Source organism: Manacus vitellinus, unplaced genomic scaffold, assembly GCF_001715985.3.
Source record: "Manacus vitellinus isolate BGI_N305 unplaced genomic scaffold, ASM171598v3 scaffold_1_pilon, whole genome shotgun sequence".
NCBI classification, from domain to species: Eukaryota; Metazoa; Chordata; class Aves; order Passeriformes; family Pipridae; genus Manacus; species Manacus vitellinus.
In genome coordinates this window covers 13,423,123-13,495,211 of record NW_021939396.1, presented here as the reverse complement: position 1 = coordinate 13,495,211, position 72,089 = coordinate 13,423,123, and the positions used below count along the sequence as shown (strand labels likewise).

The window sequence follows — 72,089 nt, the reverse complement described above, 5'->3', positions numbered from 1 at the left end:
CTTGCTATTTCAAATCAGGAGACTAAATTAAAGGTAAGTACAAAACATCTTCAAGTAATGATCAAAGAGAATACTTTGTGATTTTCTCCTGGTGTTAATTAATACTGCTTAGTTGGTCTGGTTTGCACTGACAATTTCATTTTGGGGAGCATCGGGGATTGCATAAGACTAAAGGCTAATTTTAAATATACTTGGATTAAGCCAGGCATATACAGCTACTGCATAATTCAGAAGGCTACTTTTAAGTCACTGGGAACATCCACCTTGAAAACGTCCACACGAAAAACTATGCTGGCCATCTTGCAATGGGAGCTTCTGTCCCCATGGGTACCTTGTATGGATGACACTCTCACACTGAAAGCATGAGACAGGTCTGGAAAGGTTTGCTCAGGCAAGGAGGAACACATAGCTTTAGTGGAGCCTGTAAAGTCCTGAGTAAGAACCTTCAGCCTTTTTTTCCCCTGTCCTCATTCTTTTTGCATCCCATTTCTTAGGCAGCATCAGACTGGAAGAGGACCTCATCCAGACTCACAGGATGAGATTTACTTGATGCAGGCAAGAGTGGCAGAGTTGATCTTCAAAGGAATAGCACAGAGGTCTTCAGAGTCTCTTTGTAGATAAGAAATTACCCAGGGAGATAAAAGCAAAATCTAAGCAAAGTTAAAATCCCATGAGAGAGACACTTTGTCAGGGTGTCAAAGCCTGTTCCTAAAGGCAAACTTGCATATGAAAAAGGGGAGTAAGGGATCAGAGTAGTTCTGAGTGTGGGGAGCAAAGACTAGGTAGAAGATGCTGCTCCATCTACTTTGCTTTGCTGAGAAATAATTCTGCCAGAACAAATAACATATATTTCATTTGGTGTCTTCACTCCTTTACTGTTTTCAGTGAGTAGACAGCTGAAATACTGCCAATGAAGGAAAACAGATTTTATGATGAATAGTCCTACACCATGAAAAATGAGATTAGAGGAACGCCTAAACTAATTTCAGGTTATTGCATTACAATCTTCATCTCAGACTAATTCTCAGTAGCTTTATTCCAGGTTTATGGACAGAAATTTAAAGCCAGTACATTTTATCATCTGTATCATTCAGTCCCTTTTTTTTTTTTTTTTTTACTGAAGCTTTGCAATGTTCTCTTTAATTTCCAGGAGAATGAATTTCACCTTTTATAACATTCAGAGACAATTATGCTGTCTTTATGATGAATGATGTCACCCTGATCCCAGCAATAAAAGAGAATGTACTAATGCCAATAAATATATTAACTGTATCAATCATTCTCCTGATTTTTTTTTACTTTGTTGTTCAGAAGAAATAGCATGCAACCTTGAGCTTTTAATTGGTTAACACTTCCATAAACACCATAATGGCTCTTTAAATCTTTCTTTTGTCATGAGAATGGGGAAAACATCATGAATAAATAATTGACTACCACAGCAGAGCTCAGCACTGATCTATGGGTCATTCAGGAGGTGAACTTGATCTAAAGATTTATTCAAACTCTGCAAGACGGGTTGAGCTGTTTGTGCTGGAAGTAGCTGTATAATACAATATATTTTCACATGCCCTTCCAATTACAAAAGAGTTCCTCAATGAAATGTGATATTGCAATTGGACAGTGGTTTAAAAACACGGGCTGAATTCCACTGAAGTCAGTGGATGTGGGTGTTCTCGGACACGGCAATTCAATTAGAAGTATTAGAAAAGTAGAATTGAAATAAAAAGATTAAACCAGCCGTACCTCCCCAGCTGGCACAAGGAAGGAGATGGGGGTAGGATCAGCTCCTGCAGCTCCTCGCTGCCTCCCCTGGGAGTGCGGGCGCTCTCTGCGCACTCACAGCAGGAACACGTCCCTGAGTTTCAGTCACATTTACCTTGCACATGGCATTTGACAAGCAGCAAGCCCCCGAGAACTGCAGGTTGAAGCTGAGCAGTTTTCCAGAGTGGGATTTTAATTTGCTCTCTACGTCACATTCAAGTGACATGACTGGCTTGAGTAGAGCTCTAACCGAGCTTGGAATATGACCCAGTTCTGTTCCCAATGTACAAAACGGTCCAACGCAGACCGAGTGAAAAAGGCCTGTTTCTCCCCTCTTTATCGGAACATTGATTTTCACAAAATGGCTGGAAAATGAGGCGGAGAACACCTTTACAAAACAAATGACAGCGGCACGGCCGGCCCCGCAGGAGCGCCCGGCGCTGCCCAAACGCGAGCGGCTGCTGCCACCTCGTGTCGCCGAGCGGAACCGGGACGGGCTCCCGGCACGGCACAGCCCGGACATCGGGGGGAAATAGTGGGACATCTTTCGTGGCAACTCTCGCAGCTAATTCCTCTTTCACTCGCTTCCCACTCCTGACCTGGCTGTTTGTCGAACGGGCCCCATTTCCCAAGCACGGGGCAGCTGCCGAGAGAGCGAGGAGACGGCGGAGTGTGGGCTGATGCTAAACGGTGATGGAAAGAAAACGGGTCTTCTTCAGCCGAACGTGAGCCGAGCAGGGCCGTGGCAGTCTTGGGTTTTGAGCGTTTTTAGTAACCTGAGCAGTGGCTCGAGTGCCAAATCTCCCCGACTTCATGGAGTCACAGAGCGGTTTAGTAGGAAGGGACCTTAAAGCTCGTCTTGTTCCACTCTGCTGCCATGAGCAGGAACACCTTCCACTAGACCAGTTTGCTCAAAGCCCCGTCCAATATGGCCTTGAACATTTCCAGGGATGTGACAACAACTCCTGCGGACAACCTGTTCAACTGCCTTACCATTCCCTTAGTAAAGAATTTCTTCCTTATATCTAACCTAAACCTTCCTTCTGTCAGTTTGAAACTGTCACCCTTTGTCCTATTGCTACATACCCTTGTCAAAAGTCACTCTCCAGCTTTTCTGTAGTCCCCTTTAGGCACTAGAACGATGCTATAAGCTCATCCTGGAGCCTTCTCTTCTCCAGGCTGAACAGTTCCAACTCTCTCAGCCTGTCTTCAGAGAAGACATGTTCTATCCCTCTGATCATCTTCATGGTCCTCATCTGTACTCACTCCAACGGGTTCATGTCCTTCTTATTTGGAGTCCTCAGAGCTGGACACAGTACTCTATGTGGGGTCTCATTAGAGTGGAGCAGAGGGGAGAATCCCCTCCCTTGACCTGCTGGCCACTCTGCTTTTGATGCAGCCCAGGACACACTTGACTTTCTGGGCTGCAAGTGCACATTGCTGGGTCGTGTTGAGCTTCTCATCAACCAAAACCCCAAGTTCTTCTTCTCAGGGCTGCTCTCAATCCATTCTCTGCCCAGCCTGTATTAGTGTTCGGGATTGACCGAAAAGCCTTCACCCAATGGTTTATGGCATTAAGCTTCTTTTGGTTTAAGGGAGGCTGTGCATTTCATACAGGCACTGGGCACACCAGCTGGTCCATGTTTTCATGACATGTGTGCTACTCCAGCAGCAGCTGGCTCAGTCTCACTCCCCGTTTCCACCTTACCCACTGCACTTGCTTCAACCAGGAAGGACATCCCATCAGACAACCCAGTCAGACGGGCAAACTGGTGCTGACATTGGAAACACTCACACTGCTCCCTCTCCATTCAGAACATCATAGAATCACAGAATCAACCAGATTGGAAAAGATCTTCGAGAACATCAAGTCCAACCCTTGATCCAACACCACCATGGTTACTAGACAATGGCACTAAGTGCCACATCCAGTCTCATCTTTCTATACATCTCTCTGCCCTGCTTACCAGTGTCACACTGTTTGGTTCCTCCCACTGTAGCCCTTGGATTGGAACCTTCTTTTGAGCAGGGATCCAGATCCAGTTCCCCCTGCAGTTCTGCGAAGTGCCAGGCAAAATGCTAATTGTGATGGCGAAGTCTAAAATTTGAGAGCATAATTGACATGTGCAATAGGACTAACTAAATTAAATACAGCTGGAGAAATACTGAACTATCCTTTAGCCATAGGAGAGCCCTCATTTGTCAAAAGCTATTTCATCTCCTCTAAACATGGGGAAACAGTGATAAATAACTGAAACCCATGCTGAGTTTTTTATGGCAATCAATGTATCTGTGGCGAGTGGCCCACACCTGATCTTTCTTTAGACAACATAAGAGAGTATTAATCAGCAGCAATTATCTACTGGCAAAACCTAACAAAATTCTGCAAATATGCACAAAATAAACAGTCTGCTGGCCTAATAATTGGGCTCTAAAACAAGCTGAAAATTGCTATGGATAATCACCTTATAACTAACCATTGCAAGTTCTTACTGCACATCTACAAGCTGTTGATTTTAGAGTCCACAAAGGAGTGCCTGGCAGTTTTTACAATAATGGTGATAAGGTAAGAAAAACTTTTTTTCCTTAGGAAAGAAAACAACACCCACAATATTGGAAAACAGCAGAAGATCAGTGAGAGCTACAAACAGGGTACAGAATGTTTTGTGTTTCTTGGTGCAGGGGAATAAGTTGTAAAGAGACAAGAACAAGGATAGAAAGTCTTGCATAGCACAGAAGAAGGGTTATGGGTACAGTTAACTATCCTTGTATTTCCTAACAGAAAACTGCTTCTGCAAATAAAGAAAGGAATTGGATAGGAAAGCACAAAGAATAATTGTTCACTGAATCCACATACCTGTATGTTATTTAGGAGTGTGCGGAAAGCTTTGGGCAGAATGCAGTACTCTGAGATAAAGCTTGAATTATAGAAAAAGAAAAAAGGAAGGATGCACGGCTTAACATTTTTTTCCCTGAAGACAAATAAGACCCTGGATAGATTTTTATGAAATATTGCTTGGTTTCTTATAGGAGCAGCTAAAGAGTGGGTCACATATATTGATATCACAAGATATGTGCGTGGGAGGTAAGTCTGGCTCTCGCCTCACATTCTGCTTTAATATAAAGCATTATTCACCTGCAGCATATATAGTTTTTGCAGTCAGCATATACAGGTGAATTAACTGCGGGTGGGCATCCTCTCTGCACACTGCTAACACAAGTAAACATGAGAAAGCAGAGCTGACCACTAATACCCTTCCACCTGTTGGTGGGGCTTGCCTTGGCCATCAGACATGACCTTTGTGGTATTATGCGTTGCTGCTCTCCATCCCCAGGTTACTGTCAGTGTTGGTACAAGCCTTTGTTCTGGGGCCAACAGCCATGGTAGCTGTGAGTTTATGTCAGTTATGAGCAATTAGCCAAATGGGTTATGGATTTAGGTACATATATTAGGCAGATTGGCTCTCCCTTTGGAAACTCCTTCCTCCCATGTGTGATGAGGAATTTGTGTGCTTGCTTCAAAGGACTAGTCCATAAAGTCCACTAAAAAAGACTAGTCTGTCAAAGTACTGGCTGGGGCCCATTAAGATTGACTCAATACTGTTTGTACCCATTACCCCAATCTGCTATTGTAACTGTGTGACTTCTCCAGACCTGAGTTTCCTCAGTGTCCTCAGTTTTCTTTCTGCACTGAGACTGAACTGACTGTGCCTATCTTATCAGATATACCATCCCCAATGGTATCCTGATCCTCCTTCTTCCTGTGGTATTCTCCAGTTGCTTCATTTTGCAGACACTGCAGAGCCCTTGACCGGAAAAGTGAGTGGACACTTGTCAGAAGTGGTATTTTCTCCTGTGTCAAGCTGAGATTTCACAAAGTTGCAAAGAACCCTACAGTAGTTTTCTGTTGCTGATTACATGGCTCCATGCACACCTGACACTGGTCTGTGCACACTCCTGGGCCATTCATTCCTGAACAGCAATCAATCTCTGGTGTATCTCTGTGTGTTAAAATTAGGCTAAAGTTCAACAAGCACTTAAAGCCAGCAGAGCAGCTAAAAGAGATTGTATTGTCCCTTCTCATCCATACTCAGCTGTTTCTGCCTCCACATTATCTCCTTATGTTGAATTCTAGCCCCAAGCTGCATTCAGCTCTGCCTTTTGTTGGCTGTGATCAAAAGAGTGACACAAGTAACCACAGGTTACTCCATGGCATCCTGAAGTAACTAGCTAGTGACAGCTTTTGTGCCCTTTCTTCCAGCTGCCAGGTCTTTCTTCCCAGGTGCTCCAAGCTGTCTGTGTCTTCCTGTGGCATCTGGTGTCACTTCTTGTGCTGCAGGGACTTAGAGTATCCAGAGAGGGGCCTTATTTCTTTTCTTAAGAAGCTTTGAAAAAGACTTGATCTGAAAAATAAGAAAAGAAAATGGGTTTTATTACCTTTACACCCAAATAAGTCCTAGGGTTCACTAATGCAGAGATACTTAAAAAAAACTGTGCTCTTTCTCTTTTCTGGAGAGAGATGATGCAGTTCTCCAAGAAGAGAGAAATAAAATCACCAGCATCAGCTACACAGAGACTGGGCAAGCACCTTGAAACTCCCTTCCAGTTCTGGCAGTGCATCCTTCTGACCAGGGGCTGGGTGCAGCTGAGAGTGGGGGGATGGGTGGACCATTATCCCCATAAAATCATTTCAATCCACCTGTAAGTACCAGACCCTAGACAGTGAGGAAAACCTAGGGTTTCAAGAGTTCACCCAACTCAGAGCACATTTATTCTGAAAGTTCTCCTCTAGAAATATAACCTGAGTTTTCTACCAAGGTCACGTTGACTCTGGAGACATGAGACCTGTGCATCATGTTTTCAGGTGGCTGCTGCCCATCACTGGTTTTTAATTCAGTAGACAGTGGAAATGCCAAGGCTTCTCATCAGCCATATGTACATGACCCTTGGAAAGCAGCAGCATGATCTCTTCCACACCATTACTTTTTATTGCATTCACTGTTATATCTCTGTAAAACAGGGAGACAAAATACCCACAGAGCTATTTTCGTTCTTTGACAGAACAAGTCTGTTGAGCTTCGTATGTGTAATGTGAAGAACATCAGTCATTTAGAGCTAAACTGCAGTTGAAAAGGTCACAGTCACTGTGACAGAGTAAATGAAATGTTTAATTCAAATAGAATATCAGTTACAGTTGCAGTAGCACTCAGAGTCACTTGTGTTTTCTTTTCTTTTCCCTAAAGCTCAGCAGAGTGTGATTCAGCATTAGCTGTTGGCACCCTTGTGTTACAGAGCCCTTCCAGAAGGTACTTAGTTTTCATTTTAGATGTTCTATAAACTGAATAGCGGGTTGTGTCTGCAGAACAGGAAGAGAACTGGGAGAAAGGGGGATGTATTTGCATTTTTTGTATATGTAGTAGCATGAGTCACAGAGCCAGTTTTGGATTTATTTTTTTTTTAGTCAAGACTAGGTTCTTTGGAAAATGTGAGTTTTTTAAAAAATATTTTTTTGGTACATTTTGCTTATGGAGAATGAAACAGTTTGGGCTGGAGACTTCGTCCCTGTCCTTTATCAGCTAGGCTCTGCCCAAGGCTCTGGCCTGCACACTGGAGACTAGTCTAGCCCAGCTCCTGCCACCCCAGCAGGTACACTGGGGTGGACTTCAGGCTTATATGGACATGGGCACTTAAGCCTCTATCTTTATTGTAAAGATTTCACTCTATCACAGCAAAATTCAGCAGCAGCCACTCTCTTTATGTATTCATGTGGTTGCCCATGACATATCTCAGCTATGGCCACATCTTGCATTCAAGTAAGTGCTTAAAAATGCCATGGGCATTAGACCTAACTGTTAAGGCTTCATCTCAATTCTCATCCTAGCAAAACTCATCATCCTAATATGTTAAACACTAGCTAACACCAATAGCTAACTAACTAACTAGCTAACACTGTCTTCTTGAAAATGTATCAATTGTATCATGACCATCAGCCTGACAGAGGAGACCTGGGAAGGCTCAGCAGCATTAGTGCTTCCTTGGCTTGCCAGAGCTTTTATTTAAATGGGAACTGGAAGAGCATGAGTGTAAGAGGGAGGTGTTCCCTGGGACCAGGTAAAGTTCACTGCCCTGGCCTTAGCTGTGGGATTAGTGACCAGCCAAGCTGCCTCATGTCTGTGACTGATGCAGAGTCAACAGGCAGATGCTGGGTTACCAAGGAAAAATGCCTAATATGCCAATTTCATATATGAATCAGGGGATGGTGAAAAAGAGATTGATGCTGTTGTCCATGTGACATTTAGTAGTGACTTATAAAGCATCCAGAGCAGTGCTGGCTCATTTGGAGCTCGCGTGGCTCTCTTGGCTCTCGTTGGTGTGGGTAGTGCCCACTCTGGTTAAGTCACTTGCAGATGCTACAGCCTTTGCTCTATCTCTGCACAGCCCAATGCCTTGCTGGTGGAGCTGACCTGTGCTGGCTTGTGCTCACCGAGGGTTCAGGGAATGCAAACATATCGGGACTCATCTGAGCCACAGCATCTCCGTGAGCCCTGGATATGAGGCCATGAGTTTCATCAAACTGCCCAAGCCTGAAGTTTGCTGCCTAAACCCATAAACAAGCATGTGAGTGCACAGCCTGCAGCCCAGAGCCCAGTTCAAGAGGAGTATCCATGAATAGGGCAGAAAGAAGAGCTCTGCTTCCTTGGGCTCCCTAATTTTTCTCAAATTGACTCTGCAGCTCAATATAAACCTCTGTGATTTTAACACTGGCTGTTTACCCATGCTTCTCATTTTTGACATGCTGGGGCTGTACATTTCCTGGAAATAAAATGACTGAGGGAAGCAGAGCTGCAGAAGGAATTTGAAGGTTTAGTGATTCGTGCACAAAAAGCCCTCTTCTCCCAGACATGCCTGCCAAGTTCCCATTTTCAACCTCAGATGCCTTTACTATTAAATTACAGCCACTGAAGCAGATCCTGAATTGGTGCTCCCAAGGACAACAGCAGTTGCTTTGCTGAATGGCAGGAGTCGTAATAGCAGCCTCAGCAATCACAGGAACAGCAAGATTTCTCTGTTGTCTCTTTGTGGATATCATCTTGATTTAGACTCCAAATGTCACTACCTTGGAGGGTTCTATGTTTGGTGTTTCACCCTGCTAATGTACTCATGAAATCAGTCCCTTTCCTTTCTCTTCATGTTACACCTATTTCACAGCTTCCCAGTTATAACTAGATTTTGTGGGACTTCTTTACAGGGTGCTTGTTGGCTCAAGTATAAAAAGAGTTCTGGTGCAATTGTGAATGTTTCCTGTGTGTTTGTGTGGGACCCCTCAGAGCAGAGAATTTGGGTAAAGAGAGGGCTCAGATAATGAACCTGCAGTTTGGGAGTGTGTAAGGAGTCAGAAAGATCTTGTAATTAGACAGCACAGGGAAATGATCTGAACAGAACTGGAGAGCCCTTGGAGCAGGACAGGCTGGTGGGAGCTGCCTGGAGCCTCTGCAATGCAGTGAGCTGCAGCTCTGCCCCTGAAAATCCCATCCCTGTAGCTCACAGGTAGCCTTCTGACATCAGCCCTTATTACTGCTCACCATGGTTTTCCCAGCCAAGATCAAACTTTATTGGGGTCACTTGTAATTCTATCCCCTCTATTCCTTCTTGCTTTGACAGGGCTGGAGGAAGGCTGAAATAATTTCTTATGTGAAATATGACCTGTTGTCTATGGAATCCTGTATTCCTGTGGGGTATCTCCTGAGCAGTAGCATCTGATCAATGCAAACACTTCTGAAAGTCCCTAAATGTTCCTAATGAAATGGAGGTCAGTGGTGAATGCCTGTCTTTGATAGATCGTTTGAGCCCATTTATCTCCACTGACAATGTCACTTCATCTGATGAGGGTAGACTCGACCATGTAACTTTTGGATGCCAAAAAAAGGGCAGGATACCATCACGTTCTACACCAGGGACACTGATGGGCAAAGTACCATTTCCAAAATGGGAAATTGAGTCCCAGTAAGGAATTCACTTTGAGGCTTGATTTGTGTGGGTATTGCTCAGATATGAGAGTAGGACAAGGTATAAACCCTGAAATAGGCACTAGGGATGAAAACATCTGTATATACTAGATAAGAAAATTTATTCATTACTAGGCAGCAACTTTCCAGTAAATTATCAACCTAGCATCTGACAGAGCAGAATGAGCTATCATACTAATAGGAACATGTCATAAATATTATTGCTTTGAGAATGTTGCCTACTTTTTCCAAATCCTTTCAACTTTCTCTCCAGTTTTTCTCCGATCATTGTCAGTGGTAGACCTGGATGAAAAACAGTGCTTTTTGTTGTTGTTTTTTGGGAAATAATGACTTCTATGTCATTATTTTCAATTCTAAACAAAAAAACTTGGAGCCACCATGGTGAAATTTCCCATCGAGTAAAAGTTTAGATAGTTTCAGTCAAAAACAACAAAAACATTTCATTGTGATAATGCCATGTATTATAAAAAAGTTTTCTACAATCCACAGTATCTAATTTATTAAATAAAATTGAGACATAAATATAAAAAGCATTTTGACACTGTCAAAACAAACCAGCTGGACTTTTTCCTCTGAAAAATGCAATCAAATTGTACTCTCAAAATTTAATACAACTGCATTTTCCAATTGAAAAACAGATCCATCAGATGGATTTAACTTAAGGAGTCTGATCCTGCCAATGGGTATACTAAAAAATTGACAGCAATCTAATTGGGTTAGAGTTGCAGAGCTTTGGTCAAATTCCTTCTCTATCTTAAATTTTTGTAACTAATGTCTGGGACAGGGCCCTGGCTGATGGAAGACAGCAAACAGCCTGAATTCTTTGAGCCCTTCAGGGGTAAAGCCAGATTAGAGCCACCTATTTCCTCAGCTTTAGCTCATGGTCCAGAGAACAGGAGTGTGCTGATCCACAAGAGCTGTGTTGGTGTCCCACAGCAAACACCTTGCCATAATTTCTCACTTATCTAAACTGCAGCAAGAGGATGGTGGAAATCAGATTTCTTCTATTACTTGTGGAAACCAGGAATGGAAATAAATAATTTACTCAGCAAAGCATCTCCCTTCTTGGAGAACTCTCACAGCGATCTTTTTGTTCCTCAAATCCGATATGGTTTAAATCCATTGCTTGCTTGGTTGTATCCTCTTTTCTGCCTGACATTTTTGACAAGCCAAAGTAATTCTTAGAGTGATGTTTTTTCCTTTAAATGGTACAATCTGGTTTTACACCTAGTCATACTTTCAGACCTAACACAGCTTCCTCTTTTTGTCACATTTTAGAGAAAGCATAGCAGAAAAAAAAATTTATATATATATATATATATAAAAGCCTTTCCATTAATTCTACCACATTTTCTGCTCTCCACCTTCCCTCTCTGAAGTAGGATTGATCCTCCCTTGCCCAGTATGCATAATGAGCTCAATGCTCCTGCATCTCCACTTAGCAAGTTCCTACTGCAAAGAGACGGCAGGTCAGTGTCCTTGTGTTGTTAATCCATTGAACTAACAACTGAAACCTGGGAGGATTTTTAACCAATTATAAATGAGCAAGTTATTAATGATTAAAGTTACCCAAGCATGACTTTGTACTCCTCACTTCAACCCCACTCCCTTTTGAACAGTGTCATCATCAGATAAAGAAAAACCTCAATATTGAAACGTTCTTGTACTCACAGACTTGGGAAGAAAGTTATCGAAAAAAATCTAATGCTTACTGACTCTCTGTTATGTAGAAGTTGAATTGTTTTTAGAGAAACTTGGTACCTGATAAATGAACCTCATCTGAGATGAATCCAGAGCCTTGACTTGTTATTTTCCAGCATGCTGTTACAAACAAGGAGAAAATGAAACTCATATCCTCAGAGGTGGATAAGCACATCAAGGTCAAGGGGTTTATACTGCATTTCTCACCTTAAAAAATATTATTGCTGTTCACTGAACTGCTCTAGACATCTTCTTACAGCAACCAAACCAACCCTGTCTAAGTGGGGGGCTGTTCCCAGCGTGATATGCTCTCCCAGCCCCTGAGCATGGTACACTGACCAGGAGGACACGCCATCAGAGGCCTGCTGTTTTGTTAATCTCCTCAGGCATTTCATGAGTTTTTCTGCTCTCACAAAGCTCAAGCAGCTTCACAGCCATTTTAGCTATCATTTAAGCATATAGTCTTATTTCATGGTGAATTAAATTTTAGGTTTTTCCAGCAGAAGGAAAGCAGCAATCATATATGATTTCCCCACAGCTATTCCAGGCATGTAATAGCTGAAATGCACTTGAAAGAAGAGGTCTTGGTCAATGCAAGAAGTTTTAAGACACTCTATCTAAGTTAGAAAGTTATTCTGTGGATTCCCCAGGTAATCAACAGAAAGAGCATCCTGAGAGCAATTCAGAGCAGGAACCTAAATTGGACTAAATTTCAGAGGTCCATCCTTCTTTTTCTTCCCTCCTACTGGCAGCCCAGTTTCCCAGCCTAACTGACTTGAGATTCTTCCTGTCAACATTTACTTCTTGAGCGTAACTCGCTGCAGCTTTTTCTCACTCCTGTCCGTAACTCTGGGCAGATGACAGGGCTTATGATGCAAATTTTTATTTTTTTTTTTTTTAAGGATCTGTGCTATTGTGAGTAAAAATATTACGTAAAGCAACCTAAAGACAGATAAATCACTACCAACCAGCACCCCAACTAAACATACCTTCCTGGTTTTGCTCAAGTGAGAGTATGGGCATAAGTAGCACAGAGTTTCTTATTGCTTGTTTGTAGTTGTAGGGTCTGCAAGGATTTTCATGAAATCTTCCCACATCCTGAAGGGAGTCCTGGTGTTTCATTTGTGTTGCAGAAATAAAAATCAACACCAAGCGTAAATATTTTATGGATTTTACCTGTGTCACATCAAAGCCTGACCAAGTCAAGCAAAACAAAGCAGAACTGCAGGGAAGCATCTGCCATTTCCTCCTTACTCTGATGTGTCCCATAAGCAAATCTGATAAGTAACTTCTGCAAAATGTTACTTGAAATACAACATTTTAATGAAATGACATAGAAAGTGGTAGAAGTGATACTTAATGCACAGATCTCTTTTGTTCTATTATGCATTGATGAGGGAATTTGCATGATCATTAGGGGATGACTGAAGTTTGGAATCTTTTTAATGAATATTACATTCTCGTCTATTAAAGGGAGGAATGACAGTAAATTCTTCTTGTAGCAAGTTTCTGCCATCTGTGTAACTTTTCCCTAGAGCATCACTAGGAACCAAGTCAAAGGAGGCACCTAAACAGTGCAAAGGAAAGAATTTCAGCAAAGTAAGACCTAACCAGGTTTCCATGTAGCTGGTACCTTCTCTCTGTGGAAGTTGGACTTTTCTTTATTCTTTTTCTTTCTCTTTTTTTTTTCTTTTTCATTTTACAAATTGACCTATGGTCCATGAAGTTCAAGTGACCTGTCTTCACATTCTTTTTGTATGAAGTTTATGAAATATTATCAGACATACAAACTTCTTTTATTGTATTTACTGAAGCGTATTTGACAGAAAATTTGGCATGCATAAGTGGGTCAAAAGATACAGTCAGTTTTGCAATAATTTTCTATTTCTTTGACTCTAAAATTTTCAGGTATTTTCATAGTTTAATTAAAGGAAAGTCAGATGTACTACTTGCCTAGTTTTCAAGAGCATAGGTATATATTCAACCACAATTTCATGTTTATGAAAGAAACACAACTTTCTTTTTTCTTAACTGAATATACATTTTAAAAAGATAACAAGTCTTGATTAAGAGGGGTCTGAGCAACAAGTACTTATTCATATACTTAATCAGCTAGCATGTACTAACTAGAACTGCTTAGAAAACCTTTCCCTCCCATTAATTATGTTGAATCCTGAAATCAGTGCAATTTATTCTCAGAATGCTTCTGAAAACAATTCAAAACACAGGTGTGATTTGCTCAAACTCACCATAATCAAATCTCATTAATTTATATATTTCGTTATACTTGTCTCTCCCTTTTTATTGAGAAACTATATACATCATAAGACCTTTCTGAAACAAAGTATAATGAGAACTGTAATCTTTGTATCAACATGGCAACATTCTAGTAAAAGTTGAACCACAAAGGTATCAAACAGCATATTTGTACTGAAAATAGAGAGAAAACATCCACATTTCCACAGAGAAAACTTTTTGTTTGCAAAGTAATTTATCTGCAAAACAAATGGATTTGCTCTGTTTTCAATTATTGTAGCTGGCAGTTTAATTAATTCTTCAATTTATTTTCAAACTTCAGCCTCCAGCCATTCGATATTGCTGTTAGGGAATGACCTACTATTTCTTTTGAAATGATGCTATTATCTGATATCTTTCTCTTATAGACACTTCTAACCACTCTGCAATATTCTTTGGATTTCAAAACTTAAGTTCACTTCCTTTGATTTTCTCTCTTCAGGTCACAAATCCTTCCTACAGTTTTCCTCTGAATTCTTTTTAACTTTCAGAATTCCTTATGGGCTATTTTCTTTGAAAGTTTTTAGAAACTTGTCTTTCCCTTGTAAGCACACTCATAACACTCTTTCTGCTAATGTCATTGTGCAGGTTCAAGAAGACAGGAATACATCTGACTACTTACTTAAAATGTCTCACCACCCCCTCATGCACCAGAAGTAACTCTGCTCCTAAGGTCTGATGTCAAAACTGCACCAAACCTGTCTGATCCTTGGGCCTCTGAAAATGTCTGAAGTTTCAAATCCTTGCTATTGAAAGGATCAGAGCTAAGCAGGACCATGAAGCAGGTTCACCAAGACCCCATCAATAGGTAGGATGTAAGATGGGCAGCGTTCCTCAGACAACAAAATTGCTCCACAGTGTGGGTGCATGAAGCTCACGTCAGTCATGCCACGGGCAAGAGACCTGTGAAGATCGCCTGAAAATGTGCTGCACGCTCCCACACAACATATTTCTCATCTCTTTGGCTACTTTCCATCTTGTAGAGATGGAAGAGAAGGCAGTGAGCTTTGTGTGACCTTGCTTTTCTTGTTTCATGGAGCAGTTATGACTCCTACTGGAGATTTGTTACTTACCAAACCCGGAGTGCTTTTAGCACTCATTGCATAAATGCGCATATTGGGTCACCACTACATTAAGGAGAAACATGCTTCATGGGAGGCTCCAAGAAAAGAGGCCACTTCTTCTGGACATTCATTCATACACTGAAACAGATGACTGTTGAGATACTGGTTTCAATGCTCCTACCACAAAACTCCCTGCGAAGAAAGAGTGGGAAGACCTCTCCTTGAGCTGTTCTTCCTGCACTAGGTGTAGGAGAATTGGTCACCGTGATCTCTTCGTTCAGCCTGTGGCAACTCTTGAGAAAGAAATGAAGCATCGAGTTAAGTGAAGGAAGCAGGTTTTGTCTCCTTTCTTTCACTGATAGAGAAAGCTGAAGCCATCAGTATGGTTTCTGACCTGGGAGAAGACAACCTTAACAACCCATGCCAGTGGAGAGCTGGTGGACTGCAATTTCTCAGCTCTGGTGGAGAAAAGATCCTGGGTGAAGTCTGTAACCACGACCAGGCTGAAACTTGGGTTCCACTGTCTTTGGGGACTTACTAAGATTTAGAACAGAGGTCAGGAGAAGAAATCAATGTAAAGACGAGAAGATACTGTTAAAGCAGTAAAAATGGTTTGACAATTCAACAAATTCAGTGCATTTCCTAGTCTATCTGAGCTAAGACCCAGTAGAGGTTAAGTACTGAACTGTACTGCCAAAATGTTTATTGATCAGAGTAATTGTCTATCTTGCCACTTCCAGGAATCCAAGATATGTCTTTCTTCTATTTCCATGGTAGTATTTTATGGAAACCACTAGAAATAGAATATTCAATTTAGGCTGAAGTGAAGTACCTGAATCATATGTAGCCATCAAAATCAATAAACTAATTTTCAGAGATGATAATTATTTCTCAGTTCCTATGGGAAAAAGGAGTCCATGGTTGTTTGGAATTTAAATAGACATTTTCTATTTTTATTTGTCTTGCTCCAGTAAACCTTTACTCACTAAGAATATGTGGGTTGTTAGCTGTTAATTATTATTCTAACAGTATTCTACTAAAGGTGGTCTGGAAACCTGTTTTCCCACTTATTGACTTATCTAATTTGAAAAAAATGTATTAAGGCTGTTTAAAATTACTGTGACATTGATATTTTATCTAATCCCTGTTTTAACAGAAGCAGTCAATATCTTCTCTTTGTATGAGCAGATGAAACTGCATATTGCCACTCTAATTCTCCAGTTCTGTGACTGGATTTCTTTAGCCTCTTAGGCTTAACAGCAGTGCTTTCCACATATGGAAAGATTTAGTATCCATAAAGATCCTCCCCATAATCTGTGCTACAGGAGTCCCTACCTCCCTCTGAGGAACATGTGATTCTTGCAGACTTCTTCAGTGATTAAAGGTAACTCAGATTCAAAAATCCTTTGTATGCAGTACATTCAGCTCAAGACTGAGACATCTAAATTAAGATGCCTAAATGTAAGGTCTTGATTCAGGTGCCTAAACATAGATGCCTAAAGCTTTTCAAGATGCCCTTGTAAATTTGTTGAGATGCTCATTTGGCCTTCAGCTGCAAGTCTAGAGGAGCACAGGTTTCCTGCAGGTCATGGCTATATCTGCCAGATGTGGAGATTTCCTAGGTCGTCTGAAATGACACTAGACACCTATGTTTACTAATTGAATAGAACCCTAATTACTGTTAGATTGAGGGACACAGAGAGAGTCAGTAAAGGGATTCAGCTCTCGCCAGGTTGACAGCTGGATCCCCCTAACTTCCACTGAGGGTACTGACTATAGCAGTTGTTCAGGCACCAAGATCACCTATAGACACTTACTTGCAAACACCTAATTTTAGGTGTCTTTATCCCAAACTGAGACCAACCCATGAGAAGTGCTCATTGTAACAAAGAATGAATTCAGAAATGGAAGGCAGAACACATGAAAAGGAGCAAACTGTCTTTGTCAGTGACTCAACAACAGATACAAATACTGGCTGGTAGAAGTCCCCCTCTGAATGTTTCAGTGAATGCCATGTCTAGAACAAAGGTGACTATGAAAGGGTTATCTTCTCCTTTTACCTTCCACTCTCTGAGGTTAAACAGTGCTTCTTCTATGGAAGACTCATATTAGAGAGCAGCTGTAATCCAGATACGATGACAGTTTTTGTCATAATTATCCTGTTCTTTTATTAACACAATTGGCTTAAGCACCAATCACTGCATTAAAAGTAACCTGAACTTTATTGTGCCCTTCTGTTTCAATCAGGAGCATCTACCATATGCTTGACAGAAAGGGACAATATTGGATGGTAGAACATTTGAAATGCCTCCAAAATTAACCTTTTGGTTTCTTACACTTGTAAAACCAATTCTCTCCTGCTGCTCAGTGCAATTTGCAGGAGGTGTTGGGAAGGAAACAACCTTGAATTTTCTTATGACACTAACTTCCATTACAATAAATCTCAAGGTGAGAGCAAACAGGAAGATATGAGCCTCTCTTACAACCATGTTTCTGGATGACATTATAGTCAGAGATGTTCTTTATAGTCTCTGCTGGAAAAAATACACCAAATTTTATTGGCAGTGTCTCTCTGACAGATGCCACAACTGTCCTTGTTTAAACCAGCATCAAATCACTAAACAGAACTTGAAAAAAATAAAAACCAAAATGCTGTTATGAGAATTTACATTACAAAAGTAAAAAAAAAAAAAAAAAACAAAACCAAAACAAACCAACAAAAACCCCCAGAAATTAAAAATGAAATTAGAATTTGCTAAAATAAAAGTACTGCATTAAAGGTGTGTTTGGAGAATGCTGAATTCCAGAAACTAATCCAAATAGGTGTAAAATGGAATACTTTGAAAAACTGACAAAAGAAGTGCTAACTCTGCATGTTAAAACCCCACTTTTTCTTAACCATTCACTGATTTTTAAGTTGTTTAATGTCTACGTTTAGCAGATATTTAGCAGACATTTAGTCTACATTCTAGATGCAGAGCTAACTATTTAGAAAGAGTTTTACAAGACAGTGCTGTACCAATAACATGAAATATCACTTTATAGTTTCTTCCGGAAGGATTACAGTCCCAGAAACAGAAAATACATTCTTCCTTTTAAGAGCAGAAAACTGCATCCTATCTGACTTGTCATCTTTGCATTTATCAAGATTATTATCTCAGGTTATTCTGCAGTTCAGAAAAAAACCCCAGAAAGTTCCCTGGTACACATGGCCAACCAAGCATTAGTCTGAGTGCCTCAGATTCTTGCTTCACTTTCTGTATTCACTGTCCCTGCGATAGCCTAAGTGAGATTTTCTGTGGTAATGTACTGAGTCTTCCAGAAGGCTAATTATAGTTTTCCAATACATAATCCTGCAATCAGGACCTCTTGCACAGTTAGCTGCACCAGCAGTAAGACTATGGGCATGTAGTGAGAAGCTCTGGAAACTGATGTAGAGCTGCTACTGAGAAACTCACTTCTGTGAAAGATAATAGCCTTCCAGAAGTCCCAAGTCAGTGACCTGAATAGGAATGAATTTAGATATTCCAGACCCAGTTTCTTGCCTTATCTGGTCTGATGGAGATCTGTGATGTCAATGGAGCTGTGCAGTACAACAGGAGCCATGCGTGGTCATGAAATTGCTTGTCTCATTTGTAATGCTGTTATTAATATTGAATTCCAACATCATAAGCATGGAGTAGCATATATTACTTGTGTACCATTACTTGTGTTAGTGTGTTTGTAGCACATTCAGCTGTTTCCTCCTCGATTACAGGAGGGCTATTTGGCTTCCTGTCTCTGTCTACCAGCTCCGGAGGCCAGCTATCCCAAGGACAACCTGATTTGCTGTTGAAAACTGAGGCAAAGAAGGTGTTAAGTACCTCAGCCTTTTCCTCATCCTTGATGACTATGTCCCCCCCATGGCCAACAAAGAATGGAGGTTTTCCTCGCCTCTCCTTTTGCTATTGATGTATTTGTAAAAGCACTTCTTGTTATCCCTAACGAAGTGGCTAGATTGATTTCAAATTGTGCCTTTGTCTCTCTAATTTTCTTTCTACATGACCTAACTATATTGTTAAACTCTTCATGAGTAGGCAGCCCTCTTTTCCATAGTCAGTAAGCTCTCTTTTTCCCCCTAATTTCCTTCAAAATCTCCCTGTTGAGCCAAGCTGGCCATCTTCCCTACCAGCTCTCCTTTTGGTAGACTGGGACAGCCTGCTCCTGTGCGTTCAAGACTTTCGTCTTGAAGCATGTCAATCCCTCCTGGACCCCTTTGTTTTCAAGGGTTGTTTCCCAGGGTACACTCTGAACTAGTCTTCTGAGTAGGCTGAAATCTGCCCTCCAGAAGTCCAGGGTAGAAGTTTTATTGATGGCCCTCCTTGCATCCCTGAATATTGAAAATTCTATTATTTCATGGTCACTGTGCCCCAGACGGCCTCCAACCACCACATCTCCCACCAGCCCCTCTCTGTTTGTGAACAGAAGGTCTAGTGGGGTCCCACCCCTGGTAGGCTCATTTACCAGCTGGAGCAGGAAGTTATCCTCTATACATTCTAGGAATCTCCTAGACTGCCTCTTCTCTGCTGTGTTAAGCTTCCAACAGACATCTGGCAGGTATAAGTTGCCCACAAGAACAAGGGCTGGCGACGTTGAGACATCTGCCAGCTGCTTGTAGAATAATTCATCACCCTCATCATCCTGATTGGGTGGTCTATAACAGACTCCCACCAGGATATCAGCCTTGTTGGCCTTTCCCCTATTCTGGTCCACAGGCACTCAACCTTATCGTTACTGACTTCAAGTTCTACAGAGTCAAGAGAGTCAGTAACATATAGAGCCATCCCTCCAGCTCTCCTACCTTGCCTGTCCCTTCTGAAGAGCTTGTAGCCACTCATGGCAGCACTCCAGTCATGCAAGTCATCCCACCACGTTTCCGTGATGGTGACTACATCACAGCTTTCCTGCTGCACGATGGCTTCCAGCTCCTCTTGCTTCTTACTCATACTGCATTGATTGGTGTACATGCACTTCAGCTGGCCTGCTGATTTCACTTCTAACTCCGGCTTTCCACCCTCAGGCTCATCTCTGGAGAGCCTGGTTTCAACCCCTTTAAACCTAGTTTAAAGCCCTCCTGATCAGCCCTGACAACTTATGGGCTAGAGTCCTTTTGCCCTTGCTAGATAAATGAAGCCCATCTGACTCTAGCAGGCTAGGTACCATAAAATTTGTCCCATGGTCAAAAAAACCAAAATTCTGCCGGTGGCACCAATCCCTTAGCCACCTATTGATAAGATGGGTTTTCCTAGTTCTCTCCTCATTCATCCCTGCTACTGCAGGAACTGAGGCAAACACCACCTGTGCTCCTGTCCCATTACTAATCGACCCAGCACCTTGAAGTCCTTTTTAATTAGCCTGGTACCTCTTTCATTAGTGTCATCACTGCCAGCCTGGACCACTAGCAGTGGATAATAAGCTGAGGGTCAGATTAGCTCAGGGAGCCTCCTACTAATATCCCTCACCCAAGCCCCGGGAAGGCAGCAGACTTCCCTGGGGGATAGGTCCAATCAGAATACAGGGCCTTCAGTTCCCCTCAGAAGGGAGTCACCAACTACAACTACTCTTCTTTTTTTCTTTATAGCTGTGGTTGTTATCTGCCTGGTAGATGGGGTGCAACCAGGAGACCCTCCAGACAGATCCTCTTCTTGCCTGCCCTCTGCCTGACTCTCTGGGTTCAGGGCCTCATACCTCTTCTTTAAGGGCACCCGGGGAGGTGATGGGGGTCAGGAGGGGATTCCTTTACCTCTTCAATCAGGGACCTGTTTCCATTTGCCCCCATTACTTGGTTTGCTCCATCTGCCTGATGGCAGGAGGGGCAGGGCTTCATTGTCTCCCGCTGGACTTCCTTTGGGGTCAAAGGGTATGACTCCACCAGTCTGTTTCCCTTTCACTCTTCCTAATACTTCTGAGCCTCTCCACTTCTTGAGCTCTGCCACTAAGCACAGCAAATCATTCACCTGCTCACATCGTATGCAGGTGTCTCTCGCACAGTCCTCTGGTACTATATCCAGGCTCAGACACTCTCTGCAGCCAGAGACCTGAAAGGCTGTGTCCTTCCTGGGGGGTTCTGCTTAGGTCAGCACACACACCCTGAGAGCAGCAGCAACAGCTTTCACTCCTTTGGAAACCATTGCTGGGTCCAGCTGAGTTGCGGGGGGAAAAAAAAATAGAAAAAAAATACCCACACCCACCTCACAAGCCACCAGAGAGAGTTGGAGTGTGGCTGTGCCCTGCCTGAGCGAACTGCTGTGCCACAGCCCTGTTTGCTTGCTCGGGGTCTCTCGTGCTCCCTGGAGCAGTTTAACTCTCCCGGCAACGAGCTCGGCTCCACCCCCTGCTCAGCTGATTAGGCCTCGCAGGGCAGCTGGGCTGAAACACTTGGGGAATGGACCTGTCTGGCCATTCTGGAAAAAGTGCTTGAGAGTCTTTCTATTATTACTTTACAGTATAGAAGAGTGTCTGAAATATCAGTTTTTGCTGTACAGGAAAAGTGTTGCCTGCACAAATACAATTACTATGATTCTGAAAGCTCCTGTTTTAAAAATTTTCCTTATTTTGCTGTCTCTTGTGACAGCAATTCTCGTTTTTATGATTCAGACATGTGAGAGAATGAAAAGCCTACAATGAACATGTATCTTGTTTGTGCTCTGACACTTTCTATTTTCATTTGCTATATATTTTACAGATCATTCTCACTGATTTCAGTTTAGCTTAGATGCCTGGGCATTTTTTACTGCCAGTACTGTTCAGTATTCTTTATTAGTCAGCTACATACATTTTCAGATACTTCCATACCTTTACATTCTTGTCCTTAGTAATTCTAAGTATTCTGACCTCCACCATCTCAGTCAGTATTCAGTAAACCTATACTGAAGTAGAATCAACAAAACTATACCAGACCCTAGCTCTTACCAAGAAATATTTCTCCTGATACTGCTTTAAAGAGCCATATATGAACACCTCTAAGGCAATATGAGATGGAAAGCAAATGCTTGCATCAATAAGTCATTAGCAGCAATTAGGACAGAACAGAATTGTCATCTGGCTATTTCAGATGATGATAGAAGTCTAATTGTAAAAACTATGAGAATGTAAAAGAGGTATTGGAAATCCATATTCAGTGAACTAATGCAGGCAGCGTGAGCACAAGCTGCAAAAATCACTAAAATTTGACAAGCATTTTTGAGCAGTTCTGAAAGCAGAGAAAAGGCATATGAAGTGTGAAATAGTCTGTAAGTTAATAGCTGATAGAACTGCCTAGTCTTTTCCCAAGTTCCCTTACTAGTTCTAAATAGTCAGCAGCAGAGTGAGTATAAACACAGCCAGTCTTCTCTTGCACAGGTGTTACTGCATTGATGTCAAGTGAGTAGCATTTTGTTAGTAAGAATAAAATTTGGTCTATGATGAGAAAGCAAAGCACAGATGAAATGTCATTTGATAAAATATGGCAAAGCAAGTGACAGAGTGGTGTGTATACAGCTCACAAGTGCAAGCAGGTGGGAACTGCAGGAGATGGGACAGGTACCCCGCATATTCCAGCATAAGGCAATTGAAATAAACTCTACACTGCATTTGGATACCTTCCTACTAGGATCCGTTTGCAATAATTCAGACTGATTTAGACACCCAGCTATAAGCGTATGGATCTCCTGCATGTATCAGTCATGCATGAAATGGCCCAAATTCTCCTTAAATCTGGAAATTTGTTCGCTATTCATGGGGTATTTATTTCCCCTTTGCTAGCTGTGGAAAACAACATGGCTTTTCCCTGCTATGTAAATATCAACACTGGTATTTTTGCACTTAAAAATCTAGTAGTTTTTGCATGTGCAAAAAATATGTGGTATTTTTATACCTGTTGTCCAAAATACTCTGAAATTCCACAGAAATGACTGCTAATGAATATAGCTTAAGTCTAACATTTCAGTCTCTGTGTCTATTTAGTACTCAGCACTTCTGCTGTGATTACTTCTAATGGGCTGAAAGGCAGATGCCTGTGTGGCTGGAGGCATATTGTTACTTCAGGTGCTTTCATGAAGGTCATTTACCCTTTCTCTGCCCATCCTTATTGGAACTATCCGCATCTACCCGCCACTTATTGTGATAATGACACTACACAAGACTTACATACAGACTTTTTTATTTGTAGCATTGTGTAAGGCCTGAAGCACTGCCAATTCAATGTGAGGATCAAACAATGGTGTAGCAAAAGAAGGATCTACGTGGGCTCAAGCAGCCTGTGCTTGAGGCACAGGTCTGATTTGGAGACCACTGAAATAGCTGGAATGAGTATAGTCATTTCCAGCGAGCTTTGGAACTCTCTTCTGGTTGCATCTGTGAAGCCCTGACTGTGAAGCAGAGTGGCAGTTGTGGAGCTCTTTGTGTTTATGACTGTAAACATAATCCTTCATTCAGATGCTGTGATGCTGAAAGCTGTAGAAATCCCCTAGGCTCATATAAAGAGTAAAGCTCTTTAATAAAAAGGAGGGGTTTTTTTTCCTCCTTAAACTACTACAAAACCATGTTATTTCCATTGATTTTAAAACAGCTTCGAAGCAGCCAATAGATATTTATATTGATGGAGTATCCATTTGAGTATGGAGACTTCCTGATTCCAATTTGTTTTTTCTCCTACCATGCTATTAGGTTGCTTTTGTCTCAAAATGGTTTCCAGAGAATACCAGTGATATTATTTGGCTTTTACAGCTAGAGAGACTGAAATCCTCAGAACTTCATCCCCAAGAGCTCTTCCTGGCCCTACTATAATTCAGTTCAAAAATTCTTAGCCATACACACTTGTCTCACCACATTTCCTAGTGGATGCATATGAAATGAAATTCTGAAGGAATTAACTCTTCAGAAGAGCTATCACTGATGTTTCAGGTGATGTGATATGACCAGCAGGTTGAGGGAGGTGATTTTCCTCTCTACTCCCCTTTCTCAAGACCCCACCTGGAGTACTGTGTTCAGCTCTGTGATTCCCACCATAAGAAGGGCATGGTCTTGCTGGAGTGAGTCCAAAGGAGGGGCCATGAAGATGATCAAAAGGCTGGAGCACCTCCCCTCTGAAGACAGGCTGAGAGAGTTGGAGTTGTTCATCCCAGAGAAGAGAAGGCTCCAAGGTGACCTTATAGCACCTTCCAGTACCTAAAGGGGCCTACAGGAAAGCTGGAGAGGGACTTTTGAAAAAGGCATGTAGTGACAGGACAAGGAGGAATGGCTTCAAACTGAAAGAGGGCAGGTTTAGATTAGATATCAGGAAGAAATTCTGTACCATGAGGGTGGTGAGGCACTGGAACAGGTTGTCCAGAGAAGTTGTGGATGCCCCATTCCTGGCAGTGTTCAAGGCCAGGTTGGATGGTGTTTTGAGCAACCTGGTCTACTGGAAGGTGTTCCTGCCCATGGCACGGGGGTTGGAACTAGATGATCTTTAAGGTCTCTTCCAAACCAAACTATTCCATGATTTTATGATTACATGATATCTGTCCTCAAACTATTAATACTTTCACACTGTAGTAGAGGGGACTTGTATCCTTGTTTGTAAATGAAAAATTAATTCCAGAAAAGTTGTAGCCACTATTCACCTTGCTGTTTAACTAGAAAAATAAAAAAAAAAAATTAAAAAAAAAATAAATTAAAAAAAAAGGAGGAATTATCTATGGCTTATTTTATGTACAAAGCAGAGCATTACTTGGCCTTTGATTCTCTGAATTTTCCTCAGTGTGGATGTGTTTCGTTTTTTCAGAGGTTCCACTCTGTGTATAGTCAAGAACTGGAGAATAGGTTGATCACAGATCCAAAAACCTATCATTACCTCTTTGGAATAGACATTTCTATATTTTCTTATATAATAGGCACGTTTCTTCTTTCCTCTCCCCCCTTTAAATATCTTTCATGTTATTTTTAGCCCATCCAAATTTCCAAAATACAGTGTAGTCTTTTATTTTGAAACTACCAGTCACTATGTGAAACCATTTCATGTGCAGGTGATTAAATTCATTTAACTTAATTGCACAGATAATGCTAAGAGAAGTATCAAAAGTCTCACAAGGCTGGTTGCAAAGCAGGAGCTGCAATGTTTTGAACTGAATTTTGTACCATCGTTGTCCTCTCCACACTAAATATGTAGGAAAAATCATGTGGAAAGAACCTTCAAGGATGTAGTAAAATGTACAGTTTCTCAGTCTGGGAAATGTGTACAAAGATTAAATACAAGTAGGGCTTTGTTCTTATTGCTGACACACATCACTGTTGGGTCAGGAAGTATAGTTTGCATACAGCAGATGAAAGGTCTTATCTACCAGCTCCGAAACAGTAATTTAAACTACATCTCTATTACTTCCTGATGCAGGCAGGCCATTATTAATTTGCTATCTCATCAGGCTTATGTGCTTCTAAATTTGTCCATCAAGCAAAGATTTTAACAAAGAGCTTCAGTTTATGATGACAAGTAGTGAAAGCATAGAGAATGTGCTCTTTTGGGAAAGAGTAAAAGCAGTGCCATGGGAATTAATGAGGTGATAATTGGTGCAGAGGATGCTGGCACACACAGTGTGCCTAAGTTCAAAATTTGAGTTTTCCTACAGTTGTAAGTGTGGTGTAGCTGGGGATCAGCGATGTGCCTGGATGTGCAGCCAGCACGCTCCACCCTTAATTCCTGATAGACATGTCCAATTGCAAAGGGCACAGCAGAAAGACTCCTTAGATGGTATATTCTGCAAGGCACGATTCTTTCTGCATTGTCTTTTCTCCTCAAGGGTGATCCTGCATGCTTTCTCAAAAGCATCAGCAGTGTTATAGATGGTGTGTCTCCAGACCTCCCGATTGGAGGCCAGAGTAGACCAGTTATGGTGATCAATATGGCCAAGTCTGAGATGTTGTTTCAGGGAGTCCTTGTATCTTCTCTTTGGGGGCTCCTCTCTTGTGGCAGCCAGTGGCAAGTTCACCATAAAGCAAGATCTTAGGGAGGCGGTGGTCCTTCATCCTGGAGATGTGCCCTGCCCAACACAGCTGTGTTCTCAGTAACATGGCCTCAATACTTGTGACTGCTGCTTGTTCTAGGTAAGATACTGGTGAATAATGGAACCTGCGCAGATGCAGAAATGGACACCTAGCACAGTGTTTGGTACATAGTCAAGATAGATATTTTGTGCATAATTTAATACTATCAGTAGAAGCAAACCATACATGTGCTGGAGTGGTCATGCAGGACCATAACAAGTGAGCAGAGGTTTGGGGAGTCTCACCAGATCTAGCTGAAGGTGCACTTGCAAGGACACTCACAACAGAGACTCCCATGAACATCTGGACAGTAACCAGCCATGCTGTTTGATGGACTAGAGCATTACCCCATGCAACAACCCTTCAAATCTATTTATTTTTAACAAATGCTCTGTCTGTGAATGCTTGTGCAACAGTAGTGCAATGATCCTGAGAGAATGTGCACAGAGCAGCCCCGGACACATTCAACCCTCAGAAAAGAGAAACATAATTTCACCTCCATTGGAGTAGCCCTCATTTGTCATAGAAAGCAAACAGAACCTGTATGTTACTGCTGAAACTCCTGTTTTGTACTTCAGGTCTTGTGCTGATGCATATTTTATTATTTTACTGAAAGTGGGATCTGTAACAAATATTTTCTGCCATCTTATATGTACCATGTGGTGATTGGACAGTCTCCTTACAGGGAGAATTGAAGCAAATATTATCATGGATAATTAAACATGGATCCTACGTATCTCAGGAGTCTATCTTTGTAACTTTGAGTAAAATCTCTTGCAATCTTATCTGCCATCTTGCTTGGGACTCCTCTTACTTACTAATAAGAGCCTACTTAAGAGCTGGGAACTCATGGCTACCCTTATAGGGTGCATTTTGAAGGAGCAATTCATATCTATGTTAAACATTTCTCAAAATCTTTGGTGATGGAAGCTTTGGTGATGGAACGTTTGTGCTCTTGTTTACTTGTTCCTTTGTTTAACTATTCTAACCAGACTGTTTCTTGTCCAGCTTTTTCTTTTACTGCTGCTTGTCCTTCTTGTCCTCTGCACAAGCTCTGCAATATCACCTTTCTTCTGCTTTTCTACCAGCCTGCTAAGCTAAGTCAAACCTTTTGTATTTCAGTCATGCCCTACAGAAAATGTTTTCAAAGTGCCACTTTTCTTAACATCAAACAGAGGGTCTTTATCTCTGTGGATATGTAACATCTAAACAAGGACATGGCAATCCTTGTCAAGCTTTAAAAGTGCTGGTGAGAGGAGCACTACTGTCCATTTTCCAGGATAGAAGCTGCCTTTCTGGCAACAGCATGACATCAGTTATGTTTAGATTACAATTCCCTACGACGATCTTTTCTGCTGTGCTGCTTCTGCCCAGTTATTTTTCCTTTATCATTTTGTTCTACTTTCTAAGTGTACCACTATTTGCTCTTTTCTGTGCCTTGCTTCATCTTCCTGGCTTCAGATCATTTCTCCAATGCATTGTTTTAAAATCTAACCCTCTCAAGTGCTTTCAGTCCCCCTTTGCTCATTATTCTCACATTTGAGGACATCCATGCTTTTCTGTTATCCAGGTCATTAATGGAAATATCATACAATACACCTAACCATGTAGGATACAGCCTGTGTGGGTTATTGAAAATTGAGTGCAATCCTACAGCAATTTGTGCACTCACCTCTGTAGTGTTTAAATCCACTAAATTCATACTCATTTCATAAACTTAATTAAAAAAACAGAGCTATGCAGCCTAGGCAGTAAAAAACAAAGTGTGATTATGAAGAACTGGATGGCCAAAGTACCCATTTAGATTTTCAGCAATAAAACATTAATCAAGCTTTTTATAGAAATCTCACCAAAACCTTGGCAAAACCTCAAGTTTCAACAATGGAAAATATATGGGAAAATAGGACTGACCTTTTCATACTTTACTTACAGCACTTTATGCCCAAAAAGCTATTACTCACTATCACTGCTAAGGTTATGTTTTGAACTCTCCAGAATGTCTTTTACTTTTCATTTCTTTTCATAAGATCCACTACAAATGAGCATCTCTCTGGACATCAGTGTAACAGAAAGAACTGTTATCCACATACTTCTGTGAATAGTTCAGGAAAATTTGGCTCAGTAAAATCTAGGGCTCTGGCTACTGTTAAAGTTATTGCTGGCTCAGGTTACTAAATTTTTTAACTCCTTGATAAGTAATTTGAAACATAAGCTTCCCAGACTGTTTCAGTTTATTACTCTTTTTAAGTGAGCAGATCTAAATTAGAATCTCCTCAGATCAATAGCTCATTTTTATCACAGAACATTTGGACTGTACCATATAGATCAGATAAATCATCTTTCACTGCACTCAAAAGTTTTAAACTGCAAATCTGTGGTGAAAAACTACCATAGATTGAGTGCTAGGAAAATGATGCATTACAACTGTTTCTACCTACCAGTGGCTCTTCCTGAATAAGTGCCATTTTCCGGAACAGCAATTATTTTAATTGCAGATGTTTCCTCAGACTTCATGACATATTTCTCTCTCTTAAAACAGGCTGTTTACTTTTACATTACAGCCAGAGTCTCTTCACTGAGTGTCATAGGTGCTGTTCAGATTATTTAAACCATGAAAAACACTAAATAACATATTTGACTACATGTGCAATTCAGAGCTAAATGCATGAGGAGATTCAAAGTGGTAGTTAAAATCACAGCAGTGTCCTTGTCAGTGTACAAATCACAGGATCACGGAAAATTCATGCTGGAAGGGACCTCAGGAGGTCTCTACCTCATCCTCCTGCTTATATCCAGCCTGAATTTCTTTTTTTTTTTTTTTTTTTTTTTTTATTTTATGCTTATTGTCTCTCATCCTCCCACTAGGCACAGCTGTGAAGAGCCTGGCTCCATCTCCTTGATGATCAACTTATGGACGTCGGGGGCTGCTTTTAGGTACCCCCAAGCTGTCTCTTTTCCAGGATGAACCAGCCCCTGCTCCCTCAGCCTGTCCTCACAGGGCAAGTGCTCCCACCCTGAGCATCTCTGTGGCTCTCAGCTGAACTCACTCCTGTTGACTGATGCCTTCCAAAGATGATTGCTCCTTGGTTTTGATACTGCTACAACTCATATATTAAGCCATTATATGTTGTTTGCTGATCAAAAACTGCCATAACAAAGGTCATTACAGGGACTTCAGAGGCAGATGAAATGACACTGAATAGAACCAATTGAAATTTTTTTCTGAAACATTTTTTTTTCCAAAGAAAAATAACCTTGAAACCAAAACAGGTTTTTATAGCAATTTTTCTTTTTTTTTTCTTTTACTTCTTTCAACAAAAAAAGCTTTTGAATGCATAGGAGATGTTTTTTCCTTAATTTTGCCTAATTCATATGCAAAAATAAATAAAGGACTTTTAATCTCAGTTTAATGTACAATTATTTTTAAACAAATAAACCTCTTTGCAGGCCCTGTAGAAAAGGGGAAGGATCCTGTGAGTTTCAGGGCAGAAGGAAGCCTGATGTAAATGGGGACCATGCAGAGCCACTCGAGCAGAACATGTGCTCACTACCCCAGGATACTGGTGTGGAACTGCAGCCACCAAATCCCCACAATAAATCAACTCTCAATGCCTTGAACTGAGTCTTTCCATGTGGTAAATGTGAACAGCAAACTTTCAGAAAAATAACAGGTACAGACCAACATTTCCCCATGTTCTTGGGCACAGGTGTTAAAGAAATTCCTGAGACCTTTTTCCAGGACACCATCTGTTACCCTGGTCAACACATGGTTCCAGAAAGGATTTATACTGCTGTTGGAAAATAAGGATAACTTCCAGAGTTTTTTACTGTGCTATCACTGCTTCTGTTGGACTTGCAGCCGTATGTTACAGCATCTCCATGACGATCACAGGTAGGCATTCACACCTGTGAATTCTGTGATAGATCAACTGAAAATAGTTTACTCTAATGCACTTTAATTCAATAAGGCTTTCATGGTGGTTTGTCCTTCAACATCATTATTATTCAGTATTTTCATTATTGCAATGGACAGAGGCATAGAGGATATGCTTATTAATTTTTCAGATGACCCCAGTCTGGAAAGGGTTACCTGGAGGACTGAAAAATAGGATTGGAATTCAGAATACTTTTGAAAAATTGAATAAATTATTAAAACAAAAAAAAGAAGATGCAAGTCAATCAGCCCAAGTGAAAGGTATTTATACACAGGTGGTGGTAATTGTCTACTCAAATATACAGTAGCCAAAGTGGGCTAAACTTTAGTATAACAGCAGAAGACCCGGCTGGGGAGAGAGGCCACTTAGTAAATCACAAGATGAACCAAAGTCAGTAACATTACAGTGCTTCCAGAGAAATATTTATTACCAGGAGACTTATAAGCAGGATTTTGTCTTTGTGACACATAGTGGAAATCTTTCTTCTTTCAGCACTGGCATGGCCCCAGCTGGAGGGTGTGCCCGGCTGTTGCCGCTCAGAAGTGATGCAGCTACTGGTGTGTCCAGGAGAGAACGGTCCAAAACAACAGCCTGAATGAACTGAAGCCTTTTGCTAAAGGAAAAGAATAGAGAGGCATGACTGCCACTTCTAACAGATAAAAGGTGTAGAGACATAGAATGGGAAGGAATTAATTCTCCATTATGAAATAATGGCTTAAATTGCAGTGAGGTTTAAGTTAGGCATTTGGAAAAGCTTTCTAATAGCAAAGGTAATTTAGCACAGAAATAGACTGCATGAGGAATATCCATCATTGGAGGCTTTAAGAGGAGTCTGTGTAAGCTCTACAGGAACATGCAGCCCAGACATGAGCCTAAAAAGGGGGAAGAACTGTTCTGATTTGGGTGCTAGCAAGCGGATAAGACTTACACTTTCCAAATGCAAATCCTGTGGCTGTGACACACTGCTGTCTGCATAGCACTAGCACACAGGTGACCTGGAGCAATTACCTAATTTATTGATATGCATAAACCTCAACAATAGGCCTGTTTTTACAGGTGGCACCTCGAAATGTTAGGAACACAAGGAACAGGGCATCAAAGCAAACCCTCTGATTCAGCCCTTGCTATGAGGTTAGCTCAGATGCTCTGCAGGAATTGGGGTCCAGCTGACACTGCAATGTCCTAGTATTGATATGCAGGAAAAAGCCTAGCAGGTGAGTGCAACCAACCTTTGTAATAATCAGCATGGTCTTACTTAGATACCTTCCTGACAGATTTTGCTTAGATCAAATTTTTATTGGTGTTTGAAAACCCCAAACAGTGGGGGAGTGTGGAGGGAGGCTGGTGAAGAATTTTTTTTTGTAGTAGGAATGCTAACTTGTATTTTACCAAATCAGCTCATATGTTGGTATCCTACAGATAACTACAAAACCCAAATATTTTTAAAAGAGAAAACTAGATCCAAATTTATCAACAGGCTTTTAATATTTGGGGAAAAAAAAAAAAAAAAAGCAAGAGTCAGAGTCTTTAAATGTCATATTAAATGCAGACTTATTTACCAGCTTGATGCTATCCCTGGTATCATCAGGTAGCTCAGGGACTTGATTACAGTCATCATGACAATGCTATAATAAAAGATTATGAATAGCTTGTTGCTGACTTGGGAGCATTCTGGAAATCTCATATCATAAAACCAGCATTCAGTCTCTTTAACTTTATTATATTAAAAAAGTTATAAAAACTCACTGTGTAATTTTTACTGTACTCCATACACAGGAGGGCCATTATTTAACTCTTCATTTAATTTCCAGATGCTTCATATACACCATATAAAAGGTATCCAGAGAACCTGAGCAGGAAACAGACTTATGGTGGCAGCTCAAAGGTATGCAAGTGTGGAAAATGCCATTAAAATTATAGCTTATCCAGTGTGATTTGCTTCCCTAAACTAGAAGTGTTTCAACTATTTCCACAGGTTGAGCCTCAGGCTGCAAGGTCAATGTCTCTTCGGCCTGTCTGGGAGTCCAGGTGGGCACTGCCTGGGGATCACATATGTACTACACCTCTGAGATGCTGGATCCAGGATCCCCCGGTGTTTTTTGCCTTGAAACACATGTAGTGTGTCCCATTTGGATCCCTTACATCACGGGAACATCTCTGCGTGCAAGCAGTGCAAGAGTGGCAGTCTTTGAAGTCCCAGTCTTGGACTTATGCTGGACTTTTCAGTTTTACTTTAGCAAAAAGAGAGAGAAAATATGTGGCTGCAAAGAAAATCGTACCCAGGTAGCAATTTCCAAGACCCATTCTGCATTTCACCAGAAGGTTTCAGGCATGCCATGCCTGTGCAATGACACAAGTGTGGCTGAAGAGCCTTCACCCTGCAGCAGGGGTGCACCCAGCCCCCATGCCTGAGTGCGCTGTACATCTGCAGAAACTAGACAGGGAGTAAGCAAAAAAAAAAACCAGCTCACTTCTTGAGAGTTTCATGGTTCTTGAGCTTTTGAATTGTGAGCCCTGGTTTCCTTCCTTCCAGTCATTTTGCCCATTATTGAAAAGAAAATTTTGGAATTCATACAGGCAAGAAAAAGTGCTTGAGCAATGGCCAGTGCCTGCATGGCCCAGGCAAGAAGGACCTGAGGACTGTTTCAACACTCACTGCAATCGACAGGCTTGAGAAATCCTGGTTGTTGGGAAGCCTTTACACAGATTGTCCCTGCAAATGCTTTTACCAGGTCACTCCGTCCTTTTCCTAATTCAAACTGCAATTACAGAGATGATAAAATGGAAAATAAATATATATGCACTAGCTGAGAAAAACCAATTAGTTTTGCACCAGTGAAAAATAATGCAGAACTCCTTGTGTCTTTAACAAACTGGCTCTCAATGTATATTGTAATGCATCTTCATGATCCAAATATGCTTAGGAAGAGCATGACAACAAAATATATGTTGGAAGTGTAATAAAGGAACTAATGCAGTAAAGTTACTATATTTTATTAGTAAAAAAACCCAATTAAAATGATATCCAGGTAGTAACTTAGGAGCCAAATGTCATAGCTGTCTCTTTTGCTGCCAAAATATGTGTACTCTCTTCCTAACAGTCTCTTTCCCCAAGGAAAAATAAATGTGTCTAAGAAATACTTGTTAGCAATGCAATTACAGGCTTAATTCCCCAACCAACTTCAGACATCATAAAAACAAAACCAAGCAGAAGCCCTTTGCAATTGCAATGGAAAAGAGACAGAAAACCACTAAATGCTCCAAGAAAGATAATATATTTTTATAACAAAAGCTGACACACTCTTTGACAATAACATTTGAGATGACATTAGCATTTGTTTTTCAACTGCACTGTCTTTTTCTTTTAAGCTACAGCCTAGAATTAAAAACTTCTTCTAAGGGTAGACTGTGCTACTCCTGAACAGGACTTTTGGGACACTCAGACTCCAAAGTAGCTTGCCAGACTCTCAGAAAAGCAAAGCAGCTTTGTATCAAAATAACATTTCTTGGCACTACTTACTTCTGAAGGTCTGATATCTCCAAGGAGCTTAATGAGAGCTGGGTTATTTGTACGTTGTGGATTCAACCATGAGAGATGAAACACTGGGAAGATAATTCAGAACACTTCTGAAGTGTTGGTGCTAGCAAAATGAGATCAAAATAAAAGTTTGAATAAATAGATGAAAAGGACAAAAAATGCTAAACCTTACCTTTTTTTGTTTTTGTTTTTTTTTTCCTGCTACCATACAGAATAGATCCATATTCATATCACAGCTTGGAAAGCAAACCTTCAAGAGGCCTGGCACAAACCATGGGAATTTCGTAGCTGTGCAAGCCTCATGTCTGTGGTGTCCTTCAGGATTCCCGCTCTGGGGTCTGGATTCATCCGTGTCTCCTCATGTATTTACCACTGTGCTCCCTGCCCAGCCTGGGCACCCTGGGCTCTCTCACTATCCAAAGCAGGGTCTTGAGCTCCTCCAGAGATGCCTGTCTAGGGAGGGGCTGTCTCATACCATTGGTTTCACCAGGGGAAACTCTGAACTTGGACACTTTCCTGTGTGGGGAATAGATGTCTGATACTCCTGACCTGAAGTTCCAGGCTCTGTAGAGGGATTCCCACTTCATTTGGTAGCAGCATAGACTTTTACTGTTGGAGGTACAGATGTACACCACAAAATAGTGCCACACTGTGCTCCTGCTAGATCCCCACTCCCAATGCAAACTTGAATTTCTTTGACAAGTGGCTGAAAAGTCTTTTTCATCCCAATGACTTTGTGCAATTTCAAATCCCATCTAAAACATTGCAGATGACTTCTACCTCTCAGTTCAGTTACTATCAAAAGTTTCCATTCTTTTGAAATGCTGGCAGCAAACCCAAGATAAATATATTGAAGTTTAAAAATTTATTATTTTAAAATATTTAACATTAACAAGTTTTTAATGATTTTTAAATTGGATCTAAATCAGGGTAGATATTTTCCTTTTGACACTCACTTATAAAAGGTTACTCTATTCATAGGTTCACAAGAAGAGGAACGTGGTTTTTCTTTCAATTTGTCTTGCCTCCAGCCTTGGATCACAAAATGACAGATAGCTGGAAGGCACTGGAGCTTCACTAGGTGAAAAAGCATATTCTCACTATGAATGTAAAAACTGTATAACCAAGCCCCAGAAATCACAAATGCCAGGATCCCTGAGTTACAGGCAATACAGTATAGAGCTAGAGCTGATGCCAGAGAAAGGTAGAGAGGAACTTTGCAGATGATCTCTAAGATGTCTCATGGCTCATAAAAATGATCGACTTCACTGGCATTTTCAATTAATAGATGCACCAACTTTTCCTCTGTACATTTAAGCTGTCAGTATCTACTCCCATAATGACAAGATAGAGGGGATGGGGTTTTTTTCCCCATATTTAAAGTGCTGCTGATTAAAGTTAAAATGGGATCAAGGATATGCTTTTTTTAACTAATGGAGATTTTGGATAATAATGATGAGAAGCTTTCATTTGCAAAAGCCAGTGTGATGCCTTACATGTCTGTATTGGATGTAAATCTTGAGAAATGTCCTTGACTAGGGTTATTAGAACTGGTATGATTGGATATGTGACATTTTTAATGTAGACTCAGAAACAAACTGCTTTATTATTGAAAGGCTAAGATGAATTTATTGAGATGGTCTGAATAATTTTTCTGAAACAGAAATTCCACAGACAGCTGCTGTCTCTCTCTTAATGAGTTTCAGAGGCTGTATAAAGAGGAAACCCAAGTCTTTGTGGAAAGCTCTGAAGAGATTTCTTTCTATCCTGCCTCACAGCCTGTCTCCTGAGAAGCACAACCATCAGCACTGACAATAATAAACACAAAACAGAAGTCTAGATTAAATGCTGTGAATGATCTATGGCTTTGTTTTGCTGGTATGCACCTGAGGCTCAAGACCCTTTTACAAAATGATGGAAACTCGTCTCACTAACGAAAGTTACATGGTTACAGTGATTTGAAACAGAAAATGGCTTTATCTGTAACCTTCTGAGGTGGATTTTAAATTTTCCTTAAATTGAGGGTACTTAGACCTGATACTTCAGCATAGCACCTTAGAAAGGTTGAGATCCACTGTAAATCAGGTCCTAGGCCAGGTTTATTTTTCAGGCATCTCCAGTCTGTGACAGGATGTTGCTGTTTGGTAATTTCTAAAGGAAAGATGAGTTCAGAAGCTCAGAGAGACACTGTAATAACACTAACATTGATGGGAAGAGGAGACAGCAGAAGCCCTTGTTGAGCATGAATTATAAGTCTTTGTCAGGTTCCAGGGTGCACAGCTGGAAAGGCCATCTTCTTTTTCCTGCTTTACTCCCTCTTGGCAGCAGAATAAAATTTCTACTTAATGGCCTTTCTGAGGTGGTAAGAAGTGTGGTACTTCTGTTTTGTAAGATTTCTGCAAATGCCCTGGGTCCACACTATTCACCCTTCGATGCGAGTTTCTTCTCAAACCAGCCTTGCCAGCATTCCACATTGTCAGGTCCAGCAACTTTAAGTGGCAACAACTTTAAAAAACATTAAAGACCAACCTTCTAACGTTCAGAAGGAGTTAGGAAGTTCCAGACATGAGTCATAAAATCGATCTCTTCCACCAAAGAGACTAATAAGGGTTCATAGGTGAGTATAAGCACCTGGGAAAAGGCTCTCGAGGAAAGAGCATTAGAGAGGCAAAGATGATAGCACATTGTGGAAAAAATCCATGTATTTCTGCTGTGGCTGTTCATAAAAGCACCCGAGATACAGTCAGCTACTTGGCTCACAGGTTCCAGGGAAATGTTCGCACAGCTGATATGCAGGAGGCAACATGTGGATCTCTGATGACATAAACCCACCTTTTGCATTTATATCATGTACAAATGTGCCCCCGCCCTCATGAATCTCAGACAGAGTATGTGTTCTGTGAACTGGTGGAAGGGAGGGGAGATCCCAGCTCATCATATCCACATTAGGCTACCCATGGTAAAAAAGACTGCAGAATTTAAGCGCGGCCCCCAGCATTTGCTCACTGCCTAGTGCTAATCTCTTCTGTGAAGGCTGTGCACAGGTAGGGATCTCAATCACAGTCTGTTTCTGCCGAGAATATAGTAAAACACAGACAGCACTGGTGCAAAATTTCCCATTAGAGCTGAAGTGAATGTCTGAGGTCAGGCTGTGAGAAAGGTGAGGCTGGAGGTCTTCTCCCCTCCAGGGACTGTGGCTGTTGACAGAACTAACAAACTGAATAAAGTAGAAATAACAACCTGCAGTCCTTCCTGCTGAAATAAAGATTTCAATAACCTGTGTTGCAAATGGCAATAGTAAGCAGTCTCTTCTGTTTCAAACCATTAGGAGATAATATGACCGGAGTAGAAATCAGTCTTCAGAGCAACTGCTTACATTAAAAGGCTTGCACAAAGCCGGAGTGATGGAGGTTTGCTTTCCTCACAAGCCAAGGAAGCAGAAAGGCAAACAGGGGTTTGACTGTTTCCAGGCAAATGGGCTGTTTTAATCACCTTCCTTCTCCCTTTCTGTACGTCCATACGAGCGTGTGTGAGGACTTTGATGTGTGCACGCTGTGCTTGACCCCCAGCCCACGACTGCAAGAGCACGCACCCACCGCGTGACCAAAGAGCATATCCAGCATCAAACATGGAGGGGAAAAAAGAAAAACAAGGAGTGAGGCCTGAAACATCCAATCTGCTGTGCTCAGCAAGTTACTGGTTGTTATGGTAGTGACGCCATCGGGACTAGGAAAGCAGCTTTCTCTCGCAGTGGGATTATTGAGAAGATTATTAAAACATTTTCATTTAAAACTATTTGGCAGAGACTTCTGCATAAGTCAAGAGGACATTTCTGCCCATATCTTCTTCCAACAGAGACAACAGAGTTTAAGGGGGAAAACAAAAACAAGCAAAACCCCATCGACTTTCCTTATGGCTACCAAAAAGGGTCTTGAAAGAGCTTGTCTTGTGAGCGAGAGGGACACCAAGAAGTACTCCTTGGCCCTAGACAGGTAACACAACTCTTTGTTTCCTTCACTGCCATTTCTGTCTCTGAGCAATAAGAGATCACCAATCTGCTGAGGGACTGCAGGAGTTAAAGCCTAGAAAGTTTTACAGTGTATAAAGGGAGTATCTTTTACTACTTTCAAAATGTTTTGTTTGATTTTTTTCCTTCCCAAACTTTCTTATTAAATGTTTGAAGCATTTACTAGACAGCAGTCTGATGTGTCTGCATATGTGATGGATTGAACCAATCTACTGTTGAAGCAAGTGTCTCCTGCTATGTATTTTATAAGCTTAGTAGATTTATTGTAGGATGCAAAACCTCATGGATTATGCTGCAATTTTAGGTTGAATTATAATCGTGCTATTGACACCGTGTTTGATTCAAAGCTCCTTCATGCTTGAATGTCTAAATTATCCATTTGGTTTGAAAGAAAGGCGATGCTTTATTCCCTTGGATGGTCTATTGGACTTAGAGCTGAAGTACCTCTCATGTGCCAGAGATCTTGTGAGTAAATGCTTGTTTGAGTGAAGAAAGATCCTCTGAAAACGTAAGATATCCTGTAGCTTGGGTTAAAAAATTAGTATAAATGTCCATCAGAAAATAGTTTTGCAGTTTAACTTATTTTCATTCTTCCTTTTGACTCAGACCAGAAAGTGTTTTTAAAAGAAAATAGCTGCTCAGTTACAGCTTAGCACCTCTTGACATTTCCATTATCTCATTGGTTTTCAGGTTATTTATTGCCTGGCTCTCTTAAAAAGCGTGGGACAGAAACTTGGCGTAAACACTGTCAGTTCCAATGGAAATCTGTCTCTCCACGTTCTTATACTGGGGTCACTGCCATCGTATTTTAGTCGTTTGAATGTCTGGGTTATTATTTAAATATTACTATGTGGCTCCATAAATATACATGGCACTGTCCAAAATGACTTTTGTGGTAATATTTATATTTCAGAAAGATCCCATATGATTCTGCAGTTCATTTTAGTTACTGAAGACTCTCGGAGTTTTTTTGAAAGTTTGCAGTTTTGTGATTAGAGCTTCAGTGCTTGAGGTCCTTTGGTCTCTCACCACCTCTGGACACCAAGGACAATTCTGGACAAATCCTGAGACAGGGGCAACTGTTAGGCTGCCTTCTGAGGAAGCCCTTGGTTTCCCTGGATCACTGGTAACAGGGAATATTCCTGGTAAGAAGAGGGGTAGGATGCACACTGGGGGAAAGAATACCTGGCAGCTGATCCTCCCCTCTGAGCTGACTCACCTTCTGGGGGAGTTGATTTGTTTCTGATAATTATTTCTTAATTTAGGGTTGAAGTTAGTTGGGGTGAATTACTGCAGCAATTGCAATTGTTGGGCTGATGGCTGCAGCTACCTCCAACAGCCCCTGAGCTGGAGGGCTGGTCCCAGGAGGGTTCCCCAGTAGCAGTCCTGAGGTGGCTGAGTGATGGAGCTCTCCAAAATGAGGAGGACTTGTCATCCAGCCATGTGGCTTTTGTGCTGCACCTCCATTTGGCTTTTTCTGTCAGATGAAATCTGATTAACTGCACAATCTAATTAGTCTGTCCATTCCCAGAAATAACCAGAAACAGGGACTGAGAGCCAGTCTCCCTCCTTTTGGGAAGAGCTGGCAGCCCAGGGTTAGTCCTGCTCCCCATTACAACCCAGAAGTGCAGGTTGCCAGCCCAGCTACCTGAGGTGCCAGCCCAGTGACCCAGGGTGCCTGCCCACGGGCCAGAGCCAACCCATCAGGGCATGCAGCCCACTGGGCTTGGGCTTACACAGACCAGCTGCCTGCACAGCTTCAGGTGTCTTAAGCTGATCAGTAGCAATAAGCTCATTTAGCCTTTGGTATAAATTAACACATTTTTCCATTTCCCATGTGTAGGCTTAATGAACAGCTCTAATGCTTTCTACAGACTTTATTTTGCATACAGGTTGCATATTTCTTTGCCATCCTCCAGCTTCTTTCTTCTTGACACGTGCCATCATTACGATACACATGGAACAAACTGGTTTTATCTTGACCATGTGAGTAGGAAGCCTGAAAGCAAACCCCTTTCCTTGTACTCAGGGCTGGAGGAGGGTATTTTGCACATGCCAGGCCTTCTGTAGTCACTAGCAGATTTGGGTGCATTGAGGTTTCCCATGCTTAACTTGAAAGGCTTACAAGGGGACGGGCTTTAACTGAGCCCTCTGAAAAACAGATCAGTTGTAAGCTTGAAGAATAATTCACACTGGAAAGGACCTCAAGGAGGTCTCTGGTCCAACCTCCTGCTCAAAGCAGGGTCAGCCAAGCCATTGAACAAGGTTGCTCAGGGCTGTCTCTGGTCAAGTCTTGAAAAAAATCTCTCAGGATGGAGGCTGCACAACCTCTCTGGGCAATCTGCTCCCATACTGAATTAACCTCACAGTCTTTTTTCTTTTTTTCCTCATATTCAGTCTGAACTTGTTTCACTTTAGGACCAATGACCTCATTCTTCCTCCATGCACAGCAATAAAGCTCCATCTTCTCAATAGCTTCCTCAAAAATATTGGCAGGCTGCAGCCAGGTGCTTGTGGAGCCACCTTTTCTCTAGACTGGACAAGTCCAGTCCCTGCAGAAGTGCTCCAACCTTTAACCATCCTAGTTACCCTCTACTGAACCTGCACCACTTTATTGATCTTTCACATTAGGGACACCAAAACTGGAAACAACATTGTAGATGTGGTCTCACGAGTCTGTCTGTCCCATGTGCATTACTTTTGATTCATCCACCCCTGTAAAATTTCAGAAGGCTCCTGTTGACCCCTTCCTCCAACCTGCTTATGGCAGCCTTGTCCTCTAATCTATCAGCTGCACCCTCAGGTTGGCATCATCTACCAACGTGACCAGGTGCACTACACCTCCTCCTACAGGTAACAGACAAAGACATTACACAGGATGGGTTTCAGGAGAGGAGACCACTTCCCACCAAGCTCGAGGAAGGGTATGAACCATAATGATAAAAGGGTCTGAAGCTGAGCGCTCAGAACCTCCCGCTTCATGCAACAAGTGTTGTCTGTAAGTCATTCAAAGAGATATTTGTATCATCTCTCTTTAAATTAGGTCTGAACTAGGTGTCTAAGATGGTTTTCCATGGTCTTTTCACAATCAGTTATAGTGGTAAGAGAGATAAGTTTTTCCAATTATTAGCCATTTATTATGCTATTTTTTTATTTATTATCACCTATCTAGTGATCTAGATAACCACTTATCACAGTCTAGATAATAGCTCAACCAAATTCCTGAAGTTTCCAGGAATGAAGACAGGCCAGATGATTTTATTTCTTGCTGGCAATAGATCAGTGTAATATAAAATCAGTGAATATTCAATATCCCACTTCATAAATCTGTGAATTTACCTCTGATTGTGCCAGTTATACTGTGAACTAGATTTTGGCTTGATTCAGCATGATTTTCTGAATTTCTGATTATGTCCTTTATATGTCATTATAGTGGGAATTTGAATACCATCACACAGTGAAACTCAAGGCTTTTAGTCTCAAGGTTTTGAGTTTTATTCTGTCTCTGAGACAAGAGAAAAAATGAGTGGGGAACAATTCTGAAAGCAAAAAAAGATGTGTTAAAACCTTAGGGCTTGTCTTCATGCAAAAGTTTTAAGACAGGGCATTAAGGTGACCCGTAGATATTGCTGCCTATCAGTCTTAGGCTCATGGTTGATTCCTATCTGCCAGGCTCATACCAATAGGCAAAAGTTTGAAGCAAGCCTGGGAGATGATTTCTTCGGGTAAAGAGTGATTTGTATAGCAAGCACGTAGGGAATATTTTCTTCTTTTTTTGCCTTCCTGCAGGCAATGTGAAAACTCTTACGAGATCAAAGAGTCCTCATCAAATAAAGGCTTTCCACCACTCATTATGCTTTACAGAAGTCAATGCTTAGGAAAACTGTAGGTGTTTTTCATGACTTCTGAAGTGTTTTAGCTGAGGGCCCTGTGGTTATATCTCCTTTGTACTGGCTTGCCAGCTTGTCCCAGTAGCACATAGTATTTTAGCAGACTTAGCAAAAACAATCCCATCGCCTTTGCCCTCCTGTTGGTAACATTAGGACCCTGTAGAAAGGACTAATGTCTAAGACTGTGTCTGCCCAGTACTGGCCACATGCCATCTCTATTATGCCCACTTCAATTATGGCCACTTCATCTCAGAAAGAAAATTAGAACGAAGATAGTAAGTGGTATGAAACAGAAATTAAATGGTTAGGGCATCAGCTCAGAAAATTGATAGTTCAGAGGTATAACAATGATACATAAAATCATGAATGATGTGATGAAGGTAAACAGGGAATAGTCATTCATTATTTCTAACAGTACGAGAACTAATTAAAATAGCAGGCAGACAGCTTCAGAGTAACAAAGGATGTATTATTTTTACACAAATCATAATTAAATTGTGGAACTCAACACTTTCAAGTCAGCTGGGTTTGTGGAATAAAGATCTGTAAAGGGCTGTTAGACAGGAGCTCTGGTTCAGCCACCTCCCAGCCTCCAGATTTGTGTAGCTGGGAAGCAGTCCCTCTCTGGACATGTTCATTTTTGGTTCTTTGTCCTTATGTATTTCCTTCATGGTCATGACAGAGTTTGGATACTTGGCTACATACACCTTTGGTTTATCTCCGGGCAACTACTGCTTTACTGTTTTGCAGAAGGAAATTTACTGACAATACATTTATATATATGGGGCCAGGCCCTCAAAATGTGATTAAATAAAATAACCAAGGCACAAATTCCCAATTACTAGACATCTAAATGTAGGCAAATATATAAATATTTGCATTTATTTTGTACCCACAATAAGGAAAATGAGAAACTGGACAGCCGGGCTATTAACAGGGTCTTAAATGCCTTGGAAATATTGAAAATCAAAATCAGAATTGTGCCAGAATAAGGGAGGTGACTGTGGTTTTGATAAATTTTGCTCTGAAGGCAGTTTCATTATCCTTTCAGGCACCAGAAAATTACTATTTTCCCTTGTGAAGGAGATGATCTCCTGTGGGAAGTACAGTGATTCCAAATTTTGCTCTTTTGACTGGGGAACTCATAATGGTCTAGGAGGATGGCAATTATTCCCATCAGCCTGCAGATCAAGGTACCCAGCAGATCAAGTGAAAACAAACAAAAGGAAGTTGTAATAAAAAGCTGTTGCTAATGATTTGTGTGGAATCTGCACTATGTATTAATATTTTTTACTTTCCCCCTTCTGGGCATGACTCAGTAGGAGCCTTTCTGTGACATTCCCCTGACTATCTTTTTTACAAAGAAAAGAGAATTTGAAATGGAGAAAAGATTATTTTTTTAATCTGTGACTCTGTAATGTGCAGGTGCAGAGATCTGATATTCAAAGGCTACATCTCGCTCTAACACACTCTGAAGGGGTTTCTGGTTTAACAGAGCTGATCTTTGCACCTTAAGCTTTTGATTCACACTTTTATAAAATTGCCTCTTAGATTCTTTTAATTAGTGGCAGGCTGCTTTTGGAAGAGAAAAATAATGCACAGGAGCTGGCAGGAGTTTTTGCAATTCATCAGGCCAGATGCTGTTCTGTGAGTTCAGTGAATGCTCACCACCTCTGGCAACTGGGGCACTTTTATTTAGGTGCCCTTTAGACAGAAAAAAGTGACATTTGTGGGTTTATGTTTTCTCTGTTTGCTTTTGCATCTGTCCAACAATATCTGTGGATAGTGCTTTCCTGCCCCTCTGTGATGCCCCAAGGTTTGTTAGCTGATAAAGAGACCTGAAGATTAAAAAAAAAAAAAGGGAGGGGGATCACAGAGCAACCTATTTTGTTAACAGCAAGGAAAGGATTTGGTGGCTCAGAAATATGCAGCTGCAATTTTGCCATCCCTGCCCTGACAGGCTGTTGAGCTGATCGTGACTCATGTAATTAAGATGATTTTAACATTTAATGCCAGCTGATGAAAATTGAGGTAAGGGGAAATTAATTTTACATGCAAACTATAGAAAAGCATTGGAAGTTAACTCCAGAGAGAGATCACGATAAAGAAAATCTTGCCTGCCCTGATCTCCAGGGGAGAGTGAGAGAACTGCAGCATTTTATTCAGCCATCTGGAAGGAATTAATTTGTGGTACCTTCTGTGTCTAATTCATCAGGAAAATACTGTACAAAAGTGACACATGAGGACCCTGATGAATGTAAAACTAAAGGACTGGAGAAGGACTGGCTAGTGGGGACCCCAGCTGCCAGACGGGTAGCCCGTTCCCCAGACAGCCCAGCTCCCATTTATTCATTGTTGTGAGGAAAATAAAGAAAAATGCTGACAAAAGGACTAAGAAAACTCACTGTCTCCAAGCACCAGGCATTAAATCTGACCAGTTGCTCTTTCACACAAGCTCCTCACATACAAGGGGAATCAGTCGCCTTCACTGAGCAAACAGAGACCACATGCTAACCAGGCTGGGAAATGGGCTGACTCAGGGGAATGTTGCATCCTTGGAACATCTCAATAATATTTACAAAACCAAATCCACACTGATTATCTACAGTTGCAGGGCTTGGCTGCCAAGGTGGGTCAGCTTTTCTCCTTTTGCCAGCACCTCTGTGGTGCTGGTGAACACAAAAGGCCAAGGCATCCATAGCTCTGCAGGTGCCTTTGCCTCCCGCCCATTGGTGTGGGGCATCTGGCAGGACTTCAGACCCGCTGAGCAGCTGCAGCCCTCTCAGGCTGCCCATAAAAAGCAGCTGGAAAAAGCTTGTGATTTCAGTACTGTTTTTTTCTTGACATTGACTACTGCAGGTTGGCAGCCACCAGCTGATTTCTTTCCAGCAAGATTTTAGGCATCTTGACACTTCAATGATAAGAAACACTACAGATAGTCACTTGGATCCATCTTACTTCCTGGACCACAGGTTTCCTTCACTTAGCTGAAGAAACAATTCTTCTGTGTCCCAAAGGAAAGTCTGAAGTCAGAATGGGGAAAAGAGGCTGTTATTACTGGGGTAGCTAAGCCTAGTCCCACATCCTGCCTCCAGGCTAATTTCAGACTTGAAATAAAGCAGTGGAGTTTGCTGTGTTCCTGGGTAGGCCCTGCACATCCAGACCTCAAATAGCTGCAGCTCATGGTTATATGGATGTTATGTATGTGCATCTCAGCAGAATTCACCTTCTGATGCCACAGTCCCAATACACGGTTATCACATCAGGAGTAGCTCTGGCAACAAATGTTTTATCTGAAGAGATGTAATGGTTTTCAGTCGAGCTTTCTAGGACAGAGTGAGCCTTTGGGTTTTTCTCAGTTGAAAGGTAAAGAGAAGGGAACGTCCTTGCTCACCAAACCACCCTGGTGGCTCCCCTGGGACAGTCTCTGGGTTACTTTAGTGAAAGCCCCAGATGTCATGGCAATCCAGGAGCTCCCACAGTTGTAATGCAATGGCCTAGGACCTCTCTATCCCCACTATGTATTTGCTGTGCAGGAACCCTGACAGGGACAACACTGAAGCTTTTTGGCAGAGTAGATTTGGCTGGGAAATCACCTTGTGATGAAGAAATGCTTGAAGAGCCACTTCTACTGAACTTCTCACTATTCCATGAAAGCGGTGGCACAAAGGGGTCAGCATACTATGAAAAAATTATTGCTTTGATTTTTTAAATACCTTTGAATTTTCTATGCTCATGTTCTGCAGGAATATTGGTAGTTTTTGTACATATCTGGAAATTTGAGATAAAATAGTTCTGCATGTAAAGAAAGGAGAGAAATATCTTTAGCCATTTATATTTGAGAAAAAGTTTTTATTTTTTTACTGGTCTACCTGACAAAGCTATTGGGAATAAAATCCTGAATTTTTCAGTAGAATTGTCTCCATGATATGCTGAATTTGGTAACTATTCGCATGAGGTACGACTTTTTGAAAATCATATGGTGTGCAAGAAATACACAGCCTAAGAAAGCCACCCTGCATTTCATAAACTGCTAAATGATGTAGGAGAGCCCAAAGAGCTGGGAAACACAACCAGAGTAGTCATTTCATGTGCAGCTCCCTCCCACAGAGACCTGCTTGTGCAAGCAAGCCTCTTCTGTGGCCTGTGCTGCTGTTCCCAACTCTGCTTTTATCCTTTGAAATTAATTACATAGTTTCTGGGTCTGCAGGGCTAGAAGCCCAAATAACCAGGGTTTTTCTTTTTTAACCTCTGTTTCTTTCTATCCTGAAGGATGAGCTGGCTTCAGAAGAATTTAAATGAAGACAGGCAGCAGCAGGAAGCAGAAGTTGCTGAAGCTAATCCAGCATATCACTGTCACGGCTACTCACAGGCCTATGAGAACAGAAAGAGGGAGCAGCATCAAGCCAGGAGGAAGCTCTGTGTAGCATCAGTAATTTGCATCTTCTTCATGATTGCTGAGATAACAGGGGAGTATGTGTGTTCAAAGAGAGCTCAGTCTGGTGCCCAGCACAGCCACATTCATGCCTTCTCTGTACACTGTGCCTGCAGGGACCCACAGTGCACAGAGGTGAACCCACCTGGGATTATATAAACCTCCTTTGTCACCAGTCATTAAAAGAATCATGGGGGAGGGGTGTGTGTGGGGGTGTTAAGTGAAATTATCAAAGTATCTTTATATATTCATTCAAGGATTGCATCTGGGTAGGAATACAAAGATCAGTTAATAGCCTGAACTGTTCTCCCAGGTCTTTAAACTTGACTAGAAGTGACTAGCATGTCTAAGCATCATGTCACAAAAGGTTTCTAATAAACTGGATTTTTTTTTTTTTTAAAGATTAAAGGATTTTACATATTTATCTCGGCCAACAAGACTCAGCATTGATGAAGGTTGCTAGCAGTATAATCTGATAATAAATGCAAGAATCTTCACAAAATCCAGGGAAATCCAGGGCCAGATTTGCCATCTGTTTTTCTACAGTTAAGTCAATGTATTTATATCGAGCACGTTTATCTTTTAAATTGGCCTGCTGGTGTGTCTCTGGATCAATGGAAGATTATTCCCCCACCTAATTAGCTTTCACTTCTGGACCCATCCTACAATATCCAGTATAAGTATTTGGCTTGCTCATACAGCATTAGCTTTCTTTTTGTCCCACTGGTCTGCTCTCTCCATGGATTCTGTGATATTTATGTCCACCTAATAGTTCTTGGCTCTTTAACTTGCCCTTCTCCACAGTGAGGTGAGGTAGGGAAAGGCATGAGGAATCCCACAGACTTTTGCCATATGTGCTCCAGGAAATGTAACAAAAATCAGCCAGGAAGGCCTCTGAAACCCATACTTTCCTAGCTCAGGGACCTCTGGAGCCCCATGAAAATGAAAGAGAAAAGCTTTGTCTTCCCCACAGGTGAGAAGTGGAGGCACTGAAAGAGTTGTTGCATTTCTGCCTTCTCCCCTGGCTGCCAAACCCAGCAGGGACTTCTCAAACTATTCCCTCCCATGCTCTCCATCTGCATGAAGCCCTGTTGTTTGTAGGTCACGTGCATTTCCCCCGTGAAAACCCATGCATATTGCTAATCCCCATGCAGTAATTTCCAGTGCCAGAAGTAATGCATTATTAACAAAACCATATAATCAGTAGGCTTAAGTTTGGTGAATGCAGCAATGCTAGAGGATAATTGGAAGGACAGATGATATGTTAACTAAATGTTTCATTTTGCTTAATGAATCATACAGCTTTTTTGCAGTGACAGCTTAAGTAACAGGCTTGAAGACCATTTTGCTTCAGACCATTAAACTTTGACAAACCAGTTATTAACTGCAGTTACAGACAGCACTCTATGGAGATTTTTGTAATTATGAACCATACATTTAATTTTTTTAATCATTAAGCAAGACTGCCTCTGCCTGATGATTGACCACTGAGTGACTGACAATTTCTACTGCTTGTGGTATACAAAGCTATAAACATCCATTGTAGGGAATAATAAGCCATAAAGGCCCCTTGTTGGGAGTATTGATACAGGGCAGTAAAAGCCTATAACTATTACACAGGCTTTACTCTTGAAAGTAAAGGATATGTTCCCCTTCCTTCTACTCTAAGGGTAAACAGCTTCTGCGGGCATTATTATGTTAAACAGAAGAAACAAAACTACATCCCTCTCAGAGAGGTTGAAACGTTGTGCTTCTTTGAATGCCTAGGTATTTCCATGATATTTTTGCTCAAGCCATCTCTGCTTGCCATTACTGCTGTCCCAGAAGAGCTGAGCCTGATACACTAACTGTCCTTGAAAGACAATCATCTTCCATTCTTCTAAAGCAGACCCATCACAATCTCCATAGATTTGGAGATATCAGTCAAACCAATAGCACCTAATGTAAAGCCCTGATATGAAAGTAGTTTCCAAAGATTTTTAGTGGCTACGGACCAAACGTGGATTTCAAAGTACTTCATTTCCATTTGGGCACTAGAAAGAAAGACAAACCCTGCTTGCATCCTCATGTCAGAACAGAATATAAAGACTTGACCAAGTTGCTAAGATAAGCAGACTGAGATCTCAGAAATTCACCCAAGGCATTAGTTACACCAACAATACATAAAGTAAAAATTTGCAAACATTTTTCAAAGGCAGAAGGCTAGAAGCAAGCTTTTGAGAAGCAAGCTTTTGTCCCACAGAATATGGAAATTCAATGTCTAAAATGCGATGGGGTTTTGCATGCAGCTTGTGTTTTACATATTTGTTTACTGAAAGATAGCTGCTGCCTTGGTTGTTAACATCTGTGCACTGTGAGACAAGCCTTCTTCCTTTTGCTATGCAAAACTGCCTCCCACTTGAGAGTGAAAGTCTAAGACCTGTGTCATGACCAAAAAGTATATGTGTATTTATACCTGTGCATGTCCTGGGAAATATCTGTTCTGCTGAATTTACTGCAAGGAATGAGGTGCCCCCAGATTCTGCAGCCATGCTTACTCCCTTCTGGGAAGTAACTTTCAGGCAGTTGTAAATGGGAGGCAACGGAGAAAAATAATATATGCCTTATATGCGCAAAATACATTCTCCTGTGGTGACAAAACATATGATGTTTGGTATTCTAATCTAAAATCTGCATACAGGAGGAAATTTAACAGTCCATCCTGCTGGCATGAAGACCTTGCATCTATAAGGAAACAAGAGATGTGCCTACATGTCCCTTTGACAGTGGTATCCTGCCAAAGGTTTGAATGAGTCATTTTACCAAGTTTGTCAGGACTCATTGATTCTCATATGGATTGTGGTTAGGAGAAATGGGTGAGCTGAAATTAATTAAATGACTGAAGAATGGAAATGTATTGCCAAATGCAGAAACTAGATATTTTGGCTCTATTATTTCACATTTCCATTTTTCTACATTTGCACTCTGATGAAAAGATTCTCCTGCTGTAATGAGTTGGCAGGACATGTAATGAGTCCTGCCTGTGATCCTTGTCTTCTCCTACAGCCACCAGCAGTGGGGATAGTTTAGAACAAACTTTTAGTTCATCTGGGTTTGCCCTTCGCTCTGAGACATGGTTAGAAGAATTTGGCAAAACAATGATATTTGGCTTAGTGGGTAAAAGAAATGTGGATTACAATAACCTAAAATGGTTTGAATTTTGTGTTTGGGGTTTTTTCTTTAGAATTCACATAAAACCCAACCCTGGCAAAATAAAATTATATTCAGCCACATTTTTTGAGCTTTAGCAGGAAAATTAAATCATGCATTACAGATGCAAAATGATAGATTAGTCCTGAAAACAGAACATTTTTCTCCATGCCCTCACTAAAATGGTTAGTTGTTTATCACAGGCTTTCTACTGGGACCTTTCCATGTATTCCTGTTTTAGTGTTGCCTGTGACAAATAAACAGTCAGGCATCCAGCCACCCAAACCTCAGGAAGAACATGCATATTTTCCTATAACAAATAGGAAATGAATCCCATAAGCTACATCTCTGAATGTTTGTACATACATAAAAATATCAGTGTTCTGTGAAAAGATAGTGGGACAATACTGGAAAAATGATTCCTAATACAGCTTTTCATGAAGAAATCTAAAATATACTAAAATAGTCACAGTAAAACAGTCCAACAGTAAAATAACCACAGAACTAATGTATCACAACTCTTAATGTTCTTAGGTCTCTCTTTCTCACAAAGAAATTTGGCTTATGTGTTTCTATTAATTCATACCTTTTATTACATGAATGAGGTAGAAAACGAAACGATCTTTGAAGTGGTTTGAGTCTTGTGTATGATGACTGAAAATTGAGTGTTCCCTCTTATTCCCAGCAAAGCAGGTCTTGAGTCTGATCTGGTTGACTCAAACTTCTGACCAGAGCGATGATGCGGATGTGTGTTTCACACAGGTGGGCAGATCGCCGGGAGCCTGGCGGTGGTCACGGATGCGGCACACATCCTGGTGGACCTGACGAGTTTCTTGATCAGCCTCTTCTCACTGTGGCTTGCCTCCAAACCTCCTACCAAACAACTAACTTTTGGGTGGCACCGAGCAGGTAGCAAACATCTCACAGTATGGACATGTGGAAAGGGAAAGGTAGATTATCATAACCAGGGGCTGGAAAACGTGCTGATGTCCAACACAGTTCTGCAGGTATTTAGAGACAGCACACTAATGCTCTCAAAGCCCCCAGGACTCAAGACAAACAGCAAGACAGTGAGCTTCAAAGAAGTAAAGAGCATCTCTTATCTACAAGTGTGTCTTTCAGATTACTATTTACTATAGTTTTGGGCTGGTGCTAGCTTTGGCTGAGGTAACAGCAATTTCCCTCATTGAATTGAGTGTGAGGAGGACTAAGCCCTCAATCTGTAATGATAGAAACACAAGTTTCTATCAAAGCAGTGATACCCATAAAAATGAAGGTTTCCTCTATTTATAAAGAAAATTATTAAATTATTTTAAAAAGTCAACATTACATTTGTAGAAAAGTGAGATCCTTTAGCATTTACCCTTTTCTAGATCCTCTCTCTGCAATTCTCTTTATCATTGCTTGTTTTTATCAGATGCAAACACAGGCAGATTTTTAACATACTCTACCCTTAACCAAAATCAATACTTTTACCAATGACACCTAATATCAAAAGCCCGATAATCAAACACAAGTGTTTTTACAAAGACAAGACACCAGCAAAACATTAACCATGAGAAAAAGTTTCTCGGAGTATGAGTCTGTTCAAGATTTAGACACCTAAATACCAATGCTACATATACACGAGCACATATAAATACAGGGTCTGATACAGTCAACAGAAATGTAGACTCCATTCAACTGCATAAACATAGAAGTCTAGTGCTACGTCCCTAGAATGTCTGTCTTATGCATGGGAATGGCAGCTGTCGCACAAGTCCCGCAGGAGACTGCACAGGATGCCAAGCACAAGACCAGGGCATCTCAAATGTGATCAGACACTCATAGTTAAGAAACTAGTATGTGTTCCCAGTCAGCCAATGGAGCAATCACCATTAATTTGACATCCATTGTTCATAAAGGTAGCTTAGCTCACACCTGCAGGCAGACATTTCAATTTAATTGTCTCAGTCTGGAAGTGAGTCTCCTGCTGGATGTCTTGGGACTCAGTTTAGTTGCTTGTATGTGGATGATTTGTGCTTTTTGAAATCCAGCTGCCACTCCAGAAGTCTATGAATAAATTATACACCTTGTGTTAAGCCATACATGGAGATGCCAATGTGTCTCAAATGACTTTAGACACCTGTGCACCCGAACCAAGGACTCAGATGATAAATACTGAACATCAAGGATGTTCAGTATGAAGGCCCAGAAGCAGCTTCTGGCTCAGGATGTCTGTAGGCCAAGGTTGTTTGTAGCCACAGAAAGTACCAGGGAAGACATATGCCATGCTCATCCTGTCTTTATGTAGCTCCCTAAGTATATTCTATCAACTCTGCTGGAAACAAACTGGGTGAGAGGGAGGTTCAGTATTACTCAAGCACTGCTGGTATTATAGAGACAACACACAGCTGAATTTTGCAGCCTTAGAGAACTACTACTTACCATCAGTAAATCATTCATTACTTTTTGTGTTTATGCTCTCTTAGCCTGGGGGAAAAAAAGTGAGAGACTTCTCTCTTGCTGATGTAGGCAGGTTCAGCCACCTCATGTAACTTCATCCTCAGTCTGAATTATATTATTTCTTTTTCATTGCAATGCAGAAGTTCAAAATCAATCCTTTCTTGCCTTTTTGTATGCAAAGAGAGCCCTATATCAAATGTTAGAGGCTACTTAATTGCATTCCATGATTGCTATCCTGTTTCTTGCTTATTTTCTCAGCTATATTTCCAGTGTAATATGCAGATGGGTACCTTAATAGAGTAGCCAAGGGCAGTCAGGTGACAAAGTCACTCTTCACTGACTACCAAGGTCTTACATGTGCAGCCCTCCACGATACTGGAAGCTGTTTGTTCACTGCTTCTCTCAGACTGATAGATATTGCCATGAAAAGACTGTATGACACGGTTCAGGTTTAGCAGAGGCCATGTGAATGCCTCCTGCCCTCCAAGCCAGAACCAGTGCAGCTACTTTCAGCAACATAGATTGAAGCACAAAATTGAGTAAGACTGATAGTGTGAGCCAAACCTACTTCCAGGTACAAAAACTCTCTTGCACCTCAGTTTCCCTCTGCTATGATTCACAGATTCCCACACAATCCTACACTATTGTTTGCTGTACTCTGTTAGTGATAGTAGTTCTAAAGAAATTTACCTGAGAACTGAGTGCTGCTAAACTGGTCTGTAAACTTAGCTAAACTTTTGCTAAGATAACACATTGAAAATTAATATGTATTTTCACCTATGTAGGTAAAGATGAATTCTAACATATTCTGTTGTGGAGGATATGCACACATCCACACAGATATGAACACAGGTGTTCATAAAAGCTGTTGGCTGCTTTCATGCCCATGACAGCACAGCCATCAACACCTTCAGTTGAGCCAAATTTGCACTTTCAACCTGTAACCTGCAGAAAAAAAATTGTATGCTTTATTTGAGCTTCTCTCTATTTTTAAGCAACACTAGATTCCCCTGTCAGTGCATTTTCATTTGTTATTTGCCAGTTTTAGAATAAAATGGTTATTTGATAAGTATTTGGAGCCTGGACTGCTGCAAAAGGGGTGACCCTCATAAAAATATATTCAAAATCATAAGCTGTTTTCAGGGATTGTTAGTGGAATTCTGTGCAAATGCTTTCTGGCTATCTACTTCCTTTCACTTTACTATGAGCTTTCATTTTCCCTGGTACTCTCTCAGTTGTGCTCACTTACCCATTCAAGTCACATGGCAATTACTAGTCCCACGTCCTATTAGAAGCATGCTGCACATTCATGTGCACTTCCCTGGACCTCTTCTATGGCAGTGCAATAAAAGGTGGCCTTGGGGACTGGATTTATTTGAGCCCAACTCAGAGCCAATAGAGACAAAATTAAATTTTGCTGCCCCAGGGAAAAAATAACTTCTTTTGTTCTCATCACAGCTGGTGGCACAAAAATGATTTTGTGGCATTGGCAGGACGAGTTCCAGGATAAGTTTTGCTGGCAGGACCTCTTTGGGGGCTGTTACTGCTTTTCTCAACTGTGAAGTGATAAGAAGTGTGCAGAAAGAGGGGAAGGTAATGGACAGGGATTATGTCTGCCAGTGGGTTTGAGTGAACTGTGGCTTTCTCCTTCCCTCTGACTTCTGCTCCTGTGATCAAGATAATCTTGTTGGGGAAGGAGGGCTGGTCTTTGGAGTTTTCACACCACACTATCAGGGCCAGGAAACTACACAAGATTTGCTCTTTTATCCTTCCTTCTCATTATAGTTCTTTTTGCTCCTACCAGAACTGCCCAAATGATCTTTTTCATCTCTCCAATTTCTTTGAATGACACACAAACCAAACACTGAAAAGGAGCCAAAAGTAGGGGCAGGTAGAACAGGGTAAGGCTATCACATGCATAAGGCTGCCCTGGGAAGTCACTGGATTTACTATGACCAGAAAGGGGTTTAGCCCATTCTTTGTATGCATTCTCTGCCAACATACAAGAAGCCAGTCTCCTGGCTATAAAGCTCAACAAGTCTGGAACCATTACCATCAACCTCTTAAAATTTCTTGCATTTCTGTTCTGACTGTTAAAATCAGATTGTTTTATTCCTAGAAATTCTGGGAGCTTTGATGTCTATGATAATTGTCTGGATGGTGACTGGCGTGTTGATATATTTGGCTAGCATGAGGCTGCTACACCCTGATTACGATATTGATACTACAGTGATGCTCGTTACCTCTGCTTTTGCCGTGCTCGCCAACATCCTGTAAGTTATTTTGTTTTCCTCTCCATATAATATTTGAAACTTGAGCCTGCTGCTGTAATTCAATAAAAAACTATATAGAGACATTGGCCTCAAAAATATTAAGTACTTATGATGTTCATGAGGATATGGAAAGGAGCAGAGAAGAGAGATCGTGCTTCTCATTGAAAGTTGCAGTTGCTCTCCTACTTTCTGTTAGCTGCCACACTGAGAAGGCAAAATTCCAGGAAAAGATTAATCTCCATCTCGCTTTTTATTCGATGTCAGAATATTCAAGAACTCTGTAGAAAATGAGGTCTCATTAATTACCCTGTTCACAGACTTTCTTGTTTGTATGTATTTCTACCTAATGTGTCAGATTTTACCGTTCAGCATTCAGAAGTGAGAGGGGTGATGATGTGTGTGACATCACTGCTTTCAGAGATGCAGTATATCCGCTGGTATTTGCAGCTTTACGTCTCTTGCAGACTAAGCCTGATTCTGCACCAGACCGGCCACGGGCACAGCCATGGGGCACAAACCAGGGAACACGTGTCAGCCCCTCGAGAAAAGCCAGCTCTGAGCAATGTCAGCCTGCGGGCAGCCTTTGTGCATGCCGTTGGAGACCTATTCCAGAGCATTAGTGTGCTAATTAGCGCACTTATCATCTTCTTTAAGGTTAGTTTTATTAGTTCACTTGCCTTCCTTGCAATTAAGGATAAGTGTTACTTTCACAGCTTTGTGACACCGGGTACTCTGTAAATATTTCCTCTGTCTTAATGATACACATTGTAATTTAGTCAAAGAGAACTATACTTGGGAACTGAAATGACTGTTGAGAGTGTAACACTTGCTTCTTAGTGTTCCAAGCGGATACTTCAGTGTCTCTCCACTTTGTCGTTTGTAGCACCTTCATTTTCTGTACTGAGGCTGAGGCTCCCTGACAAAGGAGGCCAGCACTCATTTTGTACTAGATGAATTGAATATATTATTTTTTGATATTAACTAATTAAAAATTCCAATAACAAACAAAAATGAAATTAACAAAGTGATGTGTTCATATTTTTCTAGCCAGAATACAAAATAGCTGACCCAATCTGCACATTTGTGTTTTCCATCTTTGTTTTGGCAACTACCATCACCATTTTAAGGGATATTTTGATTGTGCTAATGGAAGGTAGGACCTGATTCCAGAATCAATAAACTTATATTTTGGGTTTGTTTTCTTCTATCTCTTTCTCCATAATGCTTATATGTGCTGAAAAATTATAATAACACACTTCTACATCAGTTTCCAATATTCTTAAGATTCTGATCATACTTTAAACTACTTTTAATTTTAGTCAAAACTGTAAAAATCAGTGTATTGGTGTTTTGCTAATGAGCTCTGAGTTGCTTTTGTCTGTCGAATGTGTAGCATTGCTTTTTATCACCATTTTGGCATATGAGATGCCTACTCACCTCATTCATTGTGTATTTCCTTTACTTGTGTGAAATAAAAGTCTTTGTGGAAAAAAAAAAAAGAAAAGAAAAAGACTGTGCCTTGAACTGTTTCTGTTAAATGGATTGAGTGCAAGAGGCAGAAGTTTGAAAGATTTTTAGTTACACCAGTCTAGAAAAGCAAGCTATTGGACCTTCCCAGTCATGTTCAAGTGCACTGGAATAGACAATTCTCGGTACATCAGCAGCAAGAAGAACTAAGCTTAGCAATATTTAATCCTGTCAGCTATGGGCTTGAACATTTGATTTGTAAGGCCAAATGACTTGAGCATTCACAGAGGCATGTTTTTGCCTTCCTCACACTGAATAATATAATGCAACCTCTTTCTCAGCCATGAAAACAGAAGGATTAAAGGGAAAAGTAGCTCTAATGGTGCAGGTTTTTAATGGATACTCAGTATGACTGTCTGCATGGCTATTTACTTCTCTCTTTCACTTTGCATCTACTTTTGTTTCAAGAAATAATGTTTCCAATATTGTTTTACAGTAAAGCTTCATTCTAGCGTTGTTTTGCTTTCAGTGATTGTGAGATAGAGATACATCCATGTAGAAGTGTACCTAGACAAGAGTGCAGCAACTGGCTGTATTCTGGCTGTCAAAAAATCAGAAGATGTCTTCATTACTGAAAAAAAATCAAATTACCAGGAAGGTCTGGCAACCCCTGACACCTATGAGTCTCTTTCTCAGCAGCGACTCCCAGCTTCCATAAGCAGTGCTGACATGCCAAAATCACAGTGCTCTGATCCTGCTTGCAGCAAGACCTTTTACACTGTCCTCCTGGAGAGGGCTCTGAAACCAGGCTCCTCTCTCCTAAATAGCATTCTGCCCAGAATTTTCTGAAGACAAATTGGATGTTGGAGCTGGCGCTGGAGGTGGCTCTTATGCATCCAACCTTGTCCCAGACCATCAGCTCCACAGCCCCTGTGACTGACTGTGTCAAGTAGGCACTGACTGTCTGTGGTTTTCTGTAAAAGAGCATGAGCATGTCAGCTCATTAAGTCAGTACTCCATAGAGCATATCATTCTTGTAATAAATGGATAGGACAAAGCATACAACACTGAGGTCATTGACAATTATAAATAAGTATCAGTTAAGGTATGAAAGACAAAATTAACCAATACTGTGTTCATCATTATTTTACTTCATAACTGGTGGAATTAAAAATATTTTTCAGTTTACTGATCCAAGCAGATCATGATGAGCATCCTAGCTCATAGCTGCTCACATGCATTTGCAAATTCCCAGGCCTCACTCCAGGGATTATGTGTTGTTAAACTTCTTATTCAAATTTGGACTTAAATTAAACTCTGAATTTCATGTTGCAACTCATCCTGTCGCAATTGTACTCACTCTGAATGATGGTCACCACCATCATGTATTGTAAGAAGGCTTGTCTAGGAAAACAACCACTGGCTACTCAATAACTAGACCTGGGATCTAATCTCACTTAAGATTCCTGAGTCAAAACATTTTAATCTTTACATTCACCTTTCCTTCCCTGCTAAATAGATGCTTCTCTATTGTGTGAATGTATTGAGGACAAAATACCCAGAGGTGTTCAAGTGATGCCATAGAATCTGCACTCACAAAATATGTTGGTGCAAAACTAGGACATGTTCTGGTTAAATAGCTCATCCTATGTAAACTAAACCCTCAGGGTATCTCCTAAAACATGCATGAGTCTACACCTTCCACGGACAAGTGTATAACAAGGGATAGGATTAAATAGCACAGTGAACTCTGAAATAGATGGGCTTTCAAAGCATTAAATATTTTTATAAAAATTATACATCTTAAGTGAATAAAGGTTCATGATGCATTTTCCTCTATCAATCATCATTTCTATTCCTTAAAATATTCTTTTCCCATCAATTTCTCCTTTTCAGGAACATCAAAAGGATTTGCTTATGATGAAGTGAAAGCAAGAATTTTAGCAGTTGAGAAAGTGGAGTCTATTCACAACCTTCATCTTTGGTCTCTGACAATGAATCAAACTGCTCTGTCTGCTCACGTTGCCACAGGTCAGTAAATTTCTGTAAGCAGGGAGTAAGTATTCAGCTGCTGCCTAGTAAAGGTCAGTCTTTCCTGATTTGGATGAAACTGACTGTATATCAGTTGCTTGTTAAAAAACTTGGCATGATTTTGTTGGAAAAACAAAACCAACAACAATAACAAGAAAAGCTCTCAAATCCTCCTCTCGGAAAACTTGCCAAAACAACAGGGACCTCTACTTAGTCCAAAATTTGAAAATTACAGAGGCTGTGAAGCAAGGAAGTAAACCACAAGGTATTTTCAGACTGTATTTTTTTCACAAATAGATTCTGGAGTGGATTTGTCAAACTTGAAAACTGTTGATCCCTATAACAAAAACTTACAGGGCAAATCTGCATTGCAGATGCATCTCTAGTCATAAAACAATCTTTAAACATAGTTTGGAATGTAGAGAAAACTCCATGGGAATAGTTAATATTATAAAATATTTTTTAAACTGTAATTCTTATCCCAGTTGACAAATTGTGCACTACCCAGATCAATTTTCTCATCCATATGTTTGCTTTGTATATATTAAGGTCTATTTAAGAAAAAAAATCCACCTGTGTTTGGCCAAGGACAGGTTCAGTGGTGAAGTTCTCCATGGTGTCCCTACTTCCCAAAAACAGAGGGTCTATCAGCCACCCAAATCACTTGGCACTGCTGCTACTCTTTGACTGGATGAACTAATCTTTATTAAGTATTTCTGCTTTCCTCCAATCTTCTGCCAAACTGAATTTCTATGGTGATTACTCTTAGCTTAGCTCTTGCCAAAAATTGCATATTCCAACCACATTTGAATGAACAATCTTTTGCTGACATGGAGGTTCCTGAAAGAAGGATAAAAAGGACAAGAAACACTTCTCAAACGAACTTCTTGGTACAAGTTTCTGTCAGTAAACATTTACTTTTCTTTAAAGTATTATAAAAATGTATGTATTTTGATTATTTTCTGCTTGCTATCTATAGCAGACACAACGGACAGCCAGAAGATTTTGAGAGATATTACCCAAGCCCTATTTGAGCACTACAGCTTCCACTCCATCACTATTCAGATTGAATCAGGAGAGGATCAGAAACAAGACTGTATCTTCTGTCAAGAGCCCAGGGACTAAAGGGAGCAGTACTCTGTGCCAAATAATGATTACCCCTCTTACAGGTCAATGGAGACTATATTTGCTGGTTTATGTAACTGATTAACAACAAATGGCAATTAACTGACATAACAAGCCCTGCCATTGCAAGCAGTGCATGGTCCTTTCATTGCTGGTATCATCTACCATGAGAGAACATGTATTGGATCCATCCATCAGCCAGATCGCCTGTCCATCAGCAGTTTCTTTCAACTACAAGGGAAATTTCTAAATTATTCTTGACTAAAGCAGCAGATTGGCACTAAAGCAACACTTAAAGAGTGGCTGTTTGTAATTAAAGGTAACAAAAAAACTAATCAACCTTCAAATTACCAACAGACCAATTATCACAAAGCGTAATGAAATGTACTTTTAGTATTAGCAAAGCTCAACAAATTACCACAAGGGATGAAGGGAAAGAAAGTGATGGTGGCATGTGCTTTCCCTGCTTTTTGGCAGACACTCCTCTTCCTGATACATGTAAGTATCAGATGTGTACCATGCTCTGCAGCATGGATCACAAGAGTATTTACTCCATTAACATTTGGCAAATAGGTCTTTGGTTTTTTAGCTAGCCCTCAGACAAACTCTTTTCTGCCAGACATGAGCAGTATTCTCTACTATCAAGACAGCCCATAACTCATATAGCACTGCATCAAGATGAGTTATGATAGAAGATTTGAGGTGGACTTTTGCGTGTCTGTGTCACAAGGTACCACTGAGTCATGACAATAAAACAGATCAGGTGCTCTTAAAAATGAAAAAATAATTATGGCAAGGGAAGAATGGGGCCCATTATGAACATCCTGTCTAGTGTCATAGTTCATGGTACAGCCTGTGGGGTGTTCCCCAGTAACACTACATCCTGAAGTTAAAAAAACTTTTGGCATGTCACACAGCCATTCACTGTAAAGGGAAGAGAAGCATCTCTCCTTCAGGTAGCTAATTTCCACATTTCCTAACAAGATGTGTGTTGTGGGTTAGGAATGGTATTCCCCAATTTTATGTTCCTACCAAAACATTCCAAACCACGTGCTGCTAGCTCACTCCCCCGTTTCCCTTCCCCCTCCCCTGCAGCCAGATGGAGAAGAGAATTGCAGTCACAAAAGGTAAAGATTATGGATAAAGATAAGAACAATTTACTGGAAACAGCAACAGAATAAGAAAATGAACAGTAACAGCAACTATATTAATAACAGAGTGTAAAGAGGTGAACCATTCCCAAGCGAGTGCTCACCACTACACCACGCGTAGACCCCCGACAATACCTCACCGTGCCACCACACTACATGACCTGTACAGAACCCCTTCCCCTGTCCCTGGAAAATGTTTTGTGGTGTTGTTTTGATGTGAGGTAGTATAGAATAACCTCTGTGTCTTAGCCATGCCCCCTCCTGGCTACTGCAAAAATCAACCCTGTCTTGGCCAGAACCAGGGCGAAGTGTCAAATTTCCCTCCTTTTTATGCCTGAACTTTGCCTCCTTTTCATGGCAGAACTTTGAACAAAGAGTCAGGTCTTGCTGTGCCTCTATTTTTGCCCAAGCAACTGAATTAAACTCTCACCTGTTAGCAAAAGCAAGGGTTGCACTTCAAAATGTATGCTCCAGTGCTTAAAAAAACAACTTCAATTCTACCCCTGGCCATAATAATGCAGTTTTGTTTTCTCTGTGGAGCTGACCTAATGTTTTGCCACTCCACAATCCTCTCTCCAAGAGCTGTAGGGCTCACCTTACTAACAGGTTTGTTAGAACAAAATAAATTATATACCAAGTGATACTGAGTTTCTAGACTGACAGGTGGAAGGACCATTGTGTTATTAAGGTATAAGTAGGCCTTGCTTTTTAGGGAATTAAGTTTTATTTACAATAGGTTCACGTTAATTTTCTATTTTATCATCCCAAGGAGATTAGAATTTATTATTGGGACTTTTGGCTACGTGTAACACATAACTATGTGATGATGGATTGACATATTAAGCTGGCATTTGTTACCTGGTAGGGGGAACAAGAAATTATTCTGCTTTGTGGAAGATCTTAGTCAGGTAAACCTCCCACTGAAATCAGATGAGATATTAACGCAAAACACCCGCTAAGAATTTCATGAGTATCTCATTATTTACCAGCTTGAAAGAACTGAGACCACAGCAGTGGTATTCAGCACAAGGATAAAGACAATTATTGCCCTTCACAGCCGAAACTCCAGAAGATAAGGCACAGATAAATCAAAGCACAGTAAGAAATTCTAAATGGAGAAGTTAACTTGTATTTTGGTTGGTTTCTCTTCTGGTATAATTTAGCATAGCTATCTCCTACCAAAGGCAACCCAGCTGTACTTGTTAGGTAACCTGAGTATTCTTTTCATTAGTTAGGGAGAACAAGTTAATAGTGTGGCCTTTATATGAAAAAAACCTATCTTTCCAAATGTTTGGAATAAAATGAGGACACAGACCTGAATATAATAGTGACTTCTGCAGCACAGTTTTATGGTCAAGGACAACATAAAAGATAATGAGTGGGTGACAGAAATGCCCATATAGGACACAGATTCAGTTCTGAGATTTGGGTCAGGGTAGAGAAAAAGACAAGAATTTTAAGAGCAATAGTGGATCTTGGAGAAAATTTAAAGAGAAAAGTGATATGGTCCACAAAGAAAGTTATGCTGAGTAGTAGAGCTGTGAAAAAGCTGGATGGAAGCAACACAAGAGCGACTGGAAAAAAGAAGATGCAGCAGTCAGCAAGAGGACTGCTGAGGCTATCATGCAAATTAATTGAAAGGATGGGAAAGTGTTTCATTATGTTTTGGAAAAAGGAGCAGTGAAATATAGAGATACAAGGAAAGAAGGATATAATCCAAAATAATGATACTTTATAAAAAAAAGTGAGGGAAAGTTATAAAAAAGGTTTAAGAAAGGACTGAGGGAGCAGCTTCCATCCACAGTAATGTAACCTGGGTATGGAGTAGTAAAGATCAGGGCAGGAGTGGGGAGGTAGAGGAGAAGTCTGGGTTTGTTAGCAGCAGTAGATGTATTTCAAGCAAAAGAATTTAACCACTTATCTTTAGCAAAAGCTAGAGACCTAAGGGAATTTTACCTAAACATGATAGATTGAAGATGAATTTAGAGCAAATATTTACCTGTAGTTATGAATATTGCTATAAGGAGCTGAATCTTTAATGCTCCAGCTATGTATATGAATGTAAAATGTATGTTTGTTCTTCATTCCTGTCTAGTTTGATCCTCAGGGATATTATCTTGGTACAAGGTTGTTTTCAGAATACTGTCTGACTGGCTGAGAAGGATTTCTGCAGAAACGCTACTGCAATGTACAGAGGCTGAGAAGTCAAGAGACGATTTCTAGACTTGTCTGCTTTTATTAACTTTTCGTCCTTTTGATTGTCTGAAAAATAACTACAAGAAAACTGACCAAAAATTGCTATCTCTAAATCATTCACTACTGTGAAATGGAAAAGGGTTTGTCATGTAAGTGGTCAGTTTTCAAAGCCTGACTGTTTTTTGATGGAGTTCAGTTCATATGGGCAAGTACATGGCTTTACTGGGTAGTCCCTACTGAAATTTTATGAACATAAGTACATTCATTTTCCTCTAAATTTTAAAGTAGTCATTTTGCATCTTGTAAATTATATATTTGTCTGGTCCCCTAAAAGCACTCTCTCTTTTTCACTTTCCACAAGGATAAGGAGTTTGTAGAAAGTCAAGACTTTTTGGAGTAGAAATCACGAAATGAGCAAATGCAGAACTTTCCTCTTTCAGCACTGACAAAGAGCCTAAGTGCCAATAGTGTGCTGAGATGACCATCAAACAATGACGGAAGTATTTATAATTACTTGAACTGGGAACAGTTAAGGTACAACAAATCTGTCATTAACACCAATGAAATAATCTCTTACTGTAACTAAAGCCATAGGTATAATTCTGTATTCTCCTCTCTGAGATGTGATTATGAGAACTGCATATGAAATTGAGGATTATATTGCCTACTCAGCGTGAGAAATCACAACAGTAATTCATCATCTCTGGAGGAAAGCAAACAGATATCCCTGACCGTGGCAGCAAATAGTGGCCTAAGCAACAAGGACTGTGTAGGTCTGCAATATGGTTCTTTTCAATGTCAAGAGGTTGTATCAGTTTTTGCTCTCAACACTTTTTCTTCTGTTGGAAAAGCTAGTATGCCCCAACACACCTTCCCCAGTGCCTTCCCCCCAGCCATAGCAGACGTGCTCTCTTTTTTTTCATCCCCTTTGAGTATTGTTCCCTTCTTCTTTGCTCTTCTATTTTTCCCCACTTGGCTTGTTTCATCAATGCTCTATTACCTGCCTATTCAAATTTCAGTGCCAGCATATACTTACATGTCCTTACATATCCTTTCTGTTTATAGCCCTTCCCATTTCTCTTCATCCTGTGTGTTAGATAAAAGCTCCTCAGAAAAAAACTGCCTTTTGCTCCATGTTTGTTGAAAATATGGCATAATGAACTATCTTTTTTCATAACAGGGACTTAATAAAACCAAAGAGAAAAAGCCATTCCAGCCATCACATATTGGTAGACATCAAGCACTCATATGTACTTACTTTGTACTAAAGTCATTTAGAACTTTCATCACCAAAAAATTATCTGAACTATCTCCAGCTTATGATACTCTTTCATGTTCTCAAGCTTTCTGATAATCTCTTTCAGCTCAGAAAAATAAAATCCTTTCTCACCTGAGTACATACAGTTTAAACAAGAAAGGAATTAAAGACATCCTATTGCTTAACTACCTCCTTCAACTTCTCTCTGCTTGGACTTCGTGTCAGACAGTCAGTGTCTAGGAAGAGTGCACTGCAGCAAATGAAGCTTTGGATAGCAGCCTGGTGGGAACAGTGTCTGGAATGGGAGCACAACAGAGGGGTTATTACATGGTTACTGGAGAACATTCAGAATTTTCCATCCCAGGTGTTATGTTGATGAGAGACATGTCTGTTTTTCACTACAGTCTCAGGGTTTGACTTTTGATTTTTGAAAAAAGGATTAAAAGAAATGAGTGAACAGAAGGTAGAAGGGTTGTATTGTGAAACATTCCTGGTGGCAACAGAGACATTTTACCCCATAGCTTGCACTCTAACAGCAGGGCTCTGTAGCTTTACCTTCCAAACTGCACTGCCACATGTTCTTCCAGGCTGTGCTGTCTCTCCTTACCACACACCATAGAAACTGCCATGGCATGCAATGAAAGGTGTCCTGCTGGGACACATGCCATATGACTCCTTGCATGGTACAGCTACGAGCTTCTCAGCTACGGGCACCCCTCCTGAATTGCAAGGGCAGAACCACCATCCAGGCTTTGGTGATCACTGACTTCTTTTTTCCTACTGTGTAGTTATATTCTGTACTAATTTTCTTCTTGGAGACTGAAGCTGACTGGAACAGTTTATGTACCTTCTGTCTCAATAAGAAAGAGCAGGAATTCATGAATCATGGTACAACCTGCTAATCCACAGAGGCATAAGGCACTCTGGGCTAGCTCCTGGTCTAGTCAGTAATTCTGACATCAAAATGCTTGGAACTGGTGTGCTTCTGAGCAGCAACATGCAACCTGGATCTTTAACTTTTGGCTCCTGCCCTGCTTTCTCATGTGCTGACAGGCAGGTGTTATCAGTACTTTGAAGGACATGCTGTGCTTTGAAGGGTGTGGTACACTTTGAAGGATGTGGTGCACTTTGAAGGAGTAGCAGAAAATGCTGATGAGCTTATGAGGCTGTCGCATCCAGCTCTCCTCTGCCACAGAGACAGTTTTTGCAAAAGCAGATCCTTTGTAGGATGGAAGAAAAAATAATAAGGGCATAAAATGGGAAATCCTGTGGGCTAAAATGTTATCATGGTGCCAAACACCTAGGAAACGGCTGGGAATGAGCTACAGAGCTGTACTCTGCCTGCAAAGGGGTGCATTCCCCCTCAATATGCATAAGCAGCAGCAACAATTCCACAGGAGTGCTGACAGGAGAAGAGTGTGAATGTGAAATGAAATTTAACAACTCCCTCTGCCCTTTAAACTGCACTTACAGAATTAAATGCAGAATCAGGGATCATAAAAAAACATTCTCTTAAAAAGAATAGTTTTGACTTTCTCTGAGTACTTTCTTCACTGTGAGTGTTTTTAAGAATTGACCAGGCACACTCATTTCTACAGTGTATTAGCAGAAAATAGCTGGTCATCCATTAGTCCCCTGCTTAGTTTCAATTGCAAAGATATGACTGAAAGCTGGTATTAACTGTGACAGAGAGGCTTAAAAACCATATAGGCTTTAATATTGTATAAAAGATGTAAGTCGATAAGGCTTTTTAATAGTAGTTTAATGTCATTAATTTGTATTCTCCTAGCATGTAGAGTTTGTAGCAGGCACAGCTCAGGTTTTCGTGGACAGAGATGGGCTCAGCCCCTAGGAGGCTCTGCTCTACCAGGGCTGGACAGACCAGGGACAGGAGAGGGAATATGATGAGGAGTATCAGAGAGATTTTTGTGAGGTCATATCTGAGGTCTGTGGTGAAGGCTGTTGCACAAACCAGCTTTCTCTGAGAGTGCTTTAATGCCCTGCCAGGAACAGACACAGCCATATACCTGTCAGCACTCACCTGTACAGACCAGGTTGCATTAGACAGCTACTCTAATATTATGGGAAAGAAGAAAGTCAGAGAGGACTCATCCTTAACCAAAAAAAGGGATACCAAACAAGACACAAGGAAAAAAAATAAAAACAAACCAAAAAACCAAAATCTTCTTTTAAAGGTGCTGCTGGAATTGTATATTGGAACACATCACCTTATATATCTTTAAACTTTTTATTTTTTCATAATGTATCCATCAAGCAGGCTGACTTCGAGGACAACCAAAGGTGTGCCTTTTTGCCTTCAGTGAGACTGCAGACTTATGAGATTTGTAATTTGTTCTCCATGAGCCCTGTGTTGCATCTCCTGCATAATGTTCAAGCAAGGGAATGAGCATTTATAGTGACAACACAGTCAAGGAGAGAGACAGCAATGCACAAAGTACTTGTCTTCCTACAAAAAAAAAATATAGAAAACATTTTATATTTATCGTGGATATGTTCCATGTTTTCTCTACCAAAAAAGCTTTGAAGACCTATCCAGCCAGGCACATAACTGAGAGCCTGGGCTGCAAGCATGAGTCACTTTTTTTACTAGAGAAATGAAGTTTTCTTTTTATGATCCACTAAATGGTGAGAGGAGACACCCTGTCATGGAACAATAAATTCAAGCTTAAATCCTGAGGCTGGAAAAAAAGATTTTATCTTTCCTTGTGTAATTCTTCAGGCAACTTTTAAATTTCCCCAGAGTATTTTAAGCCTCAGCTAACACAGTGTTATTCCATACAGTAGTTGCCTGTAGAATACTGTATTTTGTTTCATCTTTTCACTTCTGTAAATCCAATTCTTCCATAAAAAGGAAATGCCTATTAATCAGGCCTGAGTTATTATAGTGGAGGTGATGTCCTACCTTGGTGTAAAAACGTACATGAAAAAAAACACATGCATGGAAAGGAAATATTGCCACTTTTTTAATGCAAGGACATGGAGTAAATTAGTCCTGGCTTTCCAGGCACTTTCTGTGCAAACCTTAACACATGGACATATCTCACTTCTCTAGCATCACTGCATCTCTGAGGAGCTCATCTGTAGCTGGTCATTAGTGGAGGGTGCTCAGAGTGTCTTAAGTATGAACTTTGAATACCCAGGGATGTTGTGTTCCCCTGTTAGTAGGTTATACATTTGGGAAGTCCCAGAGCTGAGACAGCTTTCATTCTTCCTTGTCACACACTCCTCTTGTGGTGACCCAGCTTGGACACCATTTGTGCATCTGCCATGGGAACAAGATTTTGTTGTCTTGGAAAGCCACTACCAGGACCTGGTAAGGATTTACTCTCAAGCAGCTGCCACTTACATCAAACCCCAGGGATCAATACGTTCTGCATAACAACTGCACCAGATCTCATTTACAGCTTTCTCTTCACCAAAACACTGACCTGGGTTAAGTGAGTAACGAAACATTGAAAAAAAACATTTTTTAAAAAAAATCAGTGGAATTATTAACTACTAAAAACCAGCAAAGCACTAGGAAGCTTATTTGATTATTTTTCAATGTATGTAACAAAACATTATTGAGAGGAAAAAATATAATCAATACTGAGTAGCATTATAGCTAGCTGTGCAGCAATTTAATGTTAGAAATGGATTAAGGTGACAAGAAAAGTCAATGCAGTCTTAAATTAAAGGTGAGGAAAGTCAATGAAAAGTCAAAACTGGTAAAGAGTCCGTCAAGTAATAGAGGCTAAAGCTCTGGTAAGCACAAAGTGCCTCAGTAACCTTACCTTATCTCTGTAGCTCTATGTTTTACATGTTTGTTCAAAAGAGTAACTGGGTATGTTTGTTCTCAGTTTGAACCATTAAACCATTTGAATTCATTGGGCTATTTCAAAGAGGATTTGCAAAAGGTGAAAAGTCTGGGGTTTTATCTTCTTTGCTGAGGGAATAAAAAGGTGGAATTTTCCCTCAGTGTTTTATTTAACTTTAGCAAAGCCTTTTCCCCTGGAAGAATCTACCAACCAAACTCACTGGAGAATAAACAGGATTATAATGCTACTAGTACCAAGAAGGAAGCTTTGGTTAAATAAGGGAGAGATATTTTTTACGTGCAGTTTTAACTTAAATTGTGCTTTGCTTTGTTATATTAAAACAAATGATAAGGGAAAAAAAATCTACTGCATTCCAGCAACCTCTCTGCCTTTAATTCTATGAGGTTTAAAAATGCTCTGATAAACTGAGAAAGCCCAACCTAATATTGCTCCTATTTCTTAAACAAACAAAAAAAAAACTTCTGTGTCTCTGAATTCTGTCATACTACCCAAAAACTTGGGTATTCAACAACCCTGGCATGCTGTCAAAAGGCTCTTAAGTCCTTGAGTTCTCATACTCTTACTGGAATATCAGGCTGACCAGAAGGAACAGAAAATGTCATGACCCATGTGTTATCATTTACATGCTAACGTCTTGAATAGCTGTTGAGATGCCAACATTTCTTAAGCTTTGACCAGTTCAGAGCAGGAACTAGCTCTGGGGTTTGTTAGTAATGTGGAGAAAACATGCTGATGAGGTTGCTTTATTTTTGATGATGCTGAAGCTTACAGTTATGTGTCAAGATACCTCTTATTGTTCAGTCAGACACAACCTGGAAAATATATTTTGCCTGTCTTGCAATTGCCAGTACTTAAGATGCTCGAGCAGAGCTTTCTCTGTCTTTTAGCATCTCCCAGGTGTGTGTAACAGCACTTGAAAGAACTTCCGTCTCTCATACCCACTTATGCTGTTGTTTTAGTGCAGGCTTTGCTCCCTTGATGCTTAACACTTAGGCCACTTGGTAGAAGAGCTGTAGTAGTCACCAATTATTTATTCCCTACTGAAAAAAACCCGTGTTTAACAAAGCTGCTTTACCTAGGCACAATCTGTAGCACAAAGCTGTGTGAATTTGCCCTCAATCCAGGACCAATAGGTGATATTTCAAAACACAGTGCTTTCTGATATGAAATGACAGTGAATCCACACAGAAGTATGTATCGTGTTTCCCTCTCTGCACATGACCAAACTTTCTGACAAGTAGACGAGATTGAAATCTCTGCCATCAAAAAATACAGATAATGAGACAATGCAGTTAGCATATTGGGTACAAATTTTGGGGCCGCCAGTGTTCAAGTCCAGTTTACAAACAATTCCTTGCACCACAAGAGCAGAAGATAAAAAGAGTTATAGCAGATCTAACAGTAGTCATGTCAGCTTTGCTGACAACTCTGACTGGTGTTGAAAGTGCAAAGGCTTTTTGGTTGAAAGGCTTTCATTCCAACAGCCAAAGAGCACAATGCAGTCTAGTTCCCACAGAAACCTGGAGAATAAAATTTGCAGGGAGAAGACTTTAAGACTCAGTTTGCTTGCTAAATGTTTTTCCATCGCTCTTGATCATTAACAAGAGCACACCAGGAAATGCTTATGACTACCATGAGGTCATAAGCACTGATTTATTTACGCACTTTTCTTGTAGTGGAATATGTAAAAGAGGTTTGAAGTTCATGTCAGTGGTCATGCTGCTCTCTAACAGAGAAATGCATACTGCTATTTAGAGGTAAATACCTGCAGAAAGTCACTTAAGTGGCAATAGCCAGCAGACTGGAATAATTGATTCTGATTATGTGAAAGGGTCTATTTAAAATGACTACCTAAACCTACTTCTTTCTACAGTGGAATCAAATCCAGACTTTCCTCTAAGTTTAGTCAGTTCATCATCAGACTTGTGGGGAATTTGGTCTTAGGAGACCACCCCAGATGACTTGGTTTTATATCTGAAAACAACATGAAATATGGCGTAGCAGCCTTAATTACACTGCTCTCCTTTATAGACCTGACATTTGGATGGGCAGTGTGTTTCACCCACTCATACATGCCCCATTCACAGCTGACCCTAGTGGCCTCTCCATGCTTAGGGCACCTTTGGTCTGAGGATGGCTGTGGGTAATAAATCTTATGGCAAACACATGACATTAAGCTTGTCCTTCCTGGCTTATATTTCCTGACTGCTCCAAAGGCAGACAGAGGAGACAGGGGCTTGAGAGCATTTTCAGTGAGCTTCAGACTTCCTGTTACTGCACAGTCTCTCGCACCAGCCTATGTTTTTTGCCATGTCCAGACTAGACACCAGAGCTTGGGACAGTTCTGGGAAAGTTTCAGTGTATCTCTGTGGCATTGGTATCACTGACAGTAAGTTATTACTTTAATGAGGGAATTTGTCTTACTCTCTCTAGTCTTCCAAAAAGTGCACATGAAATCTTCTTGTAAGAGAATCCAGAAGATTTGGCTTTGAGAAAAGTAAATAGCACTAGGAAAGCTGATTACTGAAGTATTTAGTAATTTTAGTTGTTTAAGGGAAGAAATGGAGAGAAAGGACATGCCATTTTTAATGCGATGTTGCTTCACCAAACACAGGTTTGGAGAGATTTTATAGTTCATGGATTTTTGAAGAGTCATACCTATACTTCTGCTAATATAGGTCACATTAAACCTTGCCTCCATAATCAAACTAGAACTGAATGAGCTTTCAGTCCACAAATCCATCACATACACATTCTGTTCTAATCTTACTCACACACCATGGGAATTTTTTTCTCTAGCTAAATCCCTACCACAACATTACACAGATAACTTGACAGGTTATGTAACAAGCACAATTGGGGCTAGTGAATGCGTATGGGGAGTGTGGAGAAAAGGAATAAAATAAGAAGTAGGTTCATATAGGAGAGAAAAGAGTGCTGTGAATTATTCTGCTTTATAAATGTTTCCTTGAGCATGACAGTATGGAATGAGATGAAGCACCAAGATTAACCTGAAAAACAGAGTAGTGTTTAGTTCTTAAAGGAAAATCCAGGAAAATGCTCTCAGGCCTTATCTACTCCCATCTACCTCACTTGACATATTTCTGTCAGACTTCAGAAGTAGGCTTGCTCTTAGCAGTGTTTTTATATCTTTTATTTTATCACACTTGCACTAAATGGCCTTAATCACTTTCTCTGCTCCTCCTAAGGGTCTGAACCAGCAGCTGCACCTGAAATATGCAGTATTTTACAAGACCTCCAAAAAACTTTATCCTTCGACCTGAATAATAACTTTTAAGGGGCTAAATAAACAGAAGTTTTGTACTCCAAATGCTGAATTTAGCTATCACCAGTGGTGCTGCCATTCAGCCCCTTCCTTCTGCCTGAGTGTGGTCTGGGTACTGCTCAGGACTATAAGGATCCAAGTAGGTCATGCTGGTACCCACTGTAGCAGAAGTTAGGAGCAAGGCTTACTACTTCCCCCTCCGATTTCCACTCTTCTGACACTTCAGAAAGACAATATTTCAATGTGTGGAAACCACAAGCTTTTGAACCACCAGTGAAAACAGTCACATCTTCTTGATGTGACTCATAAATTCGCAGGACAATCTAACTTGGAGGGGACTTGTGGAGGTCACCTAGTCCAACATACAGCTCGATGCAGACTGAATTAGGGTAGGCTGCTCAACTCTAGTTGAGTTTTAGATCTCTCTAAGGATGTATATTCCACATCTCTTGAGGCAACTTTTTGCAATATTTGATTGCTGTAATGCTAGAAGTTTTCCTTATATCAAAGAGGAATTTCCCAAATTTTATATTGCATCTGCTGCCCTCTGATCCTATCAAGAAGAGTCTCTCTGATTTCTCTGCACCGTCCCATTAGGCAGTTCAAGATAGCAGTAAGATCTCTCCGAGGTATTTCTTCTACAGGTTGAAAAAATCCAGTTCTCCATCTCTTTTTCTAGTCATGTGCTTGAGCCCCTGACCATCTTGGTGGCCTGTCCATTGACTTGCTTCAGTCTGTAAATGTCTTTCTTGTATTTGGGAGTCTGAAATCATGATCACAAAGTAGACTTTGACCAAAGAAATCAGTTGTGAAAGAATAATGAAATCTCAGCAGGAACTCTGGGATCCTGTATCAGAATTTTCTTTAGTCTAATATCAGGACATGGCTATCCTAGCACTAAGATCTTAAGAGGTTAAGATGAGTATTTGTCATTCTGGAGTACAGCTTTTAAGAAGCACCAACCTTACCCACTAATTCTTCTTGGAAGCTGAAATTAGGGCCTTAATATAAAGTTTAGTATGAAGATGAATGTAACCCACATCAATTCACTGAAGTTGTTTCTCTAATCCTCTTATGTGCATCAGCCCTTCTCCCTCAGGGGACACAACACACACGAAGTGCTTCCTTATCTTTATTCCAAGCTTAACTGAAGCAAACTCTTCACAGATGAGGGCAGAGTCTTCTCCAGTCACAAATTTACTGAAAGGACTAGAGGGGACCTGATGCAGCATGCTTGCTCTGCCTGTTTTTGTAAGGCAAAGGCTGATTTTGAAGGGTACTTGTTCAGAAGATGCTGTTTTGACTTTTCTCACTAATACCATTAGCAGTTTCATCAACATGCAGCTTACCTGCAAGTAGCAAGGTCACCATTTCCCTCCATATTACAGCTTCAGAATCACAGAATCAGTTGCTAAAGACTTTTAAGATCCTTAGGTCCAACTGTTAACCTGGCACTGCCAAGTCCACTAAACCACGTCTCTAAATGCTACAACTACATGTCTTTTAAATACCTCCAGGGATGGTGACTCAAAACCACTGGGCAGCCCATTCCAGTGCTTGATAATCCTTTCCATGAAGAAATTTCTCTTAATATCCAATCTAAACCTCCCCTGCTGCAACTTGAGGCCATTTCCTCTTGTCCCATCATTTATTACTTGGGAGAAGAGATTGACCTCCACCTCCTTTCAGGTAGTTGTAGAGTATGAGAAGGTCCTCCCCGAGCCTCCTTTTCTCCAGATTAAACACTCCCAGCTCCCTCAGCTGCTCTTTATAATACTTGTGCTCCAGATCCTTCCCCAGCTCCATTGCCCCTCTCTCCAGTCTCTCAATGTCTCTCATGTAGTGAGGGGCTCAGAACTGAACACAGGATTCAAGGTGCAGCCTGACCAGTGACTAGTACAGCGAGACAATCAGTGTCCTGGTCCTGCTGGCCATACTGTTTCTGATACAAGCCAGGATGCTGTTGGCCTTCTTGGGCACCTGGGCACACTGCTGGCTTGTATTCATCCACTGTTGACCAGCACCCACGGGTCCTTTTCTGCCTGGCACCTTTTCAGCCACTCTGCCCCAAGTCTGGAGCGTTGCACGGGGTTGTTGTGGCTTAAGTGCAGGACCT

At 40.8% G+C, this 72,089-nt stretch overlaps 1 protein-coding gene across 1 annotated transcript; it reads left to right on the top strand.

Moving 5' to 3' along the window:
* Positions 1-37,273: 37,273 nt before the first annotated feature.
* SLC30A8 (solute carrier family 30 member 8) lies at positions 37,274-58,243 on the top strand. The gene is made up of 8 exons (XM_025896029.1): positions 37,274-37,353; positions 45,551-45,759; positions 49,665-49,811; positions 53,467-53,620; positions 54,085-54,274; positions 54,668-54,773; positions 56,984-57,118; positions 58,098-58,243. Exons 1-8 carry the CDS (start codon positions 37,274-37,276, stop codon positions 58,241-58,243), a joined length of 1,167 nt encoding a protein of 388 aa, XP_025751814.1.
* Positions 58,244-72,089: the final 13,846 nt, after the last annotated feature.

Coding starts and splice junctions, on each gene's coding strand:
- SLC30A8 (XM_025896029.1), top strand. CDS start 37,274: ATGGCTACCAAAAAGGGTCTTGAAAGAGCTTGTCTTGTGAGCGAGAGG. Junction 37,354..45,550: donor TACTCCTTGGCCCTAGACAG/GTAACACAACTC, acceptor TCTATCCTGAAG/GATGAGCTGGCTTCAGAAGA. Junction 53,621..54,084: donor GCCGTGCTCGCCAACATCCT/GTAAGTTATTTT, acceptor CGTCTCTTGCAG/ACTAAGCCTGATTCTGCACC.